This window comes from Haliotis rubra, unplaced genomic scaffold (genome assembly GCF_003918875.1).
Source record: "Haliotis rubra isolate DU_JTF1 unplaced genomic scaffold, ASM391887v1 Scf279, whole genome shotgun sequence".
Lineage (NCBI taxonomy): Eukaryota > Metazoa > Mollusca > Gastropoda > Lepetellida > Haliotidae > Haliotis > Haliotis rubra.
In genome coordinates, this window is record NW_025766880.1 from 905,493 (window position 1) to 963,843 (window position 58,351).

At 39.9% G+C, this 58,351-nt stretch overlaps 5 protein-coding genes across 7 annotated transcripts; all 5 read left to right on the forward strand.

The window, feature by feature from the left end:
* The first annotated feature begins 7,793 nt into the window (after positions 1-7,793).
* On the forward strand, positions 7,794-23,071 carry LOC124281080 (glutathione S-transferase 1-like). 3 transcript variants are annotated; one of them, XM_046717093.1, is made up of 4 exons: positions 7,794-8,004; positions 9,012-9,070; positions 17,913-18,057; positions 22,407-23,071. In XM_046717093.1, exons 1-4 carry the CDS (start codon positions 7,861-7,863, stop codon positions 22,713-22,715), a joined length of 657 nt encoding a protein of 218 aa, XP_046573049.1. In that variant the 5' UTR covers positions 7,794-7,860; the 3' UTR covers positions 22,716-23,071. The 3 variants fall into 3 exon arrangements, with proteins under 3 accessions (XP_046573049.1, XP_046573048.1, XP_046573050.1); XM_046717092.1 differs by lacking the exons at positions 17,913-18,057; positions 22,407-23,071 and adding exons at positions 10,825-10,969; positions 11,739-12,417; XM_046717094.1 differs by lacking the exons at positions 7,794-8,004; positions 9,012-9,070 and adding exons at positions 12,139-13,073; positions 16,319-16,377.
* A 592-nt stretch (positions 23,072-23,663) lies between these two features.
* Positions 23,664-27,291, forward strand: LOC124281081 (glutathione S-transferase 1-like). The gene is made up of 4 exons (XM_046717095.1): positions 23,664-23,959; positions 25,209-25,267; positions 25,803-25,947; positions 26,738-27,291. The coding sequence occupies exons 1-4, from the start codon at positions 23,816-23,818 to the stop codon at positions 27,044-27,046; spliced, it is 657 nt and encodes a 218-aa protein (XP_046573051.1). The 5' UTR covers positions 23,664-23,815; the 3' UTR covers positions 27,047-27,291.
* Positions 27,292-31,556: 4,265 nt separating this feature from the next.
* On the forward strand, positions 31,557-35,700 carry LOC124281082 (glutathione S-transferase 1-like). The gene is made up of 4 exons (XM_046717096.1): positions 31,557-31,790; positions 33,913-33,971; positions 34,785-34,929; positions 35,176-35,700. The coding sequence occupies exons 1-4, from the start codon at positions 31,647-31,649 to the stop codon at positions 35,482-35,484; spliced, it is 657 nt and encodes a 218-aa protein (XP_046573052.1). The 5' UTR covers positions 31,557-31,646; the 3' UTR covers positions 35,485-35,700.
* A 6,960-nt stretch (positions 35,701-42,660) lies between these two features.
* LOC124281091 (glutathione S-transferase 1-like) lies at positions 42,661-47,123 on the forward strand. The gene is made up of 4 exons (XM_046717106.1): positions 42,661-42,852; positions 44,904-44,962; positions 45,760-45,904; positions 46,161-47,123. The coding sequence occupies exons 2-4, from the start codon at positions 44,931-44,933 to the stop codon at positions 46,467-46,469; spliced, it is 486 nt and encodes a 161-aa protein (XP_046573062.1). The 5' UTR covers positions 42,661-42,852; positions 44,904-44,930; the 3' UTR covers positions 46,470-47,123.
* Positions 47,124-49,297: 2,174 nt separating this feature from the next.
* On the forward strand, positions 49,298-56,380 carry LOC124281058 (glutathione S-transferase 1-1-like). The gene is made up of 4 exons (XM_046717065.1): positions 49,298-49,499; positions 53,903-53,961; positions 55,202-55,341; positions 55,853-56,380. Exons 1-4 carry the CDS (start codon positions 49,356-49,358, stop codon positions 55,927-55,929), a joined length of 420 nt encoding a protein of 139 aa, XP_046573021.1. The 5' UTR covers positions 49,298-49,355; the 3' UTR covers positions 55,930-56,380.
* The last annotated feature ends 1,971 nt before the right edge of the window (positions 56,381-58,351 follow it).

Consider the following 58,351-nt stretch of genomic DNA (forward strand, 5'->3'; position numbering starts at 1 on the left):
GTTTAGATATGTGTAAATCCTAAACGGAATACATTACTTAATGTGTGCTATTTAAACACGCATGGCGTCTAATCCCATGACATGAGAGATCACCACGCATTCTGCGGACTGATAGGGGGAGCCACTGTGTTAAACTGTATATACTCTATTTTTGCAATATGATATATGATAAATGAATATATTTTGATATATAATGAACGACACATGGTTGGCCCATAGTGTTAGGTTCCGCAGTTCACAGTGTAGAGTTAGAAGTGCCAGAAACCAGTGAGTTTGGGTTCGAATCCCACATTCGCCCTGATTAGGTTTTCAGCTTTGTGAATACCATACCCGTGCTCACTGGTTTCACCAAAGTGGTAAACATGTCAGACCTGCATTACTACAGGCGTGTCTCCCACATTAAACAGACACGCCCTGGTGTAATGGAACTCACTCACTCATTAACCTGAACTTGTCAAGTTGCCTTCCAGGCTCCCCCTATGGAGAATGGATGTGGAGGGGAATTTACCGGAAGACTTGAAAGCTCAAGGGGTAAGACGGAGACTTTATGTCATATTTACGTTATACTGGTGAGGTAATTTCCTCAGGTATTTGGTGGGATATCTGTTGATACCTTAGACACACAACGCTTTTTAAACAGCTTGCAGAGACACCTCAGCTATATGCGTTTACGTTTAATAAAGAATTATAGACGATAGCAAAGATGCTAAAGCTTTAGCTCTTCACGTAGATGACAGGGGAATCGAGATTATCGCCTTTTGGGGCGTTATACCTACAATCACTTTGCCGCGCGAACACCCAGTCATATCTTTATCTTTTAATCACCTAATATGACTGATGATGTCCCAGGTGTTTGGCAGAGATGTCCTCCCTGGCTACCACTACAGGGACGGCGGCCTTCTCGTCTACAACGCCATCGTCGCTTACAGCACGAAGTATATCAATCTATACTACGGTGGATGTATTGTCGAAGAGTCAAGACTAAAGAAATAAGAGTTGCGTTCCTTAGACAAGCCAGAAACCTTTGCTCTTTGGTTCAAATTCCAGTTCTCACTCTGCAGTAGTAAACGTAAATTAGAATCTCTTGTGAAAAAATAGACGGAATATAATTTTTCATTTTTATTTTAGCTCATACAAATACATAGAAAATTATAGCAAATAGAGTGTTTCCTATTTATATAGTTGAAAAGGATAGCTGATGTGTTCATGTGTATATCTTAACATTGTGTATATGTATACAGAGTAAATTTTGTATAATCAAGTCTTCTACAGGACGAATATTCTTAGATATGTATTAAATAATGCAAAGCGTTCGCCATATTCATTTTCAGAGTAGCGGCCACATTCGAATGAAAAAATACTGATAGTTGAAACAGAATGTGGTGCTCCCCAGTTTACGCCCATCAGATGTTTCTGTTAAAACGTAGGTAACACAGATTTGTCCTTTTCTCTATATTATATAAACTAATACAGGCTATAATTGGTCAATATATGTTTTAATGCCCCAAAATAAATCAATAACGTTTTTTCGAAAAAGTTATATACGTTCGAATTTCCAGACTATGAAGAAAAGATCGGAGAAGACTTTGAACTTCAGGCTTGGGCATTCGAGCTGACCAAATTACGAGAAGATGGTGGCTTAGGAATAAATGTTTTTATAGTCGAAACCCGCGAATGGGCATACAGAGATTTGATTTTAATGGTTATGTTCTTTTCGGTGTTGTTAATGCGGGCACATTTGATGTATACTGTTTGTCGAATCATGTTAGCTTCCCTTTGCTCTGTTAATAGGCTAGAACATGTTTCATGTTTGTCCAGCTTCTAACTGCCTATCAAAGACATGATTAGCTGCAGTTGATCTGATACACATAAAACTGTAACCCTATACCCATCCATTTGTTGAGGCCGATTCTTAAATGAAGAAACAATTAGAGTCTTTCCGTTGTCCACAGCGTTCGAAATTAACGGCGGTCCTTAGGCCCGAAGCCGACTGAAAACCACTCAGACCCACAACGTTTGTTTTCTGCACGTCCTTATGGCTGATAGCATTTTCATCCCCAATATATTATTGGGTATTATTTCCATCTTAAAATATAGGGCCTACACATTCTGATCAGGACCCACAACTTTTTATGGTTCTGGGGCCTGCAGCTATTCAGGGTTAAGGGCAAACACTGATTGTCCATGGGTCAAGGTCGACTGTCAACCTACGAACACCTTGTGCACATCACGGCAAGCGTCATCTTCACGTGCACAGCTGGTCACGTAGCTGTTGGGGGCCGGGCTACATGCGTGCAGTACGCCTTTCCCCCTGCATAACCCCACATTTATGAGGGGAGCACCTCCTTCTGCAAAGTAGGAATAATTAATTACATGTTTCTTTAGAGCGTCGTGAACGCGGCCACAGATACTGAGGTAGAAGGCCAACTCGCAAGTGGAAGTTTGAAGTTTGTTCAAGACATGAACAGAGACATTTGCAACTGTCCTGGGGGTAATTATCGGGTCCGGGACGTTTCATAAACTCCATAATATTAATCCCATTTATATTGCAACGAGGGGCAATGTATGAAGAATATCAACGTTAGGGGTTGGTGGGGTCGCCTAGTTGTAAAGGTGTTCGATCGCTAATCCAAATGCCCTCTATTCCCCTCAAGGATACAGTGGGTGACGCCCCTCTCTGGTGTCCATATCGCTAGAATATTGCTAAAGACGTTTTTTAACGATACATAGAACCACGTGTAAGCGTGTTGCACACGCTTCGTCACCCTCATTCAGCGGCCTCAGGTAAATCAGTTTCTCCAGTTGAACACCCTAAGCCAGTTGCACGCAGAACGACAGTATCAGTGATCGCGCCCCTTGTATGAAAAACCCCCAATCTTTTTAAATTCAATCCAAGTCCAGATATTTACATATGTTGCAGAAAAAGGCGAAACGCAGAGCTATTATTTTGGCGTTATGTCTTCAGGGACCACGAGCTGAGGAGCATGCTTCAGACCCTACCAGACCAGCACCAGTCTGCACTAACCTCCGTTCTGAGTTCTGAATCTGTGTGGCGTTCTAAAACGTCGGCTAGGAGAATCTCGTCTTCAGTATATCACGGATCCTTCAACCACAGATATGTCTCAAGTGAGCGGTATTTTTGTTCTGGTAGAGGATGCTCACAAAAAGAATTCCCCAAAATTCTGATTGAGAATAGCTTCTGGGTGTCAAGATTTAACCCAACACTTCCATCTCGTACAGTATCGCCGTGCACGTCTGTGTCGGTATTATCACTGGAACTAGTAAACCTGTCATCTGCAAACTAACGAAACACTAGGCCTATGACATCTGGTAGACGGGTTTCAGTGACGGAGGACGTGAATCAATAATAATGATAACAAAGAGTCAATCGTTTCGGCCCCAATGTGATAAATGTTCCAGTGAGAGGTATCTGTTTTAATGAGGTTCTGCTATACGTTTGAAAGGAAACTTTCCATTGTCCAATGTTTGAAACAACGCCATGAACGACGTTTGAGGCGTGGAAAGCTCTTGATGTGGTGATGCTATGAAACCCGAAAGCGTAAGGTTCCACGTGTATCATTTTGAGTTTCGTTAGTTCAGCAGCTACGTATGCAGTCTCTATAATGCGTGAGGCAAGTCGTGGTGGTGCCTCAGTCGTCTCAGGCTACACCTCCTTCCCACACCCACACCCACACACAGCGCTACCACACCTACCCACACCCCTAACACACACTCACACACACACACTCTCCCTCACACACACAGCGATACCACACCTACCCACGCCCCGAACACACACTCACACACACACACTCTCTCTCTCTCACACACACACAGTGCTACCCACACCTAACCACACACTCTCCTCTCTCTCTCTCTCTCTCTCTCTCTCTCTCTCTCTCTCTCTCTCTCACACACACAGCGCTACCACACCTATCCACGCCCGAACAAACACACACTTTCTCAAACACACAGAGCGCAACCACACCTACCCGCACCCTAACACACACGCTCTCTCTCTCACACACAGCGCTACCATACTCTAACACACACACAGCGCTACCACACCTACCCACACCCCGAACACACACACACACTCTCTCTCGCTCTCGCTCTCTCTCGCACACACACACAGCGCTACCACACCTACCCACACCCTAACACACACACTCTCTCACACACACAGCGCTACCACACCTACCCACACCCCGAACACACACACACACACACTCTCTCGCTCTGCTCTCTCTCTCTCGCACACACACACAGCGCTACCACACCTACCCACACCCTAACACACACACTCTCTCACACACACAGCGCTACCACACCTACCCACACCCTAACACACACACTCTCTCTGTCTCACACACACACACACAGCGCTACCACACTTACCCACACCCCTAACACACACACTCTCTCACACACACCACACCTACCCACACCCTAACACACACACTCTCTCTCACACACACACAGCGCTACCACATTTACCCACACCCCTAACACACACTCTCTCTCTCACACACACCACACTTACCCACACCCCTAACACACACACTCTCTCACACACACCACACCTACCCACACCCCTAACACACACTCTCTCTCTCACACACACAGCGATACCACATCTACCCACACCCCTGACACACACACACACTTCCTCTCACACACACACACTCAGCGATACCACACCTACCCACACCCCTAACACACACACACACTCTCTCTCTTTCACACACACACAGCGCTACCACACCTACCCACACCCCTTACACACAGACACACACCCTCTGTCTCTCCCTCACACACAGCGCTACCACAGCTACCCACACCCCTAACACAAACTCTCTCACACACATAACGCTAGCACACCCTAACACACAGGCACACACACAGCGCTACAACACCTACCCCCACACACTCACACATACACACACAACGCTACCACACACTTACACACAGGTTTTCCACTTCTCGTGGTGTGAGACAGGGTTGCATTTTAAGCCCAGCTTTATTTGTCTTCTTCATTTATGAACTTGTAACAGAAGTATATAAAGAGTGTAGTTATGGTGTATTTGTGACATAGGATATTGTTGATTTAATGTTACTTCGTTTTGCTGATGATGTTGTCATGTCATGTTCATATACTGTTAGTGGCCTGCAGAAACAATTAAATGTACTGTCTTCCTTTTGTAAGAAATTGGGTTTAGAAGTCAACTCACAAAAAACAAATGTCATTGTATTCAGAAATGGAGGTAAAATTGCTGAGCATCACACTGGACATATGACAATGTTCCTTTAGAAATTAAGACATATTATAAGTATTTAGGATTAGTTATATCTTCTAGATTATCATGGTCAGTATCTTGTAAACAATTAGCATGTCAAGCCTCCAAAGCTGTCATTCCAGTTTATACATTTTTCAAAAAACGTGTAAATGTTCCGTTTTCCACAGCATGTTCTATTTTTGATGGTAAATTGCGCCAATTTTGTTCTATAGGGCAGAGATATGGGGCACAAAATATAATGAGGCAATAAAGAAAGTCCAATCATCTTATTTTAAATGCGTTTTACGGGTTGGGAAGTTTGCTTCAAATAAGGCCATTTTAGGTGATACAGGGCGTTATCCTCTTTTTATTCTCAGCCAAGTTAGAGTGGTTAAATATTGGTGTAAATTACTAGAGATGGAACGACAACGATATCCTTATCAATGCTATAATTTATTAAAAACTCTTGATGATAATGGTAAGACCAGTTGTAACTGGGTCTCAAATTTTAGATCTTTGCTGTTTACTTGTGGGTATTCTTTTGTTTGGATTGCGCAAGACTTTGGTGATGAAGAGTTATATTTATTTTCATTAAAACAAAGATCACAAGATATGTATGATCAAACCTGGCACAAATAGTATTTCATCTTCATACTTTTTATGTCATTATAATTCGATTAAGTCAGCTATAGAACCAGAGAAGTATTTAACATCATTAGAAAATAAGGATTTTACAAGAGCCATGTGTAAATTTAGACTTTCCCTACACAATTTTAATGTCAATTTTTCCAGAAGGTATAAACAAGACGATATTGACCTAATTAAATGTGCAAACTGTAAATTGGGTTTTATTGAAGATGAATTCCATGTATTATTAGTTTGTGATAAATATAAAGATCTGAGAGAGAAATAACTTTAACATATTAAACATGTCCATAACATGTCCATAAAAACAATATGTTAATGGTAAATTTATTAAACTCTCAAAATCCTCTTGTTATACATGCAGTTGCAACATTGTTAAAGCATATATTTATTGCTAGATAACTATTTCATTTTGTGCTCACGTGACATTAAAAAATACATTATATATTAACTGTAAAATGGGCCATAAGACCGTATATTATCGAATAAAGTGTCTGTCTGTCTGTCTGTCCTTACACACACAGACACACAAACAGCGCTACCACACCTACCCAGATCTCTAACACACACTCTTTCACACACTCTCTATCTCACACACAGAGCTACCACTGTGGGTGTTATTCGTCTGGCCTCAGACTAAAAGACATCATCCAACCTGACATGGTTAGGTTGTTTTATGTATGATGTAGAAAGGCATGATTTAGAAAGGCCTGATACAAAACCATCTTTCAGGTGTAAAGGTTTTTCAGTTTGTTTGGTCCAGAATTTCAGTGTATTAGGAAACAGCCACACAGAACTTTCATCTGAGAAAATCACATTGTCACAGTTAAAATTTCTATGCTGTAAGCACCAGTTCAACCTTCGCTCCTTTTGTTCAGGTTTCACGATCGGTGATGCAATTCCTCGACTTTTCTGCCAACCCATTGCATGCAGCTCAGTTCTAATTGTCTCTTAACAGACAGCCACAGTTCTTCTATCAATCATATCCAGCTTTAGGTTTTCTAAACTCCTTCGTTTGTTTTTAGAAACAAGAATACAAAGCTGCCTCATGTTACCGACAGTCCATTTTCTGGGCCTACCTGCGTCTCCATGGTGCTCAATGCCATATCCATTTGCAATATTTTTCAAAACACGATAAACAGTGGACAAAGGGAAGCCTGTTCTACTTGAAATCACTTTAGCTCATCTGATGTCCTTGTTATAATACTCTAAAATCAACTTCCTCTTCTCTAAATCATCCATACTGAGGATCACTGAAAATGTCTTCCGCTAGCAAGTAAACAAAGGGGGAGAACTCTTCACAAACTAATAAAGGATTAACGGAGTTGTCTCTCTTGAATGAAACCAAGCACTTGATAGCTGGTCAAGGTTGTCTATACTAAATAAACAATTAAACGTATTCCTTAAATTCTCAATAATTTCTGGTCATACTATATATTAACTGTAAACAGGGACACTATACACAGAGGACAGGACAGTAATTACATGTAATTCTTTATCATGTATACTTGAGCTGATAATTAGTCGTTGTGCTCCAGAGTGCTTATGGTCGATTCAGTATGGGGTGTGAAAAACAGGAATAGCTCTTTCTGTCCTCCAAAAAAAACGATAATGTACACCAATAGGTACGCCCCTTTTTTGGTTTGTGAAATACAATCAGAAAGAAACTGACTTATATTGTCCACCTTGTTTGTGCGATACGCTGGATAATTGAGTATGATCAATAATTTACTACATAATGATTGCACAGCGTTTATATTTGAAGAAATATATGTTGCATTAGTAAAACCGTATCGTATATGGACACATGAAGTAGGATAATCAAATGACCCAGTTAAACAAAGCTGTAGTCGAGGCTGTTTATACAGGCAAGTCGCATTCATAATCTCGGGCGTGCTCTGAACAAGATAACGTGTTAAGTTACGTAGCCCTAGCTAACATGGCAAACATTCAGCTATATTTCTTCCCCGCAAGCCCGTTTTGTCGTTCTGTCCGCATGACAGCCAAGGCTCTTGGTGTACCACTCGAGTTAAAACAACGCAGCTACCACAACAAAGACCATCTTAGCCCAGAGTTTACAAAGGTAAGTTGCCCGTGGTGATCCGTGTTAGTGCAAGGTTCTGTACATCACCTAGGTCACATTTACAGCTGAACGAACGAACTGCCACAGACTGCTGTAGTTGTTTACTTGCTTGCTTACCCCTACATGTGGACCCGTGAAGATCCGTGTTAGAATTGGTCTTCAGCAACTCATGTCTGTCGTAAGACACGGGATCGGGTGGTCAGACTTGCTGACTTGGTGGACACATGTCATTGTGTCCCAATTGCGCAGATCAATGATCATGCTGTTGATCACTTGATTGTCTGGTCCAGACTCGATTATTTGCAGACTGCCGCCATATAGCTGGAATATTGCTGAGTGCGCCGTTAAACACCAACCCACCAGCCCTTATTGTTGTACAATCTCACCTTTTCGCAAACACATGGTATCATCACGATTACCTATTGATTTACAGACTCATTTTTATAATAAAGTCGTAGAATCGAACAATGGCCTCTCGGAGATGTTTATGTTGTTATATACATCTGTGCCTGTCCCATACACCTACCGAGTGGATGGCATCCTGCAAACATGCGTGATGTCCAGCTTTAAATAACCCAAAGTTAGTACCACCAAACCAAACTCCTCACTAGACACTTCCGCCTTAATTGAATTAGATAGACACCACTTAAACATCATTGTATTTCAACTAAAACGGGTCAGCTTATCCCTGTTTCAGTTTGAAGACGTTTTACATCGACTTTGTAGTTTTCAAACACGCCAAAACCATTTGTAAAAGCTCTGAGCATTCTAAATGATGATATTAGGAAATGCAGACCGATATCAGTTGAGTAGTAGGGTGTTTGGTGTAAAGCACAATCATTCGTGTGTCCCTTGGAAGGATTACGTTAGAAAAGGGTTTAACTTAGAAACCACATGTTGCGTGTAACTGTGCTCTTTGACCTATGATAAGAACAATATGCATTTCACAAACACCTAACGATAGTTAGCCTAATTAACTCAAACTGTTATATTGTGACATGTTTCAGATAAACCCGGATCAAATTGTCCCAACAATTATAGATGGAGACTTCACACTGTGGGAGAGGTAAAGCGCACAAGAGAACTATATCGTCCATCTCCACTTATCCATGTATTTAGATTCATTTGCAGACAATTTAAGATGGCTGGCTTAACAATATTACTTATGATTTGAACAAATTGATACAACAACGCTATCTAAAATCTAAAACATTGGCTAAATACACATACGAGCAATACGTAATGCACATACATATTTATAGTTTCTGATACAGATCATTCCTTCAAGTACTTTATTATCAGACGGCAGCTCACACGGGTAAACAGATTGGCCTCAGGTTTAATTCTTAACTATTTGAATCCCTTGCAACATATGCATGACAGTGAGTCTTTTATCACAAGAGATGCACAAAGGAGGTCCATCCTCATCTGTTTTAAGCAGATAGTCATGCGTTCACTGACTGGCCAAGCGACATGGTCGCAAAATGTCCTCATCATGTCTTGACTGACAACCCAATTAGGTGTAACCGATTGCTGGTTCAAATTAGTTTCATTCATGTCCCACTTGTGAGAATAAGATCAGGAGCATAGCATTTTACAGTTGGTTGAGAACACTGTACAGGATAAGAAGTGACAATAACATTTTGTCAAGAGCCGTCTAAGCGACAGCATCATTAGAAAATCTGTTTTAACCCTCTGCGTTAAGTAGAAGTCAACCATATATAAAGAGGGGCAGTGGCGGTAGACTAGTGGTTAAAGCGGTTGCTCGTCACGCCGAGGACACGGGTTCGATTCTCCGCATAGGTACAATATGTGAAGCCCATATATGGTGTTCCCCGCCGTGATATTGCTAGAATATTGCTATATTAAAAACGGTGTGAAACTAAACTCACTCACTCCCATATTTAAAGACATTAATATGGTCCTGACTTTATACAAACTGTTTTGACAAAACACATGTATGGAATCTTTCTAATCATAACATATGTTCTTACACACGTATGTGCTATAGACATTATTGGGATAACGGGATCTGTCCTATCCCACGTACCTTTGGAAACTTGGTAGGAAAGTGGATAACTTGTCAAAAGTAGTTGATACTATTTCACAGGGAACAAAATAAGGGAGTAAAGGGGATTATCACGGCCCAGTGATTTCTTCTTCTGAAACAATAGGAGTTGGGTAAGTGGGAAGACCCCAGAATATCAGTAGGGACACAGGACAGAAGCTATGTAGAAATGCGACATCTTGTTCACATCCAGGGCAGGCAGATATCTATACCACATGTATACGTAGTTCTACACATACAGGTTGAGCATACTGCTATCGACCCTATTATGCATCTTTTACATAAATATAAACCCCGACGTCACTTATGAACTTCTTTCCTGAAATCCTGGACTGTATGAACAATAGCCGATTAGTTTAAGGTTTCCTTCTAAATCTACACATACGTGTAAATGTTGATAATTCCGCCCATAGATCTATTCTACAAGATAATCATGGAGCTATTTGTACCTGGCACAGTGTAAGTCTTACGACTGTCATGTGCAGAGACCAGTTGCGCCAAGAATCCACAGTACTAAAGCTATCGAAAGTCTGTTATCCGTGATATACATGAAGTCCGTAACAGAAAGACAGGTTTGTCAAGCTGATGCTGTGGTCTTCGGATTCTTATTGCAGTAGTATGTGCAAATCACTCTTTTAGCAATATTCCAGCAATGCCAGGGCTGTGTTTTTATTTTATCATTTTCAACCAGTACTATATACTACTCTTTACGATGTTATAACTCTCACCATTTGACTATATTGTATCCACAGCCGCGCTATCATGCGCTACCTGGTGGGGAAGTTTGGGGGTGAAGACAACAGTCTGTACCCCCGGGACCTCCAGAAGAGGGCTGAGGTGGACCGCCTGTTGGACTTTGATCTGGGGGTCATCTACAGAGCCCTATTTGAAAATCTAGTACGTAATCGTGTAATCAGTTTAATCAGATCCCCTTACTCAGAAACACTCCACACCATGCTCTCATCGTCCTCATAAGGATTGCGGAGAATACGGAGGATTGTGTAATAGGAGACACCGCTGAAATAGTGGCGCGAGTTACTAGAAGGTTAAGAACGAAACCGGTGGTGGAACGAAACATATTCCAATTTATATATATTCTGACTACATTGGCCTATCTGCTATAGATAATTAGCAACGCGTTAAAATCGCGGAACCATCACAGAGTATAACATCTTGAACACGCAATTCAAGACCCTAGAGTTTCTCCCCATTCATAAATGATGGCCGTAAAAGGGGACGAAAGGAAACGGGTCTCACTCGCTGACTCGGTTGATGTATGTCAACGTATTTTATATATGTACATCGATGCTCACGAATCACTGGATTGTCTGATCTTGACTTTATTATATAATGAATACAGCCATGTACGTATTGCTGCGTGCGGCGTTAGACGATAACACTAAAGAACAAAACAGTGAGTGAGTTTAGTTTTACGACGTTATATCACCAGAAAAGGGCCTCAAAACATTGCACCCATGTGAGGAATCGAACCCAGGTCTTCGGAGTGACGAGCGAACGCTTTAACCACTAGTCTAACGCCATGCCCCCAAACAAACAAACACATGGAGTGGTGTCAATGTGTACTTTTACACTGAGTACAAAAACAAAGGGACACTTCTCTCACACGTACCAACACCCGCCATATAATTACTGTTTTTCCTTTCAGGTGATTCCATTAAGATACAAAAAACTCCCAAAGACAACAAAAGAGCAAGATGAGACGATCATGAAGGCTTTCGGGCGGATTGATACATTGGTGAAAGATAAGAAGTTCCTCACTGGAAATAACCTCACTATTGCCGACTTTGCAATGGTGGTGGAGTTTGCTGACGAAGTCCTCTATTCAGGGGATATGTCGAAGTATCCTAATGCCATGGCATGGTACAAGAGAATGCAAGAATTACCGTACTACCAGGAAGTAAATCAACCATTTTATGACCTTGTGGAAAATATGAAGAATCCAGCGGAAACGTCGTAAAATGTTGAACGTAAACTGATACGTGCTGATGCATTGAAGGGTACCGATGATGAAATAAGTTCAGTAACAACAGTGTAAAGTGTTCCATGTTGTGCCACTACCAGGTACCAAGGACGAACACATTTATTTAGAGTAACTAATACTTGGCTTATAAATCAAAAGAAATATTCGAGAAAATACTGAATATCAGGTCAAGCAGGTACTCATATCATTAGGTACTCATATCATTACGCTCTTACAATATATGAAGGAAAAAGTGAGTACCACTTACTATATACTTGCATGTAAGCAAAATCATAATCCATTTTTATCACAAATATATTTCATATATTGCTCATATACAGAGAAATACAAAAACTGAAATGAATTATCTCGTATATCACATGTCCCTTAATATATATATATGTTCCCTTATCTCCCCGTTAGCGTATATTTCAGACAGGCTGTGGAATATCTGTTATGATCATCTCCTAAAACGGATTCCATTGGGGGTTAAACGGCAAAACATGGGTTAGAATTATAATGAATGGATCTAATAAGAACATATGAATTATTCAGTCATGAATTCCACCAAGAGCTGCTGTAGTTGCCTCCCGTGGATATTCCAGATTCGGGTTAGATTTCGGGTTGATTATGTTTCTTTGTTTGTCAGAACCATACCCGTTAAGTTGTAAACATCTAAAAACTAAATTACGGTGTCATCTGCTCACTGGACCGTACACGACGTCCGCTTACACAAAGGAAGGCCGATATATGTTAAACCTTCATGCTCGACCTCTTTACATCCGATACCCCGACGGTTGACACAATATGCTTTCACACTCAAGAGCAGTGCAGATATAGACAGCGTGTTTTCTGTGGAGTGTAGTCCTAGCTAACATGGCGAACATTCAGCTATATCACTTCTCTGCAAGCCCGCCATGTCGTTCTGTCCGCATGGCTGCAAAGGCTCTTGGTGTTCAACTCGAGTTGAAACAACTCGACTTTGCGAACAAAGAACATCTTAATCCAGAGTTTTTAAAGGTAAGTAACCTACGGCTACAGGTTTAGAACCGGTCCCCTGTCAGCGTTCGAAATAAACGCCACTCCTTAGGCCCGAAGCCGGCTGTAAACCACTCGGGACAACAGCTATCGTTTTCTGCAGGTCCTTATGACCGACAGTTTTTTCATCCCCAATAACTAAGAGTATTATTTCCATATTAAGACATGCGGCCTACACATTCTAATCAGGACCCACATATTTTTATGGTTCTAGGTCCTTAGAGCCTGCAGCTTTTCAGGGTTAAGGACAAACACTGTTCCCTGTACACACAATGCTAGTCGTAAGATAAACCTAATTGTTTTTGTTTTTGATTATGATGGTGATCTGAACCTTACTGAAATGAGATGGCCATATCAACAGTTACGGTTATGGAATCGGCCATACGATATAGTTCCATGAGATTCTTGAGAGGCATTTAGAAGTTGGTGAATATATAAAACGAGTATATGGATGGAAACTTCTTGTTTATTGTATATCACAACGTTTCTGGGCTACTTCTTGCCCCTTCTGCGGGTGTTATCTGAATATAGTTCCAGATATAGTTCCAGAAGACATACCCGTTTGGGGATTCGGAGGAGAATCTGTCCCCAGTGCCCAGTGAAATGTTACTGCGTTGGACAAAAACAGTCCTTTTTCGTTCACCCGTCACTGAGATGAGTATAAACTGATGAAAGTATATCACAATACATGGCCTGAGAATGACGCTAAAATACCGAACCGAAAATTTCTATTTAAGAAGCGTCTGTTAAATATGAATTTATCGAAAGAGTGCCCACAAACAAGCCCGACGTCCCATGCTCAGGGTCCCACGGCCCATTTCTACCACGCCCCACTCCAAGTCAATACATTTCTCACACAGTATGAAAGTTTGTTGAAGTGACAATTGTAACACGATAGTGTTGTTACTTAAATTAGATTTATATCATAAATATAGATTCGTTTCATTCACGTACGACCTCATCTGAATATTTGTGCTTATGCAAAAAATAATCACCGAGAACAGCTTAGTTTTTAAAACATGAAAGGGGATATGTTCACGGTATGATCTCCGGCTAACCTAGCAAAATTGAGTATAAATAAAGGAGAAATCCAGTAATTGGTGGAATCAAAGGAAACATGTGTCAAAGATCAACACGTGAGGACATGTGAAAAACCCACGCTGCTGTAACTCGATGTGTGGCTATTAATGGAGATGATACAATAAAGTGATATGTGTGGCCATGGTGACCTCTGCCACAAAAACAAACATGTTCACACTTCATTATTTGCATAATTAGTAATGTACTTATGAACAAATATACTTTAAAATAACCTTATAGGAGGTTTACTCGTGTGTCTCATCACTAATTTGGGATACACGTCTGATCGTGAATACAGTGATAAAAATTAGTATCTATGCAATTATTATGGAAAAGCCCTTCGAACTGCCTCAGCGTGAAACCTACACTCGAAATATGGAACCTGTGCATCATCACTGGGTGAACTGTTTACCGTTCTGCCAGTCAGTACTTCGATAACAGGTTCCAAGCACACATCTGGTTCTGACTTCGAATCGACTCCTCTCCCCTCCAAACACACACACACAGATAATGTCCACTGTAATTCGTATTCATACAATTATGAAATATGTGTTTGCTATAAACGGGAAATACCTGCCAAATGCAATGATATATGTGATGGGCATTTTATTTGTCACTGAACATAGTCGCATTACAGGATATATTTCAGGGTTATATTACATACCCAGCGTATTGCAACAGCGACGTCGAGTGTCACTGGGTCACTAGCCTGATAGCTGACCTGATTTTGGTGAATAGCAACGAGTAGTTCTCACCTACATAACCTGGCTTTATGGGTAGGAGTGACATTAGTTCCGCTCTGGAAACCACCTGAAATAAACTGATGTCACTGGAGCATTGGTTTAATATTAAACACGTGTTCACACCATAGTTTTGTCATCAATGGGCATTTGCGTTGCATATGCTTGATATATTACAAAGTAAATCAACACGTGATGTCAGATATATATTTCTCTGTTTGTGTTCAATAAATACATAGATGAATCTAATTCGGCATTCAAAGTTACAGTCGTAGTTATCAACCGGTCATGTTACACCGCACAGAAGCATTTACGTTATACACGATATGACTAAACACTGTATTTGAGAGTGTGCTTCTAAACGAAACTGTGTACTGCTGAGTCATGGGTCAATTTCTGGGACGGTCGCTCTCACCAAGGTAGCCTAGATCGGATATTTTGATTGAAGCGCTACAAAAGTAGGGCTGAGTGAGATCCGCACGTCATGAACTCTACTTCAGTAACGGGTTTTCACAAGATTATGACATGGCAACTAGCTGCCAGTTATCAGTAAGCGTTACCTCATTCGGGTAGCTCATCGTAACACCGACGTCGATTCAACATCTTTTACAACATCTATTCCTCGATGAACCAGAGGCTGACAGTATGAGCACTCATTTGGCGTATGAAGTCATGGCGTAATAAGACAGATCATTCATTATCACCGTGTGATCATCAGTGTAGTTAGTTTTTACAACACGTATGGCTATGTTAACCCCGGTTTTTAATCCCTATATCTAATTCTAGGTTGTACTGTTTAAAGCAATTATGCAGTATCTGGCTCAAGCAAACGTATTATATGTCAAACATCAAAGCAGTTCTTCAATATAAGTAATGGGCAGAGCAGATATTTATTCACTTTAGCACCAGTTTAGTTGTAGGGCGTTGGAAGGCCGTCCTGTTAGCATTCGGTAAGTGATATCAGGTCAGGTGATATCTCGTCATAATCAGACAACATGATTTTTGACAGAAAACCCGGTGAATTACAAGGGGGTATGCACATTAGATGAAACACCGAGAACAATTAGACCTGGTCTAAGTTAACGCTCATCACATACTGCACGTGCTTTTGTTTCACTGTTCCATCTACTGCGCTTACCCCCTTGTAATACTAACCAATAATAGCGATTTGAATCTATGATCATTTGTTAAACAACTTTTATCCTAAGTTGAATAAAATTCTGAGATTTAATTGTTCATTTGGCAAGGTAAAATTGTGAGGATTCGCAATCTTAATTTCACTTAATTTGATTTACTTTTTTGTTTAAAGTGAAATTCATCGGTACGTTTTCACTGCATACAGACTATAATTCGTCTATCTATTAACAGCTTGTTTTCTTAACGTATATTGTAACATGTATATTTCAGATAAACCCTGATCAAATTGTCCCAACAATGACAGATGGAGACTTCACACTGTGGGAGAGGTAAGGCCAGACACTTATTAGACGTTAGACACGTATTAGGCGTTAGACACTTATTAGACGTTAGACACGTATTAGACGTTAGACACTTATTAGCAATGTTGGTAACATGATGGAAGGCATGGACAAAAGACGGTTCGTTGGTAGGCTATGTTGGAAAGCTCTAGTCTCGACAGAATCAATACAGTTGCACAAGCAATCATGTGTGTAGACTTTTCAATCATGTACAATAACAGTTAACTGGACCTCCACGACACCCAAGACTGTATATGTTCACATCTATACATATGTTTACAAGCACCTGTTCATCACCATAGCCATGACCCTTCTCCAGACGCGCGCGCGCACACACACAGACACACAGACACACACACACACACACACACACACACACACACACACACACACACACACACACACACACACACACAAACACACACACACATAGAGCAAACAAACCCAACCCCTAACCCTTGTATCATGTAGCGTACTAGCAATGCTTTTAAAATCATTAAACGTATACATATTGGTACGGAGTATGCAGTAAAGTTCATTGGAACTCCACTGTCGTCAATGTGTTGGAGGACAAAAAGGAGTGTCATGTATGTGGACTCCGTTATGTTGCTGCGATCGTAGCGGTTCGACGATTGTAAGCCTATATTAAAGTATGGGACGTACGATCACATTAGGTCGTATTGTTGAACGGGGTACCAGCACAGACATCAACACCACGGGGTACCAGCACAGACATCAACACCACGGGGTACCAGCACAGACATCAACACCACGGGGTACCAGCACAGACATCAACACCACGGGGTACCAGCACAGACATCAACACCACCGAGGTCACCAGAGAAATACTTTGTTGAACGGGGTACCAGCACAGACATCAACACCACGGGGTACCAGCACAGACATCAACACCACCGAGGTCACCAGAGAAATATATTGTCGGACTAAGGAGTCTATGTTTGATCCGATCACATTTGAAACAGTTTGTCACAGTTTTACCATGCAGCCTTTCGTAAGCTAATTTACGGCCTTTATGATTGTTTTGGTAAGGCATTTAGAAGTTGGACGAACATGAATACATGACACGTTTTACGGATAACAACTTCTTTATTTTCTCCTTCTAAGGAGCAAGAATTAGCTCTGAAACGTATAAAGAATAAACAGAAGTTGTTATCCATAAAACGAGTCATGTATTCATGATTGTAAATCTGATCAAACAGGATTTGAACAGGAGTTGTATGAGAATGTTCGACTGCAATTCATTTATGAAATGAGGACATCATGCAATCTGGCTGCACATAAAGTGAAGGTTGACTCATGGCAACTCTCTTGTCATACAGTCGTGCTTTTAACACTATCAATCTTTATTTGTGGATCTAAATATGACACATTGATGCAGTTTTACTGTTTTCTAGTTTCCTTTTTCTGACATTTTCTTCATTTCATCAGTAGACTTTCAATCAGTAGTGTATACATACTACTCTTTACGATGTTTTGATTCTAAACACTAATCCTATCCACAGCCGCGCCATCATGCGCTACCTGGTGGGGAAGTATGGGGGTGAGGACAACAGCCTGTACCCCCGGGACCTCCAGAAGAGGGCTGAGGTGGACCGCCTGTTGGACTATGATCTGGGGGTCTTCTACAGAGCCATGTTGGAGACTCTGGTCAGTAATATTACAGAATAACAGAATAACACACGTTTATTGCATTTCGGGGCCAGGAGGCCTAGAGTACAATGTAAGAAACAATATGAATTTATATATAATTTTTAGAGCGCTATAATGTAAGGTACATAATACACAATGCCATTGAGGATGTGGTCAAATGCAACACGTTCTATTTGGGACCACGCCCTCTCAGCAAAGCACATACTCCCGCACCCCTGCCGGACCGGGTCCCATCCAGGACCCGGACCCACACCCCACAGCCCGGCACCCACCCGCCAGCACACAGAACCGCTAGACGGGACCCAACCCAACATAAGCACGAGAATCCGCATCCCACCAAGAGAGCGCAATCCCAAACACAACATATGTTACTCTATAATCTTGCTTTGAATACTTTATACAAGTAGGTGGCTAAGCGGAGCAATAGATTTCTATCTGTTGTTGATACGAGGTAATAAAATGTGCAGTACATGGATGACTACAATAATACCTAGGTATAAAATGATCCCTAATGTGTGCGTTATTTGGACATATAAACAGAATATGATATTCATCTTCTTCACCTTCTCCGCAGTACGGGCATAATAAATCAGCAGGGTTACAATTGTGAACATGCTTGTATTTAGTAACTTTAAAATTATTTGAACAGCATCTGAACTTAGTCAAGGCTCTTCTTAATTGTACAGATTTTATACAAGTTAAATAACTTTCAGTATTAAGCTGAGATTCAAATGTACAACATGTTGACAGTAAAGTAGAATTACTAACATCTTGATGCCAATGTTGCCTATATAGTCTAAGACACGTTCTTTAAATTCTAACATAAATGATTTACTATTTCCAACTTCTTGACAAATCCATACAAACCCGAAGCCATGAGAAAATAAAGTAAGTCTAACTGCTGATGCCCAATTTATATAGCCTATATCATCATGTTGCTTCATGAGTATATAACAATGTATAACATAAGTATTACAATTCATACTGAGTATCCTTAACCAAAAGCTTATAACTCTTAGCTGTTGATGAATAAACAAGGGATGGCGTCCACATTCGCCCAAAGTTGCCAAATTGCTTGTGCGGTAGCCAACTCTTAAAACAAATTTACAAAATTTGGTGTGGATAATTTCTAAAACTTTTCTTTCTTTTGTACCCCAAATTTCCGAACCGTACATTAAAATTGGCTGAATTTTCCTATCAAAGATACCAAAACAGGTATTAACATCCAAATTTTCATATCTATAAATCATTCTTTTACAGGAACTAAAGCTTTTACTGCCTGTTTGGCCAAATTTTTGCAAGCAACTGTAAATATGTTTCTACCTGAAAATATAATACCTAAGTATTTATAATAAGAAACAACCTCAATAGGTTTACCTGCTTATACCCACTTTTCAAATTTTGATAATTTTCCTCCTTTTTTAAACACCATTATTTTGGTTTTGTCTAAAGTTACTGTTAAACCCCACTTTTCACAATATTCTTCTAAAATATCTATTTTCCTCTGGAGGTTGATTACTGTATCGCCAAACATAATGACATCAGCAGCAAATAAAAGCAGACAAATTTCTTCAATATCACTATCTACTAGAATACCTCGTGGGTCCGCTTGGACAATAGTTGTAGCTAACTCTTCAATATACATCAAAAACAAAATTGGTGACAACATACACCCTTGTCTAACACCTCGGGAAGATGAAAACATTTCTGTAAACTGGCATGGTGTACATCTCACACATGCTTTCACATTACAATAAATATTTTCTTGCAATTTATATAATTTACCATGAATTCCTTTTCTAAGTAATTTGAAGAGAAGCTTGCTTCTATCGACATAATCAAAAGCCTTTTTGAAGTCATTGAAAATACAATACAGTTTCCCTCGTTTTTTTCTAAGATACTTATAAGCTAATGTATTTAAGACAAACATGTTGTCAACAGTCGAATACCCATCTCTGAAACCAGCTTGTTGAAACCACTGCAGAGTGTAGTTCTAACCAAAATTTTAATCTTGTATTAATAATTGAGGTAAACACTTTGCCTAACATATCAAGCAAAGTAATCCCTCTATAATTATCCGGGTCTTCTTTACTGCCATGTTTAAATAATGGTATAATTGCGCCTTCATTCCAAGCATCAGGGAACTGACCTGCTGTGAGAATGTTATTAAACATCAACACCAAATATGGAGATAGAATGTCAACAACAGCTTTTATCGCCTCGGCTGAGATGCCATCCAGTCCAGGAGATTTACCATTTTTTAAATTCTTAATAGATCTTTTTATTTCCTCTTCCGTTATAGAGTCGCCAAGAATATCGTCACTTTCTGCACAATTCATACATACCAATGCATTATGATCTGCTAAATACTCTTGTACATGTTTGTCAAAAGAGTTCCCTAAGAAAACGTCAGGATTTAACAGAGTTTTGAAGTAACTGTACCAATTATGTACAGATATGACACTGTCGGTCGATTTTTTCCCACTCCATAAAGATTTTAACAGTCTTTACAGTCTTTGTTTTTAGCAGCCTCCGTTACGTCATTTACCACTTTGCGATCATATTCTTTCTTCCTTTGTTTACAAACTGCCTGAAAATAATGTTTACTTTCAATGTACTTCTTGCAGTCGTCAACACAATCAGATTTTCTAAAAATATTTAAGAGTTTATATTTGTCCTGCTTCGGACGGCGACATTCCTGGTCGAACCACTTTGGCTGAACAGAGCGACTGCGATTATGTTTATTAAAGTCTATCTTACGCATAAAGTCTAAGTCACTGAAACAAGAAACAAATAATTGTTGCAAATGAGATACACACTTATTAACGAGTGGTGGGTATTGCAGGGAATTTTTCATATTGCGATATATTGTGATGCGAAAGCATGCACTATTGCGATATGTATTGCAATATATTGCAAGAAGTTTTTTTAACAAAAAATTACTTACAATCGAGTTAATGCTTGTTTTATAAAGCAAAAACACAACAAAATCACAATGTTTGATTAGGCTTTAATAAAAACTTTTAATCATGACCATATAAAAATGTAAATAATGTTTGGCACAAAAGAAACAAGGAAAGTTACAATTTAAAAAGCGGACATATCCGAAGATTTTCGAGTGTTACGAAGTTTTCCGAATACGTGTCAAAATATCGGTTTTCGATCAGCCTATGGCAATACGTATCGTTTTAATGTCTGAACCGGTAAATACCGGTAAACCGGTTATATTGCGCAGGCCTATATTTAACATCATCAGCGTTTTCTTCAAAAACAGTCCTGGCACGATTTAAGGCTGTGCCCTAAGGACAGAGTAAAGGCATGCTGTTTGTTGTGATCCCACACGAAGCGATCGCGGGTGACGGTCGGCGTGCGTGTTGCACGTGCTGCATGTGGTATGTCGATTTCCGTTGGCCCAGAAAACACAGTCCTAATCGGCATATGATCTGACAGAACCTCAGGGATGACATGAAATGACTAGACGTAATGGAATATGTCTGTCGATATAACACAGTAATCAATTACACTGTTACCCTGTGCACCGACGAACGTGAATTCACCAACTTTGTCCCCATCAGATCTTCCGTTGGTTACATGTAAATCTAATTTTGTTTGCCATAATTATTGACAACTTAATCCTTAGACGTCCTTTCGATATGAAAAGAGTCCACACTGTAGCAGGTTTCTTCAAGCGGTATATACTTATCACCGTCAAAGATTATGTAATCTTGTAATGTTCCTATTCTAGAGTTAAAATCACCTTTCAATATGAAATAACAGTCATTGTACTCATTTAGTAACTCATATAAATGCACTTCTAGATTTTCGATACCCGAAGATTCATCTTTTTTGGTTGTTGGAATATACACAAAACCTAGCACGAGTTTCTCTTGGCTCTTGAACAAGTCCGAAATATCGAAGAAAATACAGCCTGTCCAATTGTCATGAATTCCGTGAATATAGGGCGAAATACCCTCTTTAACATAAACATCAATACCACCACTATATCTCCCTCGGTGTGATGTTTTATCTCGGACACACTGCAAACACTTATAGCCAGGTATTAGATTGGCAACATCATCCTGATTCCTAGCCCTAGTTTCTAGAAATGCACATATACTTGACATATTGACCAAATCCTCAATGGCACTGAAATATGTAACTGCAGTTAAAAGCAGCCAAGTAGTCTCCAGTACATACATCAGGATCTCACTGTACAGTGTGCAATCAAATTAATATCTTGCAGTAGGCCATTGTGTGGAGCTTAGCGTTTTTTAAATACAATATGGAAAAGTAGAAATCATTATCGGAAAACCGGTGTCATATATACTAATGTTTCCTAATTTCAGATGTGGCCAGTAAGAAACAGAAGTACACCGACCAAAGAACAACAAGAACAGGTTGTCAAGGCTTTCAACCGGATTAATACACTGCTCAAGGATAAGAAGTTCCTCACCGGAGATAATGTCACCATTGCCGACTTTGCGATGGTCGTTGGGTTTGCAGCCGAATTCCTCTTCCAAGGGAATATGTCAGATTACCCCAATGCTATGGCATGGTACAAGAGAATGCAAGAATTACCATACTACCAGGAAGTGAATCAAGCATTTTATGACATAGTGGAAAAAATGAGGAATCCACCAGCAGAAAAGTCGTAAAATGTTGAACGTAAATTGATCCGTGCAGATGCATTGGTTACTGATGATGAAATAGGTCAAGTCATAACAATGCAAAAGTTCCATGTTGTGCCAGTTTCCATTTATCTGCTTATACCAAGGACGAACTCATAGATCTAGTGTAACTAACACTTTGCTTATAAATCAAAAGTAACGTTATGGGAAAATTCTGGATATCGGGTCAAGCAGTCGCCTCTATTATATGTGTTTGTGCAAGTACTCCACTACTTTTAATATTTGAGGGTAGTACCACTTACAATATATATGCATTCAAACAAACTCCATTTTTATGATAAAGTCATACTCATTTCAAATATTGAAATAAAGTATCTCGTATATCTCATGTCCTGTGATATGTGTTGCCTTATCTCCCGGTTGTATATATTTCAGACACATTGTGGAATATCTGCAAGTCTGGTATCAATGTAAATGTTATATGTTCAAGACGATTAAATCGAACCTTTATATTATATACGTTTGAAGAAGGTTGTGCCAGTGTTATACATACTTCAAAATTGTACTTGCATTATTTGAAAAAAACCGTATCGTTTCAAATGGTTTTATCAGAACTCATATAATTTTCCCCATTTTGTAACAGTTTGATTTTACATAAGATATGATTTGAATGAACCAGTTGGAACCATAGTTAAGACGCCATCGTTTAAACCCGCACTGTCTAATTAAAGAAGCCTCAAACGTAAGCGGCAGATATCTGATATGACTCTACTTTAAATATAACACGTAAACGCCAAGGAATGGTCAGTGTTTCCGTTGGGGGGGGGAGACTAATAGAAGTATATGAATTACACGAGGAGCACTTAAGTCCCGTGGATATTTCAGAACCCCGGGTTAGCAATGTGTTCGGATTGTTTCTTGGTTTGTCAGAACCATACCCATTAAGTGGTATCCATCTATAAACTGTAGTACGGTGTCATCTGCTCACTTGTCCGTACATGTCGTCTGCTAATACACAAACCAAGCCGAGTACCATTCACACTCGACCGCTTTACAGGCGATACTCCGGCAGTTGACACAATCCCGATAAGCCCAGGTATAGACAGCGTGTTTTCTGTCGAGCTAACATGGCGAACATTCAGCTATATCTCTTCTTCCCAAGTCCACCATGTCGTTCTGTCCGCATGACAGCCAAGGCCCTTGGTGTACCACTCGAGTTGAAACAACTTAACCATGTGAACAAAGAACATCTTAGTCCAGAGTTTTTGAAGGTGAGAATTCGAGTTGACGTGTCTCTCTCTCTCTCTCTCTCTCTCTCTCTCTCTCTCTCTCTCTCTCTCTCTCTCTCTCTCTCTCTCTCTCTCTCTCTCTCTCTCTCTCTCTCTCTCTCTCTCTCTCTCTCTCTCTCTCTCTCTCTCTCTCTCACACACACGTTGCAATATAATTCGAAATCATACGATTATAAAAGTTGATGTCAATAGATAATTGACTAGCTATTAAACTATTAACATATCCTTGATATGTTACACAGTGAATAAACGAGTGATATATATATATATATATCTGATACACATTTCTTTATTTGTATTCAATACTAGCACGCGCGTAGATCCATCTAATTTTACATTCAAAGTAACAGTCGTTATCAATCACTGCACAGTAACGCTCACGTTATATCATACGCTCTATGTTTGAGAGTTTGCTGCTAAACGAAACTGTGTACAGCTGGGTCACGGGTCAATTTCTGGGACGGTCGCTCTAACCCAGGTAGCCTAGATCGGGTGTTTTGAATGAAGCGCTACAAAAGTAGGGCTGAGATCCGCACGTCATGAATTTTACTTCAGTAACGGGTTTTCACAAGATTATTACATGGCAACAAGCTGCCAGTTAGCAGTAAGGGGACTTCGTGTGCATAGTTGATTTTTAGCAATGCGACATCTTTTACATAGCCTACTCATGGACAGACAAACCAGAGACTGGCAGTATGAGCACCAGTTTGTTGTATGATGTCAAAGACAAATGTAATTCATTATCACCGTATGATTATCAATTTAGTTCCTTTTACATTATGCCTAGCAGCGCTAACTCCTATATTTACTACTTCACTGTAGTCTACTGTTAAAACCTAGTATGCAGCATCTGGCTGGTAGTTTCAAACAAACGTATCATATGTCAAACATCTAAGCAGTTCTTCAATGTTATGAGCAGTGCTGACATTACTTCGCACAAGTTCAGTGGTAGGGCGTTTAGCCTTGACCATGGACGTTGATAGGCCTTCCTGTTGGCAATCGGTAGATAACAGATGATATCTCGTTATGATCAGACAATTTGATTTTTTTAGAACCGTTGAAATGCTTTTATCAACAACGTGTACGCCTGCGTCACTTTCGGTTTTAGGCATTATGAATCTGGGGCTCTGCGATGTGAAGAAAATAGGGTTTAAAAAGGCACTAAGCCTAATTCGTCCATATATTACCTCAGCTTCCTTTTTGAACGTACATTATAACATATACATTTCAGACAAACCCGGATCACATTGTCCCAACAATTACAGATGGAGACTTCACTCTGTGGGAGAGGTAAGGTCAAACAACTGACTCTGGCCTTGGACACGTATAGGCAATGTTGGTAACATGATGGAAGGCATAATCAACAGAGGATTAGTTGGGCAGCCATAATCTCGACAATATCAATACAGTCACAGGGCACAAGGAAGTATCTGTGTAGACATTTCAATCATGTACAATAACAGTTAACTTGACCTCCACGACAAACAGGCCTTTATACTGCATATTATGTTCATCTGCATACATATGTTTACACACGCCTGTTAATCCCCATACCCTTGGCTCTTCTTCATAAGTGGATCTGTTCATTATAACACACATACACACGCACACACACCGATCACATTTGGAAGAGTTAGACACATTTTGACCATGCAGCCTTTCCTAAACCTATTTACGACCTTTATGGTTGTAAGCCTTTTCTTGTTCATATGACATCAATATCAACTGTGTCTTCATTTTATCATTTGTCTTTCCATCAGTACCATAAACATACTACTTTTTACGATGTTTTAAGTCTCACCTCTTTGTGATATTGTATCCACAGCCGCGCCATCATGCGCTACCTGGTGGGGAAGTTTGGGGGTGAGGACAACAGCCTGTACCCCCGGGACCTTCAGAAGAGGGCAGAGGTGGACCGACTCCTGGACTATGACCTGGGGGTCTTCTACAGAGCCATATTGGAGACTCTGGTCAGTAATATTACAATCATTATATAAAATACATTCCCTAACAGCCTGACCCCTGAGCTTTCTCTCATGACATAATATCCTTATTACGAAGAATATCCAATGCCAAGACTTTCGGTCAATACAGTATAATATTGCTTGATGCGTATTTCTTTTTCTGAAACAAAAATACGTTATTTGGTCGACCCTGTCAACGTGTTAAGTCCAGAACAACTCATTGTGATCTATGGACAAATAACTTAATGAAGCACCCCCTGTATTTTTGCAATGATGATAGGTTTTCAACACCTACATAAAACCGTTCGTGGTGACCACGGTCGGAAAACTTGAGTTTTATCTGGCCCGTATGATTCTTTGACTCATTCAAAATGTCCTTTTGCGTGTCTTACAATCCAAGGTTAATACCGAGTGTAACCTCCATGTGACTGTATGACAGCCAGCACTATCCTCCACATGCCCCCTGTCAGCCCCCTGATCCTCTGACGACCACCACCACACGACGACCAATCATGTCCCAGATATGCTCCAAAGGGTTAAGATCGGGACGCATCCAATCGTGAGATATGTCAGGGGGTCCTTAACTAAGTTCTATGTGTATACGTTAGTGTAGGTAAAAGCAGTACTCTGTCAAGCAGTCTACGATAAATCAGTTAGGATGTAAATAAATGTACAGTGCGAAATCAAAGTATTATCTTGCAGTAGGCAACTGCCTGTAGTTTAGCGTCTTACAATATACAAAAAAAGAAGAAGAAATATATATTTATTCGTGAAAATCCGTGCTTCCTAATTTCAGATGCTGCCAGTAAGAAACAGGAATACACCAACAAAAGAACAAGAAGAACAGGTCGTCAAGGCTTTCAACCGGATTGATACACTGCTCAAGGATAAGAAGTTCCTCACCGGAGATCACATCACTATCGCCGACTTTGCGATGGTCGTTGGGTTTGGATCCGAATTCCTCTTCCCAGGGGATATGTCTAACTACCCCAATGCCATGGCATGGTACAAGAGAATGCAAGAATTGCCGTACTACCAAGAAGTGAATCAGCCATTTTTTGACTATGTGGAAAATTTGAAGAAACTAGCAGGTCAAACGTCGTAAGAACACGATTATGCACAGATCCATTTAACTGCTGAAAAAGGCAAACTACATTTATAGTCAATTTGTTACTAAGCTATTAGAGAGGCTTAACACAGACGTGCAGTTAAAGAAACTGGGATTGACATAGTTATATTCAGGAATATACTATAACTTACTTCGTCGCACAGAGTCAAATACCTTTACAAAATCAACAAGGATAGATTTTCCTAAAATAATACTTGTGTACAATAAATTGTTAGAGTAAACATACTATTGTTATTACTTTACTGGTTGTATCCACCTTATGTCTCCAGAACAGACAGATGTTGATGACAGATTCAAATATGTGATGAACTCTTGGTTGCCATAATACTATAGAAAATTAAGTATCTTTTACGCTTGTATTCATCTGATGATGGTCGGCACACGTGAGACGTGCGTCATTCTAATGACCGGAAACCATACCGACGTTTCCCTATCTATCCGCCTTTTTCTAGGCTGGTAATTTCACATTCTAGCAAACCGTTCCTATTGAGTGGTGAAAGTGGCCTTTCTAACCTTTCCACTTTTGTTACAGCTTTGTTGATAGTTCGAAAGTCAACAAACCAACAAAACAACCAGCCAACCAATATTGGTTCCATACAACACAACACATATAAACTGACATAAAACCGAAAGTACACAATTTGGTAATTTTTAAAAGAATACCAACGTAAACATTTTGAAACCTGTGTTGATTGTGCCTTACATGTCACAATAATTAGTACACTGTACAAGCTCCCAAAACACCAGTTGCGACGTTGCCAGCCCCTTACTTATTATACAACTACTTTAACTTGTTCGTTATTAATATAACAATAAAACATACGAGTGGAATGAAAGATTGGCATCTTTATTACACCAGAGGAGAAACTAATACAAAGCCCTCATGCGGGGGGTTAATACCTCCAAACATTCCTCCAAACATCCTGAAATGTAAAATATACATATGGGGCCATAGTAATTAGCCATAGCCTCAAAACAGTAATACTACTGGGTGGGTGAGCTGGGGAAAATTATGAGCGCTGTACCGCCATGCGGGCGGCCATGCTTACTTGTCTAACGTGCAATGGAAGGGAGATAACTCCAGCTGGACTTATGACGATAGGAAATCTAAGGGAGGCAACTGTGCAAATATTTACTGCCTCACGTTAAAATATATTTTAAAACATTAAAATAACACATCATATTATAACATTTCTTCACTATCTCGATGGATTAATGTTCAGGAATTTCAGTCAGAGCTTCATTACTTTAAGCAGAAAATATATAAATAAAGCAAATCGATCGCATTCGCTAAAGCGACAGATTTGTTGCTTTTGCACCAAGAAATCACTTACAAGAATAGTAATGAACATTTTCGATAAGAATGGACTGTTTTAATCACAATATTTCAGTACCGTATAGTAAAATTTGATAAAATAAAAATCTTTTTTGAGTGATTTGTTACTTATATCACAAAGCACTTGTATATTCTTCATTGGATGTACAATTATTTCCAAACCACATTTATTCATTGCAATAATGGCAACAACAGACTTGTGCCTCGATAGTCCCACGATGTAGATTAATGATTGCCAGACATGCGGATCCACCATCTTGTCAGCTGATGGAACAGACATCGTCTTCTTTAATGTTGGGGATGATAAGTTGTTACGATTGCTTTGATTGTTCTGATTGTTTATTTGACCCTTGCAAGGAAAGTTAACCCATGGTTGCAAATTACTCCATAAAACCAGCTGAGTCTGCTTGGAAAAGACGTAACGTTTCACGAGAGATGATGAAGCTGGTGTCCTCTGGTAAGTCATGAGAAGATGTGTCATGTTCTTCTCCTGGCCAGGGCCAGTTCATTCCTAATAATGTTCTCATGTCCCTTATGAAGGAAACATTCTGTTTGACTTTGTTGCATGTCGAGACTCGTCGATCATCCACAATCATGTCATGCATGTCATCAACAAATTCCTTAAGGTTGGCAATTGATGATCGTTGACTAACATCGAGATGATAATGAGATGTTATTTCCGAGTTGCCATAAATGACAGGATGTGTAATACATAACAGAATCCATGGTAAATACTCGATAAGACTGGTTCTTGCAAAACTATAATCTCAGTAGGAACACCACAGGTGCAGACAAAGCTTCCACAGAGTACCGCAGCGGTTTTCCTTGTTACTATTTGATAATTCGGTGTCCATGTGTATAATACCAGGTGTGGTTAAAATATTCCTTACATGCTTAAGTCGTCCTAGCGTCTTCGGGAATTTCTAGACCTGCTCAGGAACCATGTTTACCCCCTGGTCTGCAGTATCAGTTTGCCTGTTAGACTATTTACTATTATGTTTTAGTTTGCATTAGAAAATTTTCAAAACATTTTAGAACTTAAAAAGCATGAATAATAAGTATGATTTCCAGATATATAAGCAAAGTCACTTTACTAGAAATCGCATATACTCCTTTTAGCTCCAACAGAACATTTTGTTTTAGTATTTAGTGTATTGAGAAATATATTGTATTGACTTTATTTCAGTTACGATAGGGTTTAGTTTTGTTTGGACAATCAGGTGCGTTGTCTTTCTATATTGCACATGTAAATAATGTAAGATCAAAGATGAATTTAGGATCAGACTGAATCATTCTTTGTATGTTTTTTTCTATTCAGATTTTCAAAATAACCATTTTTTTAAATCTGTTTTAGAGCATATCCATGGGTATAATGTTAGTATTTCTAATAATGGCCACACAAGAAATGGCGTGTATAGTATTTGCATAATTTCATAATGTATAAGCGTTACCCGCCGAAGAATAACCAGGAACAAGAGCATTATCCTAAAGTATTCTATGAAAATGTCTGTTGTACTCGTCTCCTTTCATCCGTCTGTCTGCACCGTCCAGTTTGCATCTAGTCCATGTCTTTTCAAGTCCTTTTCATTTAAATGAATATTTTGCATGAATACAGAGACTTCTATTTGGGTTTTTTAAACTTTACTCGCCATTGGTTTTCCCACTTTCAAGTATTAATAGCGACTTTAAACTAAGTTATTTATGAACACAAGAAAAAATAACCGTACCAACACCGATCCCTGAGGGACACCTGCCATCACAGGCGTAAACGTCTTTGCCTTTACCTAACGTGCTAAATATACATTTAATGGCTATAAATCGATGAACTGGTATACTCTATTTAATCCATCAGGAAACCATTTGGCCTAGTAATAGTACAGTCACTTGCACTGCCTTTTGTGCACAGGAATAACTGTTACTTTTCACATCTTTAGAAATATCGAACTTTGAAGTGACTGATTGAATACAATATGTCCATTGTTGTTGATTTAGAGAAAGTATTGCCAATTCCATCTGGGCTTTGGCTATGCTAACAACTGAGAGAAATATGTCTTGGAAACCCAAACGATTTCAGGGAAGAGGAATGTGGAATGAGGAGAACGAAAAATGAACCCGTCCTTCTCATATATATCTTTCTCATTTCAGAAGCTTCCTTTGAGGCGACAAAATAACGCGATGGCAAGGCAATGAAGGTCTTCAGGCAGACCAACATACTAGGCAAAGGAAAAGTTTTTCACCAGAAATGACCTCATCTTTGCCGATTTTGCGTCGATAGTTGGGTTTGCAGACGAAGTCATTTATCCCGGGATGTGGAATTGACCAAGTTGTAAAAAGCTATAAATAAGATGTTGACTATTAGTTATGTCATTGGATATAGCGGACAGGCAGTATCGTCTGTTCACTGGTCCGAAGGCGTCGTCTGCTAGCACATCTTGCTTGATTCGAAAGTGAGTAAGTGAGTGAGTTAATATTTAGCGTCACATCGGCAATATTGCAGCCATTTCATGACGAGAACAATTTACTTTATATCAATATTAACATCAATATATATAGAACCTAAATACCTGTCATCGAAGGACAGTAAATTACTACATTATCACAGCTCTTAATTTAAAACTAGTATGCTATCATACAAATAAATCACTAGAGACAACCGTACTATATAAACAAACGGGCTGTAGATCACAAGCAACTGAAGGTTGATCACCATCCTAGGGACTATGGGGACTTACAGTACTTTAGCTACCTGATGGACCCCAGCTTGATTTATATCAACTCTTCAGCAGCTGGCGATTGCAGTCAAAGTTAGCCAAAATTAAAATGACAAAAATAATACATTTAAAACATCTAGTAAATTTACATTGACTTTGCATGTTTCGGGACTTGCGTACCCTCTCAGGAGGACAATGATTTTACAATACTTAAATTGATTCGAAAGTGTTATCAAAGCAAGGACACATCTCATTGACTTTCCTCACTTAGATTACAGAGACACCTGCAAAGGGCTTTCCTATCGATTTGTTTGTACAGCATATAACCCGTGCAGTGACACACAGATTGCACAATCGTGAGCAATATCTCAATGACTTTCCTCACTTAGATTGCAGAGAAACATGCAATGGGCTTTCCTATCGATTTGTTTGCACTGTATATAACCTGTGCAGTGACACACAGATTGCACAATCGTGAGCCTGCTCAGATATAGACGACGTGTTTTGTGTGGAACGTGGTCTAAATAACATGGCGAACATTCAGGTATATCACTTCATCGGAAGTCCGCCAAGTCAAGCTGTCATCATGACAGCTAAGACTCTTGGTGTACCACTGGAGTTGAAACGACTCGACTTTATGAAGAAAGAACATCTTCAGCCAGAGTTTACAAAGGTGATTGAGTATCTTACAGACACCAGTGTTAGAAAAGGTCCATTGCAGCCGACTGTTGATGGTACGGTGACATTAGTCGGGCTGACTTATTCGTGTAATACAGCTGAAATATCATTACTGATTAGTATTCGTATAGCATCTTTTGCTCCAGGCCGAACGCCGTATAACTTCCGCGCCATCTAACTCAAATAATGTTGCATGCATCAAATATGTTGTTAGATTGACCATCGTAACATGGAAATTCTATGCTTTGAAATAGATTCGTGCCATACATGTGGATTCTTGTCCTTCACATACAGCCTCACGTGCTGATTTGGGCATAGACATTAAACATACTAAACTGAACTTTATGGATGAGTAATGCATACCGTGATTAGTGGAATCGTATTGTCAGGAAATATTTGTCGAAGATCTAAACATCAACACAGCACAAGGCTCTTTTAATTTTCATTTGGAAAAATTTGCCCTTAATTCTGCCATTTATGCAAACCTTCATCCTGTTCATACAAAACTGTAGCATGGCAAGTACTTTTCTCTTGAACAAATATACCTTCATCTGATAGCTTGGTAATTAACTTGGATCACGTGTATAATTACAGACATGTTTTAAAGTCTGCATGTAAATAGGGCTTTTAACATTAGCATCATGGCACTCATTATGTTAAAGTCAATGGAACGTCGTTACCTTGAAACCATTAATTCGAAAAGTTGATTACAAAAGGTGTATTTATAACACTAGTACCTTCTCATTGTCTTCTTATTGCTCGAGTCTGCCTGTTAAATACCCACTCTATGCCCACATTTCGAAGTGGCGTCCCACATTCGAAAACATCCGACCTTCAAAGAAATTATTTGCCAGAAGTCGGAAAGACATGCGAGTACTACGGCAGTTCTGATATATCTTAGAACACAGTCGTATTGCAGGAAAAAGTTCAGAGTACTATGATGCGTGGTGCAGAAGTGTGAACCCAGATAACCCGGGTTTATAGGTCAGAATGACATTAGTTTAGCTCATGAATCTAGTTCATATGAAACTATGTACGAAGATAACGGGTTCAGTAACAAAGTTGACTTCCCGTTGTCTATTTGTCACAAAACAGGTGAACATGTGATATCCTCACAAAGTTCATGGCCATTTTTATTATCTAAGATATGTTGTATATTAGTATCTATGGTGATCCATGTGATCTCTGATATGTATTGTATTCGATAAATACAGATTTAATCTGGGAGAGTGTGTTGCAACAACGGAATATTAACCGCTGATTCACGCTATGGGTGGCATATGTCCACAGTCGCTCTCACCCACGTTGCCTAGATTAATTGTTTTGAATGAAGCACTACAATACTGGCACAAGGATGAGCACTTCATGAACTCTACTTCAGTAATAAGTGCTTACAGGATTGTGACATAGTAACTAGCTACTTTGTGTTCACGTAGGTGATCTTTTCACCGAAATCAATGTAACAACTTTCAAATACTCTATTCCACGACAGAGGATGTTAGTACGAGCACACTGTCGCTGTATAATGATACACGTGATAAGATATATCATTCATTGGTCCTAGTTAACATGTTTTAGATTTTATCACTAGTTTTAAATGGATATCTGTGATAAACTAGTAGTTTTACTGTTCTTCGTCAACAGGTTTTATTTTATTTTATTCATATATGATATAATCATTAATTGTTCTCGTTACGATATGGCTGAAATATTGCCGATGTGACGCTAAATATTAACTCACTCAGTCACTCACTCATTCATTGGTCAGTTCATCAGTCATCATGGCAACTACGAGTGAGTGTAAACATCATTGAAGATAAACAGCAGTGTTTTGGCTGAATGTGGAAGTGATGGACGTAATAAAATGTTTACCTCAATTAAATGTCCGTCAAGACCTTAAAACATTAAGGCAGGGCGTTTACCCAAGGCTTACCTGTTATTATTCGGTTAGGGGAGAGTTTAAATTTCAAATTGAGATAAGTTTCTTTGTGATCTTTGATTATTTGCTGATGCGTAAAATCTCTATCATTTTTTTTCTAATGTCATATTTCAGCACTCACAACTTTAAATGCTCTGTGACGTCTTAATTACTCAATTAAGTATAATGTATATTTTAGATAAACCCGGATCAAACCGTCCCAACAATGATAGATGAGGACTTCATACTGTGGGAGAGGTAAGCTTTCATCCTCGACGTCAAATAAATCGAAATCAATATTGATAAGCCAAAACTGACCCCCCTAAGGTCCTAAACTTACTTTCACTTAATGAATACAAAATCAATCACTAAGCACAGATTCATGTTCATGTAACACCATTCATCGTCAGCAATCACATTCTTGAACTATTTCTAAAATTGACACAATGCCACTTGGTGTCCCCATACTATGTTCTGTGATCAGGATCATGAGATGACTGTTCTATATCACGTACTAGTTGTAGTCTACTTAAAAAGAGAACTGATCATGTGTCAATCACAGGATTGTCTGACCCAGACCCGGTTATATACCACATAGCTTATTTGGTATGACGTTACTTGCAAAACTCACTAAGTTATAGTTTGTAGCAGGTTGTTCTGAATATCGTGATTCATGTTTGAATAAAGATAAAGTTATTGTCAACAATGGAGAATATTTCAACACCAAGTTGGAAGCAGTTTGGTGAGTTCTGGAAGCGAGACGTAATGGAGTTTGCATCATAAGTTAGGAGTTGCTGGCGATTCCGAACATTTGAAAATACGTTTTGTTTAAAATTTGTTTGAAAATTCATAGCTTCAATTCCCTTCAGTTGTTTTTATTTTCATTCCCAGTGTATCACATTCTAACAACTATCATGAACCAAATATACCTCGTCTATGTTATTCACGAAGGTCGTTACTTTGACATCGGATGTATCGTCAGTTTCTTAAGTTGATATTCATTAAGTACCACACACATTTTATTCTGTGGGATATTGCAACTCTCACCACTTGACACTATTGTATTGGCAGCCGAACTATCATGCGTTACCTGGTGGGGAAGTTTGGGGGTGAAGACAACAGTCTGTACCCCCGGGACCTCCAGAAGAGAGCGGAAGTGGACCGACTCCTGGACTATGACCTGGGGGTCTTCTACAAAACCTTGATTGAAGGTGTGGTAAGTACACAAACAATTTTGTTTTTGTTCTTTTCTTTTGCCATGGTGGAAGATGCGGTTAGTAACCGTGTAATGTTGCTCGGTTAAATAATTTGCAGTATCTCTGTTGAGATGTTTGTGAACAAATTTCGATCTAGCATTAGGCGATAACCCAATACTTTGGATTTACAAATTATTAAATATTTTGGAGAAGATAACTATATAAACACCTATTGAGTATTGTGTTACTATGATCCCCTATTTCAGTGGCTGCCATTCAAAGACAGAACTCCGAAGACAAAAGAACAAGAAGAGAAAGTCACGAAGGTCCTCTCACGATTTGATACACTACTCAAGGATAAGAAGTTCCTGACCGGAGATAATCTCACCATTGCCGACTTTTCGATGGTTGTTGGCTTTATAGTCGAGTTAGTCTATGAAGGCGATAAGTCAAAGTTCCCCAATGCTATGGCGTGGTACAAGAGAATGCAGGAAGAAACATGCTTCAAAGAAACGTATGACACAATCAAGGACTTTGTGGAAATGATGAAGAAGCAACACGCTGAAATGCCATAACGCAGATGTTCAGGTCTTATGCAAGGATCGCAACTGCATTGTTGTCACAACGCCAGGTGTTGTAACTAGCTGTAGGTTCACATAATCTTCATCGCTATTTTGCCAAGGGAATCTGCCAAGTAATATTTCGGGGTACATACTGGCTGTAAGGTTGTATCAATTATCATTTTAAAAAGTATGAAAAAAAACCGTAATACAGTATCTTATACAATGTAAGTGATGCACGTTTATGTGTTTTTTATCTTTCTGTTGCATGATATGACCCAGTATTATATCTTTCCAGGTCTTGACTGTCTAAGTAAACTTAGGCTCAGTATTATTCGTTACACTGCTATACTGAGTCTAAAAGGTTACCTGACGCGACCTTCCACAAGGTTTTGTTAGACTCAGTATAGCAGTGTAACGAATAATACTAAACGTAAGTTTACTTAGACTGCAGGTCTTGACAACTGAACAGTTATCTTTGCCTTTGCATGTGTTTGTGACGGGTGACATTGAGGGGGCAGAGTATACTCGCCTGGTATCATCACAAATTGATAATGATTCATTCTAATGAAGAAGTCGAAATCGTTCAGTGGACGTGACTTTTAGCACTGATTTCCTATTATGATGGACCGTTTTTTCGCCTCTTCTTTTGGCAACTACCTGGAGGACTAGGTCTTGTACTAGCTACCCAAAGGTTATATACAATGCCGTCCGGTAATTCCGCGCACCTAAGCACATCGATCACAACACGGCAACTAACGTTTCTTATTCTTTGTGGTTTACGTGACTAAACATGCTATATGACTATATGATTCTAACGTTGCATTATGCCATACGGTTGTCCTTACCGGCGTTCTGACGACATCGCTTGCTGTCCGGTAATTCTGCGCAGCAACTGATGCGCATAACATCCAGCTGGAGATCCGAAGTATGGAAGCGTATTAGGGCCAGATTATTTTCAAAAATCACTTCATCAATGTAAGGAAGAGTGTTTCATATTAAATCCAGTTATGAATAATGAAGAAAAAGATTTAAAAGTCTGTCTGAAGAAAACGAATTTTCATAAAACTGTCAAAATGAAATGGCGTTTGGGATATAATTACATAACAAATGGGTGTTGATAACGTTTTTTTGGGCATAATTATACTGGCACGCTTTCATTTGAATAATCAATAAATGAACGTCCAATCAATGGGACCTCCTTGCCCCAAGAGTCACGCACAATCACTACATAGCCTTAATATAATAATGCCACATACATACACCTGAACTCCATGTCGCACGGGCATGCTCTAAGCGCATACAACATAGTGGACAGTATTACCCCGGATAAGGACTCTCCAGCGTTGCTTAAATGGAACTGAACCTGAGCTTTATGCACAGGAACACACACCACACCACCACCTTCCTCCAATTGAATACATTTAGCATACATTTAGTGAAGGACAACTATTCACGATAAAGCATTTGCAACATAAAACATGTTGTTAAAGTGACCATTGTTCCATGGAAATGCTTTGCTTCATGTCCATTGGAAGAATGGCGTGGAGCTAATTTAAAAGGATTAAGTTCTTTTGTACAATTTCAAATTTGTGCGTATATGATACCTCCTACAGTCCATCGACGGTCATTAGGAACAACAAACGGATGTTTTGAATACAGTTTGTATACAGGTCTTGAACTAACCACGTTAATAGAATAATGGATGGGATTATATTGCCAAGAGGTTTTTGTAAAAGACTCCGATATGTTTCAACTTTCCAAGTGAAGACATTTGTCCTACTCGATGTGTGGAGGTGAACAGAGATGTTGCAAGAACGTGATGATTGTGCGACTCATGACATCCACCCCAAACCAAACATTCAACACGTTAATACTGCATTATTTGCATGGCAGTATATTATCTTATGAGCAAAAATGTTTTTGTGCGCCAGTAAATATATGCGCGCGCGTGTGCGAATTTGTGTGTGTGTTTGTGTGTGAAACAATCAATAATTTAATGTGACTACTGCTGTAAATATACTACGTACACATTACCAGAAAACCATATCAAAGCGTGTTGTCTTGAACCCCACTAACTCCAAATATGAATTAAGACGATGTCCTTCACTACCAGGACATTGGCTGAAATGTCTAGTTGGGGCACCTTGCTAGTATTTGACCATTGATAAAAGGTCCAATGCACGTCTCACGCCCGGATTTCGAATTGAGGACCCACGTTTGACTGAAAATCGGAGTCATCCTGAGATTACATAAATATTTGCTTGCAGCGAAAAATACATGACGACTGCAAATGCAGATCTGTTTTGTCGCGTGAGCGGGCAACTCATTGTTAACTACCTGAGGGAAGTTGACCTTTATCATAAATTGTAGTTATGTAAAGTGAATAACGAAGTGCTTGCGTTCGAATTTGGTGCTATAACAATGTTAATAATATATATGCTTTTGAATAACAACTCATTTGGACTTTGAACTTAAAACGTTTATTAATTCACACTTGATCCCGTCACTATATCGCTGGAATAATGCCGATGTGACTTAAAACCCAACTCAACATCAACATGTCAGCAATTTATATGTCGTATACTGGGATATACTGCAAGGTAATATGATGGGAAATACATATAAGTGTTTGTGATAGCTGGGACATTGCTTCGTTAAACAACAAACAAACAAACCAATGTGACAGCGAGGTCGCGCGCTGATGAGTCATCAGTCTGATAACTTGACCTGTTTGCACATGGCGCATGGCGTGGGCTGTTGGGTCGGGATGACATTAGCTGTGCCTATGAAAACAGTTTATATCAAACACTGTTCAAATATAACTGGTTCAGTATTAGCGCCCATATGCAGAAGACCCTTTATCAGCAATAGGTGATTTAGTGACACGTGTCCTTGATGTTTTGTTCAGCTTATGAACAGTTTTGTGATGATTTCTGTTTTGTTTTGTTTTTCCTGGCTTAAACTGAACTGCAAAACCCATACCGTGACGTCATCGTAATTGCGTAATGCTTAAAAAACATTTAAACCCAATAGATTTAGTCACTCAATCAATTTAATATGTATTGTAACATTTCAGATATACCCGTATAAAACTGCCCCAACAACTATTGATGTAGGGAGAGGTGCGGTCACACCCCTGAAGTGCACTGCCAGAGTCAAGGCAATATACTAGATTTATGGTCACCCATAGCGCCTGAAACAAATATTCACTCATTGAAATGACATTTAGGACCAAACACTAACTCAATAGTCTACCATACGCATAATTTAGAACGACTGAGACATATATTTACATCCTGCCATTTGAAAGTGTTTTTCAACAGATCCATCACATAACGATTTTATGATTAAAATGTAATGAATTGTACAAACTTTATTTTGTATTGAAAGGATCAAATCACTACATCCTTTTGATCACGTACCTGAGCATATTTAGAAACTTTGAATTCTGTGATGAGAAAATGCCATTTTGTTGCATATGTTGTAATACTGTTGGAATAGTACATCGACTGTCCTTTCGGCAGATAATGGTTATTTGGACACACAGGTAGTGAAGTGATTTTTGCATTATTTCTTAATGGTTGAATTGCCCGTGCAAACAAACAGGAACACAAAGAATGTTTTAACTTCTGTATCCGCCTCCTTCATCCAGACGTCCCTGTCTGTCTGTCTGCTTGTTTATCTGTCTGTACAGTCCAATAACAACGAAATGGCTTCTTTCTCAACTACTGAACATTTGTAGGAATATTGTGCACGAATATAGAGGTTTCTGACATGCATAAGGTTTTTAATTGAACTGTGTCTTTTTAGTTTTGATTAAACTTGTCATTGATTTCCCCCCTTTGAAATTATTTCTAAATCAACATTTACAGGGGTTGCTGTCTGAACAGGTTCTTCAGTTATTGCGTTTGGTAACGTATCTTTTGCGAAAGGTATATTATCAATTATGTCATATATCATTTATGAATAGAAGAAATAATGACAGCCAAAACAGCGATCCATCAAGTGGTATTCAATATAATCAGTCTGGGTAAAATCCAATTACATTTTGGTAACCACGCTGTTATCGCTGGAGGCGTTCAATGCCTATTTCTGCACATTTAAAAAAAATAAATTTCACGTACATTCACGTACACTGCCCATTTGGGGACAGGTATAGGTGAAGAATTTTTCCACATCTATTGAAATATGGAACTTTGAAGTGACTTATTAAAAGCTCATTTAGGTATTGCATTACGCAGCTGTTATTATAGGGAAAGTATTGTCCATTCCATCTGGGTCATTGTCTGTGTTTCCAAAAATGAGAGAGGCATGTCTTGGACAAAAGAGTGAGGTAGTGTTACACTGATACGATATCGTGTAATTTGTCGGTGTGTGGTCCTGTGCGCAGAACTCAGGTCACAATCAGCTGAGGTGATTATAAGCAACGTTGGGCGTGGAGTGTCCTTGGGTGGGTGACCGTGTTTGGCAGCTTGAGTCCTGAGAGTTTCTAGGACTTCGTTCCAGTCCCATAACGAAGCACATGTGATAGATGTGGTCTCACCTTAGGCAAGTGAGTAATTTGGGTACCTGGTATATAGGATGGCAGTCTAAATTTGAACCTTGAGGACCTGACAGGCGACCTGTTGTGTTCTCTTCAGGGAGTGTTCTGCCCTCATTTACCAGGGATAATATGTCAGCGCTTTTAGCAAGCATTGTGCATGGATAAATGCGCAATATAAACATACTATTATTATCATCATAATAATGCAATTGCGTCACAATCAAATCACATTCTCTAATTATAGCAACAGGCAAGGGAGTGAGTGAGTTTACTTTTACGCCACACTCACCAATATTACAGCTATATGGCGGCGGTCTGTAAATAATCGAGTCTGGACCAGACAATCCAGTGATCAACAGCATGAGCATCGACCTGCGCAATTGAGAACCGATGACATGTGTCAACCAAGCCAGCGAGCCTGACCACCCGATCCCGGTAGTCGCCTCTTACGACAAGGGCAAGGGAGTGAGTGAGTTAAAATTTATAGTCACATTGGCAATATTTCAGCCATATCGTGACTAAATCATGTTATAGATTGACAATGATTAAAAGTAAATTATAGACACCTGTCAACTAAGGACAGTAAACAACTAGATTATCACAGATATTAATTTAAAACTAGTAATTTAATCTAAAATAACATAACTATGCATGACGATACAATATATAATTCAAGCTATAGATCACCAACAACTGAAGGTAGATCACCATACTAGGGGCCATGGGGACTTACAGTACCTTTGCTTCCTGCATGGATCAGCAACAGGCAAGGATACTACAGCTACCCCTGGTACCCCAGATACTTTTCTGTATACATACACCGTAGCCAAAATCAGAATACTGAATTTACCCTAAGACGAGTTCATTCCGCTTCGCGCAGAACCGGCTTCTTGAATGACTACGTATACGTCACTTCCTGGATATGTCAAAACGCGGTAAAATTAAACATGTAAGTTGGGAAAGCTTCCAGAATATCTTCAAAACTTAGAGAGCTGTTAGTAAAAGATCGTGTAGTGAGGGTGATCGTGTAGTGATGGTGAATATTTTCTAGTTTGCCAGAGTACACGTTAATCATCAGTTCAAACAAAATATACTGTTTAATACACCAAGCATAAATGTCCTCTCACATATATATAAGATCATCCACCCATCCATACAATGTTCTCAGGAAACGTGGTTATGTTTTCCATAGGAGTACTTAATTTTGTACAAAAGTATGTATTTGTTTCATGATTATACTGAAGTCAAAATGTTTCTGTTTCAGATGAAGTGTATTGATCCCTATAATTATTGTTTATTGAAGTACAAGTTGTAAAGATATTTCTCATCCACTCCTCAGAACTGAATAGCTCTCATGGTCGTTTGCAGTTTTCCATAAACAAATGTCAACTTCAGAAAGTCCCTACGTATAAAGGTAGTGTGTGTTTGGCAAGAGTTCCACAACACAGCAGAAACATTATAAAACACCCATGTCTGCGACAGTAGTACCAATGTTAACTTAACAAATACCCGAATATTAAATATGATGTGATCTTAATAAAACACCTATGAGTGTTCACATCATCTGCTGTATGTATAGAGTAATCAAAGAATACAGGTTTGAAGAGCAATATATTTTGTTGCACAGTTTCCGTCTCTGTAACACAGAGACAGTGACTTGTGAAAGTTGAAGGTGTCTGGTACGAGTCAACAAAGTCGTCTCCAGTACTCTTCTATGAGATCAATTCGACTGCGTTATAACAGAATAACGCGCTTACACAGTGAGGAACACCAATAAAGCATAAAACTTTATGGATAACAACTTCTTGTTTTTTGCATAGTGAGTGAGTATGTTTAGTTTTACGCCGCTGTTAGCAATATTCAATCAATATCACGGCGGGGGACATGGGTTTCACACCTTGTATCCATGTAGGGATTCGAACCCGGGTCTTCAGTGTGATGAGCGAACGCTTTAACCACTACTCTACTCACTGCTCCGTTTTTTGGCATTGAGCGACGTTTCGGTGTAGATTCTTGAACCGTTCAGAGCTCACTTTTAGCATGAAAACGGTGTAAGAATCCACGCCGAAACATCGCTCTGTGCAATAAACAAGTTAGTAACCAGTATGTCGTATGTTTTATTATTGACTCACCATCTTCTAGAATGCCGATCAAACAATTAGTGACGAAACTGATGACAAGGCCGTGAGGGCTTTGTGCGGATTGACATGTTGGTGAAAGAAAGTTTTTGACTTGACATAACCTCACGTTTGTGGAGTTTAGGGTGATAGTTGGGTTCACGGACATGTGGAATTGACTCAATGTTAGTTAATGTCAAAAGATAGAGAGCAGAAAGTGTCGTCTGCCCAACGGCCGAAGGTGTCGTCTGCTAGCACAAATTGTTCTTATTGAAGTGTCTTCCACAGCAACGACAGAACCTCAAGCATTCATTCACCTGATGAAGGAGTAAGCATATACTCGGAAACGTTGTGTTCCTCGTAATGAAGAAGCTGATATTCATAAAACTCTCTTTGTTATGTGTACCACTTCTAAACACCATTAAAGACCTGAAGGACAGAACTCATGGGAAATCCTCGCCTAAAGCGCTAGCGCATATCCCCTGTTTGTACAATAAACAGCCCACGCGGTGACCCACTTCACAGTGCTGCTCAGATACAGACGACGCGTCTCGTATGGAGCTTGGCCTCAGCTAACATGGCGAACATTCAGGTATATTACTTCATGGGAAGCCCGCCATGTCGCGCAGTCTTCATGACAGCTAAGGCTCTTGGTGTACCACTTGAGTTGAAAGAACTCGGCTACTTCAAAAAGATCATCTTCAGCCAGAGTATACAAAGGTGAGTGAATGCGCCACAGGCACCAGGCTAGTGTCCCCGGGCCGTCTCTTAGTGTCCCCGGGCCGTTAGCATAAGAAAGTGGTAAGTTAATGTTAATGTATGGCACTTACGACTATCTTAACGCTAAGAGAGCTTCGAAAATCTAGGCCCAGAAGTCCATCACTGGCATCAGTGGATCAACAACACTTTATTCGGCGTCTAAATGTGTAATAATATAAATGCAGCAACGGTCAGGCAGCATCCGCAAGGCGACAGTCAGTTCACAATGCCTAGTCTTAAAACAGGAATTTATCGTATAAACTACCGACTGTCAGGCAGCCCTATATTACGGTACATGTATGGTCGGCCCGCAGTATTCAGCAATGTTAAACCTCCGAGACCGACCGGCCATACCCTAAATTTAATTACACGCTGCTGTTATTTCATTTATATTGACAACACTCTGAAGATTTGGAGTGAGTGAGTTGGGTTTTACACCGCTTTTAGCAATATTCCAGAAATATTAATGCGGAGAACACCAGAACAGGGCTTCACACATTATACCCATGTGGGGAATCGAACCCGGGCCTTAGGCGTGACGAGCTACTAGGCTACCCTTGATACACCATCAAATGTGTTGTCACAGCGACCATTGAAAAACATGATAATGCTATACTTTGAAATAGATTCGTCCACTGAACCGTAAATTTTGTTTGTTTAAAGACATTAGCACGAACTGACCTAAAATCATTCCACTATCAAAATTTATGACGGCACATACGTAATCGGACTGCGACTGCGAAGTCGAGAAATGGTAAATCATTCGCCTGACAGCTGACCTGTTTGTGGTACGGCAGCCTGGCCAAGATAACCCAGATTTATGGGTCAGGATGCCGATAGTTTTGCCAATGAAATCAGTTCATATAAAATTATGTGCGAAGATAACGGTTTAAGAACTGTGCTAACCTCCCGTAGTCTATATGTGAGCAACAAGTAGACGAATGATAAGTGTCCTTCGTATTCCACACAGCTTGTAATCTCTGATAATTCCAGTGAACTAGCAGCGTTTCAGCTTAACGTGGAAGCGATGGAAGTCCTACAATGTTTATCCACTTTCTTTGTACAGTACAGATTCTAGTACTTTTGTTGGGTTGAGTCCCATCCGGGATTCGAACCCAAACCCTCAGAGTCAGGCACCTAATCACCAGCACACAAAGTCAGACGCCAGCACACAAAGTCAGACGCCTAGACCGCTCAGCCGACGCGGCTTCCACAAATATAATATAACAAATGTTACATTTGACTACTTTCTAAATGGCATTGTGTATTTCATAGCTTTCGGCCGTGGGAGCCGTGCCAATAAACACTTATCAGAGGGGTACAGTCCGCAGTCTAGACTACCAGTTGTCCGACTTCCATTTTGTGGAAGCCGCGGTGGCTGAGCGGTCTAGGCGTCTGAGTTTGTGTGCTGGCGATTAGGTGCCTGACTCTGAGGGTGTGGGTACGAATCCCGGATGGGACTCAACCCCCCAAAAAGTACTAGAATCTGTACTTTACAAAGAAAGTTTAATCCCAAATAACAAATGTTACATTTGACCACTTTCTAAATGTCATTGTGTATTTCAAATGTTTATCCACAAACTTGGGAGCACTCTTCAATGTAGAGGGGCGGTGGGGTAGCCTAGTGGGTACAATGTGTGAAGCCCATTTCTGGTGTATCCCTCCGTGATAATGCTGGACTATTGCTGAAAGCGGCGTAATACTTAACTCACTCACTCTTCAATGTAGATGATGAGAGGTAAACTCCAAAAGTTCAGCGGAAGGGCGTTTACCCCAAGGCCTCCCTGTTATCATTCAGTTAGGGCAGGGTTTGAATTTTATATTTAGTCTTTTTATGATCTTTAATTCTTTCTATCAAATGACCTGTTTTCACCACTACTTGTTTTAAATGTTCGTTCAGAATGTCCAGAGTGTTTGCGTCGCAGAATCAAATGCAAGGAAAATAGCGAAAGGTCACTGTGATGGTTTAACGTTTTGATTATTCACTCAATCTGATAAACTGTATGTTTCAGATAAACCCGGATCAAATCGTCCCAACAATGATAGACGGAGACTTCATACTGGGGGAGAGGTAAGATCTTATGATCGATGTCAAGGTAACTTTGCGTCCACCTATCTCCTGTAACAATTAAGCACTGACTAAAGTTAAAATTAAAAGGAATCGAAAAAAAATTATCATTACAAATGGAACACTCGGGCTAAGTAATGCAGTCTTAACGATTTCTGAAACAGTTACATACTTCAATCGATCCGGCACATAGAAATGTATGTGGTCACCATGCAGGTCATCATGAATATTGTTAGGTATCAATTCTCATGTTCAAACACAATGTTAATCTGAATGAACCTACAATGACACACCAAAATACAGTGGCAGTACAAATTCAATGTTTATAAAATGCAACGGCAATTAAATACATAAGCAGTGATATTGACAATAAGAGACAATGAAGGTAATATGTACCTTGCTACAACACTGATGCCCAGCTCGTCTTCTTTGCATGGATGACAAAGGAGACGCCAATTTAACAGAACAAGTTCTGCTTGTCAAGTTGGTAGCAGGTTATTCACTATATACTGGTCCATATTTGAAAAACTATTATTGTCAACATGGAAATTATATCACCAACAGGTTGTTAGCATTGTTATAAGTTTAGGAAGCCAGATATAGTGGAGTTTGCATTATAATGTCCACGTTCTACAACACCTCCCTAAAAAATCAATAACAGGTGTAAAACCAGTCCATATAGGAATTGCTGATGATTCTTGAACTTTGTGGGAGATGCTGTTACTTTATGATCGGTGTGGGAGCTCTCCGCGGGTAGCGAAGATGCATATTAAGACGACTCTATACTTTTAATTCCACAGCCGAGCTATCATGCGCTACCTGGTGGGGAAGTTTGGGGGTGAGGACAACAGCCTATACCCCCGGGACCTCCAGAAGAGGGCGGAGGTGGACCGTCTACTGGACTATGATCTGGGGGTCTTCTTCAGAGTCATTTTGGAGGATCTGGTAAGTACACAAGCATCGTTACATTGTTCGTGTTGAACAGGCTGTATTCATGCAATATTTCTGAGTCAAATAATGTGTCATAGCTTTATGGGAAAGAAAGTGTTCAAACTGCCATCTAGTATTAAACGATAACTAATAGCTCTGCTTCTTTAAATGACTGAGCATTTGTGAGAAGATAAATCTATGATCATTCACCGAGTATATTGTTTGGAAAATCCCCCATTCACGCGTTCAGTACTATGAGTTCCTATTTCAGTGGCTGCCATTCAGAGACAGAACTCCGAAGACAAAAGAACATGAAGAGAAAATCATCAAGGTTTTCACACGGATTGATACACTGCTCAAGGATAAGAAGTTCCTGACCGGAGATAACATCACTATTGCCGACTTTTCGATAGTGGCTGCCTTTACAACCGAGCTAGTCTATGAAGGGGATATGTCCAAGTACCCAAATGCCATAGCATGGTACAAGAGAATGCAGGAATTACCATACTTCAAAGAAGTGAATGAGAACTTTTATGAATGGGTGACCAAAGTGAAGACGCTTCACGCTGAAAAGTCATAAAGTATGAAAATATAGGTCCGAGTTGCAATGCTTTTGCAAACACCTGATGTTATGATTTTCAGTATTGCATTCACATTATTTCACCGTCATATTGCCAGTATATTCTGATTTGGAAATTTGTTATTGACGTTTTTTGACCACATACCATGAGTAATGTCAGATTTGAAAGTTATTATATCAAAATACGAAAAACGTAATAAATTATCTCATGCAATGTAACTGATGCACCGTTACAGTTACTTCATATTTCCGTCATTTGGTATGACCCGGTGCTATATGTTCCCATATCTTGCCTTTGCGTGCATTTGCCATTGGTTGGGCACCGTTACCTGGCATCATCACGACTGGATAGAGATTCATTAACACATTCTCAGGAAGAACTTGGAATCATGCAGCTGCCATTCCCAATGATAATGGAAAGGAATCGGCCTCTTCTATTTTCTACTCTCTGGAACAACCTTTCTTGTACTAACTATGCAAAACAGGATTTTTTGTATCGTGAATTTATCAAAATGGTCAATGTCATATATCTAAAAAAATACACATGAATGTTTGGGATTTAATTCCATAAAGAAGGGGTGCTCATAACCTTTTTTCAGGTAATATGTTTATTGTATGTCTCAATTCATTTATCAATAAATAATCACAATTATACTCATGAACTTTTTATGATTGTCAATACAGAATGCCTTTTAGAAAGTGATCAAAACTAACAAATCTTATGTTTGGAATCAAACTTTCTTAGTACGGTACAAATTCAAGTAGTTTAACGGGCTAAGTTTCGTCCAAATCGCCCACACAAAGCCAGCGATCTAACCCCCTTTATAACAGTACGGTGTCTTCTTAGTGGCTAGGGGCGGTGGGGTAGCCTAGTGGTTAGCGTTGACTCGTCACGCCCAAGACCCGGGTTCGAATCCCCACATGGGTACAATGTGTGCAGCCCATTTCTGGTGTCGTTTCCGTGATGTTGCAGGAATATTGCTAAAAGCGGCGTAAAACCAAACTCAGTCAGTCAGTCTTTGTGGCTAATGTTTAGAATGATCCGAGCTCGAGTACACCAGCCCAGTCATGTCCCGCAGGTGTCGGTTAGTGAGTGAGTGAGTTTAGTCTTACGCAGTAGTCCAGCGATATGGCGACGGTCTGTAAATAATCGAGTCTGGACCAAAACATCCTGTGATCGAAAACATGAGTACGATTTACGGAACTGGGATACGATGACATGTGTCAACCAAGTCAACGAGCCTGACCACCCGATCCCGGGTTACTTTAGATCAATTCTAACCCGGATCTTCAAGGGTGGGTGTCGGTTAGGGGTGCAGGTCGTTGATTGTACTGATTGAAACATACATAAATCAAACATGAATTTGTGTAACTAATGTTTCGACCCATGTTGTGTTGATATAGCAAACACAGTCAACCATTCATACAACTTTCTCTTCTTTTTGACTTTGACGCTCAGTGAAATCTGTTTTAGAAAATTGTTCATTCTTGGGTTTGGGGTTATATCATCTTTTGTTTTGTGTAATGTGAAACCGTATCCACTGACACTGATTGGGTGTAGAGATATATTTGTAGTTATATCCTTTTTACCCTCTTTAATTGCCGTTTAATAGTTTCTTTACCTTTAACAATTTGCTGCTCGTAAAGTACACTCATTGGAGTTATAAGTCTGGAAAACCAACGGTTTTACAGGCTCTTTTACCATTTCTCTTTGGTTTATATTTTCTTCAGTGAAGAGATAAGTTGCCGAACAACATGATGTGGAGTGAGTTTAGTTTTACGCCGCACTCGGCAATATTCCAGCTCTATGGAGGCGGTCAGTAAATAATCGAATCTGGACCAGACGATCCAGTGATCAAGAATATGAGCATCGATCTATGCAATTGGGATACGATGACGTGTCAATTAAGTCAGCGAGCATGACCACCCGATCCGTTAGTCACCTCTTACAACAAGCATGGGTTACTGAAGATCAATGCTAACCCGGATATTCACGGGTCTCATTAGTGCAAATGATAAACAGTACCGGAGAGATTACACAACCCTGCAGTCTAAATGGAAGTTTGTGGGAGATTGGAAGTAACGGTGGAGCGAGTGTCATTGACAGTGGCAAACGGATCCTGTCAATCACAAAGGATTGTATACGTTCACAACATTGAGGCCCTGAAATATTAGCTGACACGCAAACTCTAGCTGACACACCAATCTCCCCTCGCTCGACCTATAGATGTATCCCATGGCCTACATTTGACACTACGCTGCTTAGATAAAGACAGCTTGTGTTAGTGTTGAACGTGACCTCAGCTAACATGGCAAATGATCAACAACATTACTATGTAGTTCTGCCCTCGAGACTGTCCTAAAACCGTATTGTCCGTTTTCACTCAGGCCTTACTGTGATGCAAAAGCCCTAAATGAAGTAAGATATTCCACTGATTCTGAATCTCCCACCACACTGGGGTTCCTTTTTCTATTTAAATGGGGTTCTTTGCTTTTATCGTAATGATATATTCAGAGACTATGTGTAAATCATTTCTCTCTTCAGGACAGCCTTGATTTCCTCGGGGAATATTCTCCCTGCAGTGTTGTATTGTTCGATAAACATCTCCCCTCGTCGTATATTTCTAAAATGTATTTGAAGTATTTATAATTTAGTTATGTCGCTGGGGAGGAAGGAGGGGAACAACGCTGATACAATACCGTCTGAACACCGGGCCGTGGATATCGTCTACAAGCTCAAAGCAGGGACAGATGTCAATGAAATTCCTGTAAGTGTTACCTGACAATAAACTGCTCACGCTCGACCTCGACCTAACCAATAGCCGGGGTCACACTCTCAGGTCTGACCTGACACAGGCACAGTGTTTAGAGTGGAACGTGACTAACATGGCGAACATTGAGTTTTATTACTTTACGGGAAGCGGGCCATGCCGTTCTGTCCTCATGACAGCCAAGGCTCTTGGTGTACCACTCGAGTTGAAACAACTCGACTACTGGAACAAACAACATCTTAGCCCAGAGTTTACTGAGGTGAGTGAGTAAACAACAGACAACATGAATGTCGTTGGTCGTAAGACGAAACTAAATCACTATCGGGAATCATGCATATGATATAGTTCCTGAAGCCCTTTCCTTTTGCCCTGCAAGATTGGGAAGAATGTGTCCCCAGTGACCCACGTTTGGGTGAGCAACAGACTTGCCTTGGCGGCGTGAATAGGCCCCCATGTTTTCTGTCCCTTGTTTGTCAGAATATATGTCGAGAGATCGCTGATCAAACACCAATCCGCAACTGCTCACTTGAGGAGTGAGTGAGTGAGTGAGTGAGTGAGTTTAGTTTTACGCCACACTCAGCAATATTCCACCTATATGGCAGCGGTATGACCAGACAATCCAGTGATCAACAGCATGAGCATCGATCTGCGCAATTGGGGACCGATGACATGTGTCAACCAAGTCAGCGAGCCCGACCACCCGATCCCGTTAGTCGCCTCTTACGACAAGCACAGTCGCCTTTTGTGGCAAGCATGGGTTGCTGAAGACCTATTCTACCCCGGGCTCACTTGAAGAGGTTCTGTTAGATATGAACCTCTGTAGAATGGATGCCTGCTGCAAACACACGACGTCCCATGTTTCAAGACTTACTCACTTCAAGTCCACTTCCTCAAATTAAGAATATTGTGAACACAAGATAAAAAAACGTTGTTGAAGGGGCAAAATTAAGAAGCTGTAAATTTATTCCCACCTATTTGTACATCCATTTAAAATACTCATTTGAGCAAAGTAATTGTTTTCTGTTGTGGAAAACAAAATGGATGAGTGGTAGATCTCGTGATTGGTGGAGCCAAGTTTTGTTACAGATCAGACGTCGACATGATGGCCAAAACTATGTTCTATGTGAATATATTTGCCCCATGTCGTTTGTCGATGTGTGGGTATTGGTGGCGATGGTGCAATAATATGATGGTTGTGGACAAGATGACATCTGCAACAGAAATAAATATGAATCCTGAAACATTTTCGAAAGTAATTTTGTGATGAGCAAATACGTTCATATGAGACTTTTAAATAAATTTACTTGTCTCTGTGTTTATTTGTGTTGCTTTTTTTAATAATACTGTAAAGATAAGAATCAATTTAAAACCAACCAAACCTCGACAGCTCGTTAACTCAAAATACGGATTAAGACGATTATTCGAATGACCCTATCAAACTCATCATTGGCTGAAGTGTTTGATGAGCTCAAAATGCTAGCCTACAACTATTGATAACACTTTTAGCACCCGTCCCATGTACGGACTTCTACTTTAATTTGAAATTATCCCATGGTCAAAATGATTATTTGTCAGGAGCTGGCAATACATACAGCTCTGTATGTCGACTGTTATATTCGATCGACATTTTATATGTCTCTGAACATAAGCGTATTGTAGGTTATATTTCAGCGTAATATTACATACTCGGGGCATGGAGCGAATTCTGCAGAGTCACTAGTCGTACAGCTGCCTTGGGGATTTTTTTGTGAATAGCAACGGTAGCATCCAACTAGATAACCCAGATTTTATGGGTCGTGGTGAAATCGGTTCGTACAAAGATAACGGGTTCAGTAACAGTGGTATCCTCCCATAGCCCTTATATCAGCATGAGATAGTCTTTTACTCTCTCATGCTAGGGCAGTGGCTATTTTTTAACTATAATTATGAATTCAAATACATAGGCCTCACATAAATAAATTACATTACAGTAGATTCAAAGTTGAAGAAATAAATACGGCTCTGTGTAATGATATCATTCCAATACAGATGACGTGTTTAACTATACTAGGCACATAAAGAAACTGTGCATACAAAACTTTAAAATCTAACTTTATCAAACCTGTGTAGACACATAAGGATTCAAACTCAGAGATTAGTGACATGTATCCAACATGCATGCACGTGCCACGTTCCGTGACTGACGTCAGTGGGTTCGTCCTTGAGACGTGCAATACGTTGTTGCACGTTCATTCCGGGAAAGAGAAAAAGAGCAAATGAATGCCACACAATACTGTCACTTTGGAAAGCTCAACCCCTGCCCTTGCGATCGTTCATAAAATTAAACGGATATTGAAACGCATAGCATGCCAAGGCTCACGTCTGCACAACGTCATGAGGCCATTGGGATGGTCCGTGGGGGAATGTCTCAACAAGTGGCTGCACATGTCCACTGCCACCGGAACACCATTTCTGCTCTGGTGAGACGCTACCAGAACACAACGCCAAGACGGGACAGATGGATAAGGGTGACCCATCTTCGCCTAAGGTTTCAGACTGCAGTGATGGCTGCCCGAACCATCCCAGGACTTCGCCGTATCCACCCCAACACAGTTCGACAACGTTTACGTCATCACGGGATCAGACCACGACGTCCCGTCATACGGCCTATCCTGACACAACGTCATCGACAAGCTCGCCGAATGTGGTGCCGAAATCATGTCCGCAGACCCTTGTTTTGGTGGAGAAATGTTGTTTTTACAGATGAGTCCAGGTTTAACATTTCCCATAGTGATGGACGTCTACGTGCCTATAGACGCGTGGGAGAACGTTATGCACAGGCCTGTGTCTTGGAGAGGAATCGCTTTGGTGGTGGTTCCGTGATGAGTTGGGGTGGAATAACAGCACGCCAAAGAACTCCTTTGGTGATTGTTCAGGGCAACTTAACTGGTGTGGGCTACAGGGATCAGATTCTTCGACCTGTGGCAATTCCTTTTCTGCAACGTCATGGCCCTGGGTTAACATTCCAACAGGATAATGCCCGCCCTCATACGGCAAGGGTTGCTATGGATTTCTTGCAACACCACAGCGTTGACTTACTGCCTTGGCCTGCAAATTCACCGGATCTCTCCCCGATAGAGCATGTTTGGGACGAGATGGATCGACGTCTACGCCGTCTTCCTCATCCGCCAGATAACGTCCTTGACCTTGCAACAGAACTTGAGAGAATCTGGCGTGACATCCCACAAGCCTTCCTTGCACGTTTGATAGGCTCTATGCGTCGTCGACGCACAGCTGTTCTCAATGCCGATGGTGGACATACCCGTTATTGAGATTGTGACATGGTCGTTTGACCCCTGTCCCGCTTGTGGACTCGTGACGTCATTGTGATTGACTTTTCAATTGAAATTCTCCCGACTTGTTATGGTCTCATGATCCCTCCATTAAAGTTTATATGTACCTTTGACACTGTTATCGTACTTATCAACTGGGATCATATTTTGACAATGCACAGTTTCTTTATGTGGCTTGTATATATCAGACTTTGACAATGAAGAACATCAATTTGAGGGGAATGGAACCGTTCCATCGAGCTTGAACATTATATAGATGTAAACAACCCTAAACTGTAGTTTTGAAAGCATAGAAAGTTGGAGAGAACAATACCAATTAGTAAATTCACATTGAAGAGAAGGAAGCCAGACTTGATATATTTTCTGGTATTAAAAGACATAAAGAAGAAGAACATAAAGCTTTGTTTCCTAAAACCTAGATAGAGATCACCAAAACCTTTTGTGCAGTATAATTATTGCTCCCACCATAGACACAGCATTAGAAAAACATTAAAATTAACAAAAGTTCAAAAGCAGTTGGAGTATTGAAAATTTGAACATTTCACAAATTTACGGTTTTCAGTTGAGCGTATCACGCAATTCAGTTGGAATAAAAAGCATATAGGGATATTGTAACGTAAAATACAACACGGAAAAGGTGATCATATATTTGTGGACACACAGTGAGAAATCTGGTCGTGCCTGAGTGTGAATATTTTGCAGAAAATTAGTTCAGATATGGTACTAACTGAAAATATGACTGTGTAGCGGATTTTATTGACTTTGTTTTTTCACAGTTGTAGACCCCAATGGTCCCAGTTAACTGAGAATGAGTGCGTAACGGTAACAGTCAAGATATTCCTTGTTATCAGTGATAGAGACAACCATCCATGTAACACTGCACAGTAACTCATAGAAAAGTAGCGTTCAAAATGCACGTCCAGAGAATTCCTGGTTCAAACTGAACTGCATAACTGACGTCACCTTGACTGGTCATATTCAGAAAGTCACGCAGGAAGCAAAAGCACTGTAAGTCCCCTTGATCCCCAGTAAGGTGGTCAAACTTTGGTTGTTACTGGTTTATAGCCTAGTTTTCATTGATAAGAACGAATCTATTGAATCTACTGTCTTCTTATTTTAATTATCATCATTTTAAAACTGTGATATACCTACCTTTTTTACTGTCCTTTGTCGACAGACATTTTAAAATGATTACCTTGTTTTCATCGCTACATGGTTGTAATATTGCCGACGCGATGTAAAATTAACTCACTCACTAATATTCAGAAAGGCGTTAAACACAAATGATGCATGCAATGAGTGAAGTTCAATGTATATTGAAACATTTCAGATAAACCCGGATCAAACTGTCCCAACAATTAAAGATGGAGAATTCACACTTTGGGAGAGGTAAGGCCACACCACTAAAGTACATTCCCACAGTCCAAGCAATGTATAGATTTTCCGTGAGTCCATATCTTGTGAAACAATTATTCACTGGTTTAAATATATGCAATCTAGGATTATAAACTCATTCTACCAAATTGGACAACTGAGAAATGTATTAACATCCCGTTTTTGTAAAGTCTTCTTCAACTGATCTGTCACATTCTGTGGTAAGAGGTTAAAATGCAGTACTACAGAAGGTGAATCATAGTTTGATACCGACAGTAAACAACGAATCTGCATATTTAAACTTAGATTCTGGTGTTCTGAAACTATTTTCACTTTATGAACAAATTATTTAACTTGGATAAACTCATGTCACTGCAACATTATTATCACGCATCTGAGTCATATTTAGAAACTTTTTATGATAGTGTTGATGATAAAATGGCATTTGGTACATATGTTTGCATTTGTTGCCATGGAACAGTTCGTCAACTCTCCTTATTCTGGAGATTCCCTGTGAATATGGTTAGGGTTTTACTGCTTTTGTTTATCCCTATACCAAATCTGCCCGTGATCATGGTTATTGTGATAACTGCACTTTGGTGTTTATTACCTGCATGTTTGATGCATGCCCTCGTATGCCTGCTGGGAAACCCCGTGTAGACCCGAGTTAGAATTTATCTTCAGCAAATCATGCTTGTGGTCAGAGGCGACAAACAGGATCCGGTGATCAGGCTCGCTGACATGGTTGACACATGTCATCGTATCCCAATCGCGTAGATCGATGCTCATGATGTTGACCACTGTAAATTGTCTGGTCCAGATGTATTTATTTACAGACCGATGACAAAGTGTTGGAATATTGCTGAGTGTGGCGGGAAGCATCAAACAAACAAAACAAAACAAACCTTCACGGAAATAGGACTGGACTATCGTCTTCCAGACTCGAGTAATTATGAAAGACCGTTATACCGTTGAAATATTTCCGAATGCCACCAGATTTGCCTGAAATCTCATGTAATGCATAGACACTAGTCAGCTGGAATGGTACTTGCTGTAAAATGAGTAGGATTACTAAAGTCTCTGCAGAAGAGCCCTAGAAGTTAATTTCCATCAAAGTGCCAATCATTGGTTATACCTTGTAATTCGAACTCCAATGCACCCACATCTTTATGCTCTATTTTGTTCCACGTGGTGTCTTTAGTTAACCATTCGACGTTTCTTCAAACACTTGCTCACCACTAAATTGTGTCCACAGCCGAGCCATCATGCGCTACCTGGTAGGGACGTATGGGGGTGAGGACAACAGCCTGTACCCCCAGGACCTAAAGAAGAGGGCAGAGGTGGACCGCCTCCTGGACTATGACCTGGGGGTCTTCCACAGAACCATGTTGGAGGGTGTGGTCAGTACACAGCTATTGTTCCGTTAAATCACACGTAGCTCTTCACTCAACAAGGACACTTGTATTGCCAAGTCGACCCAATCAGGATTCCTAAGTACAGGTTACGAGTGCCCAATGTGCATGGCATGACAACTGAATTCTGTAACATAAGGTGTGACCCATCCTCTGTCTGCAGTACAGGACAAGGATATACACCTTGTAACGAACAACAATTTAGCACTGAGACAATAACCTGCGACTAATTGTGCCTATTATACATGTTTATTTCTTAAATAGGCCAACGACCAACACGAAAAATACATTGTACATACTTTCGAAAGCGCATTGCCAACATTTGCCTCCCCCGCACCCAACCCCTTACAAAGACCTTTCGTGACAAAAAATAGCACTAAAAAGAAGATAGACATTCATGGATATGCGTCGATTACTCTATAAACAAATGAGTATATAACTATACAAATCCTCATTTCCTAGAGACAACACGAATCATATTGCTCCTGTTTCAGTGGATGCCGATGAAAGACAGAACCGAACCAACGAAAGAACAAGAGGAGAAGGTTGTCAAGGCTTTCACACGGATTGATACACTAGTCAAAGATAAGAAGTTCCTGACAGGAAATTGTCTCACCATTGCCGACTTTGCTATCGTAATTGGCTTTGGAGCCGAATACATCTATCGAGGGGATATGTCAAAGTACCCGAATGCCATGGCATGGTACAAGAGAATACAGGAATTACCGTACTATAAAGAAGTGAATCAGTCATATTATGACTTGGTGGAGTATATGAAAACACGACCAGCTGAAAAGTCCTGAAAAGTCGTGAAACATTAGCAAAACATGAATACTTACAGATCCACTGAAGTGTAAAGATGACAAAAGAAGAGAAGAGGACCACAATATATTAGTAGAAGATTTTTTTTACATGTCAGTGTCACATCATTCATCTGTATAAACCAAAGTCGAATCCATTAACTAATGCTGGATCCCTATTGAATTGTTTCGGAAATGATGACAATAAAGATTTACAGCATATAGGTTGGCTGATATTTTTTGTAAAAAGACCTATTTTGGCCAGTTCGATAATTTCAGTATTTTTGAGCGCATGTATCTACACTGAACACAACAGTGGTTGTTGTCTGTACACCTTTACACAATATTAGATGTTAATCCCAAAAGTATGACAAATAATTTCGTGATCTGTTACAACTGGACCCCGGACAAGCTCTCAATTTCTGTAACGTGTCGAATCCCGACTTGAAACAAACTTTTAACCTAGAAATCTAAACGCAAAATAATGTAGAATGAAGCCAAAAAATATTACAGAATTAACAAATGTATAAACTCAACTAAGCTTACAAACGATACAGGTCACTACACTCACACATGCAGTCTAAACACCCTTTTCTGTCTATTAATTGTCTAGAAGAGTCTGGACCAGACAATCCAGTGATCAGCAGCATGATCATCGATCTACGCAATTGGGATCAACCAAGTCAGCGAGCCTGACCACCCGATCCCGTTACTCGCCTCTTACGACAAACATGGGCTGCTGAAGACCAACTGTAACCCGGATCTTAACTGGTCTCTAGAAGATTCCAAATTACACTTGACTCCAAAAGAACCCAAAATATAGTAGGTTAGATCGTGGTTCAATTCTGGGCACTAACTATTATTACAGCACAGTATCATGAATTTCTGCTAAATGTTAACAGAAACAATGCAATGCAATTACAACACCATAGCAAGAAGCGCCAATTATCTAATTACCTTCCATGTTATGTGCCTACAGTTGTTATGTTATCACTATCTGCTTCCTAGCTTTGCATTCATTATTTTTGTCACTTCTTTGAGTGGCATCTTAGAAGCTGGGAAGTTCAATATAGACAAACTTTATGGATAACAACTTAACAACATTCCTGCTTGACAAGAATCTGTATCGAAACGTCGCACTAACGAAATAGAGAAGTTGTTATCCATTAAGTTTGTCTATATTATTTTTGTGTCTTCAGATGTGCAGCAGCCAGGATTTACTGAGTCAGTTTGCTGCCTGCCGAGCGAATGGAACAGTTCTTGTTGTTCGATATCTCTCCAGACGTATGTAAAGAGCGCTTCGTCATATACTGCCCACTGATAGTGGTAAATGACACAACAACCTACATGTAACAAAAGAAATACGAATCACCTGCAGTGAAGCCGTTAATCAGTGAAGCTCAACGTTTGTCGGCCATTGTGTAATACACATAGCCCCTGCTATACACGCGGTGAACAGGTGTGTCTGTCAGCTTAAATTACACGACCAAGTCTCATATATAAAACCATATATATTTTAAGAACCTGTTACATAAATGATTGAAGTTTTCGAGTAAAGACCCTTAAGAGGGAATTAAATTAATGACCTCAACAGTACACACCTTTGTCTGGTGATCATGAAAGTTGATGGTATATATATCGCTCGCCAACTTCACTGATGGTAGAATGGGTGTGGTGTCTCCATTTGAATTTCATACCAGCTCTGGTCCTGGCTCACGTTACTGCGATTTGGTCAGGAGTCGTGGTTACGTGCGGAGCTGATACGAAAATCGAAGAAGTACACCACGCCCATTTTGGGTTAAATAATAATCATGCGCCTCAAGGGGGCGTTATTCTTTGGCACTTTTAGTGTACGTCGAATAGTCGATATATGGAGTATATTTTCTGTATTGATCCTGTTTATGTAGTTATTTCATTTATTGTTTGTGCATGAACCAATAATTTGTCACTCATTATCATTTCTGATTTTGACACTTTCGAGGATTCGGGGAAGGTTTGATAATATCTCGACCATTTTTCCCGTCAGTCGCATTGATTCCACCATCATAAGTTGTGATTTACTTTATTTCATCCTTGTTCTGGTAAGAAGCAGCGATGTGACCACTGCAATGACACGCACACACAGAAACACTCCATGGTGATGAGAAGAAGACACACAGGAATTTGTCCGATAAGTATGCCAATAATTCAAGA

What these genes read in the sequence shown, in the direction of transcription:
- LOC124281080 (XM_046717092.1), top strand. Translation starts at nt 7,861, where the DNA reads ATGGCAAACATTCAGCTATATTTCTTCCCCGCAAGCCCGTTTTGTCGT. An exon ending in GACTTCACACTGTGGGAGAG is followed by an intron (nt 9,071 to 10,824) that starts GTAAAGCGCACA and finishes TTGTATCCACAG; the next exon opens with CCGCGCTATCATGCGCTACC. An exon ending in GAGCCCTATTTGAAAATCTA is followed by an intron (nt 10,970 to 11,738) that starts GTACGTAATCGT and finishes TTTTCCTTTCAG; the next exon opens with GTGATTCCATTAAGATACAA.
- LOC124281081 (XM_046717095.1), top strand. Translation starts at nt 23,816, where the DNA reads ATGGCGAACATTCAGCTATATCTCTTCTTCCCAAGTCCACCATGTCGT. An exon ending in GACTTCACTCTGTGGGAGAG is followed by an intron (nt 25,268 to 25,802) that starts GTAAGGTCAAAC and finishes TTGTATCCACAG; the next exon opens with CCGCGCCATCATGCGCTACC. An exon ending in GAGCCATATTGGAGACTCTG is followed by an intron (nt 25,948 to 26,737) that starts GTCAGTAATATT and finishes TCCTAATTTCAG; the next exon opens with ATGCTGCCAGTAAGAAACAG.
- LOC124281082 (XM_046717096.1), top strand. Translation starts at nt 31,647, where the DNA reads ATGGCGAACATTCAGGTATATCACTTCATCGGAAGTCCGCCAAGTCAA. An exon ending in TTCAGCCAGAGTTTACAAAG is followed by an intron (nt 31,791 to 33,912) that starts GTGATTGAGTAT and finishes TGTATATTTTAG; the next exon opens with ATAAACCCGGATCAAACCGT. An exon ending in GACTTCATACTGTGGGAGAG is followed by an intron (nt 33,972 to 34,784) that starts GTAAGCTTTCAT and finishes TTGTATTGGCAG; the next exon opens with CCGAACTATCATGCGTTACC.
- LOC124281091 (XM_046717106.1), top strand. Translation starts at nt 44,931, where the DNA reads ATGATAGACGGAGACTTCATACTGGGGGAGAG. An exon ending in GACTTCATACTGGGGGAGAG is followed by an intron (nt 44,963 to 45,759) that starts GTAAGATCTTAT and finishes TTAATTCCACAG; the next exon opens with CCGAGCTATCATGCGCTACC. An exon ending in GAGTCATTTTGGAGGATCTG is followed by an intron (nt 45,905 to 46,160) that starts GTAAGTACACAA and finishes TTCCTATTTCAG; the next exon opens with TGGCTGCCATTCAGAGACAG.
- LOC124281058 (XM_046717065.1), top strand. Translation starts at nt 49,356, where the DNA reads ATGGCGAACATTGAGTTTTATTACTTTACGGGAAGCGGGCCATGCCGT. An exon ending in TTAGCCCAGAGTTTACTGAG is followed by an intron (nt 49,500 to 53,902) that starts GTGAGTGAGTAA and finishes GAAACATTTCAG; the next exon opens with ATAAACCCGGATCAAACTGT. An exon ending in GAATTCACACTTTGGGAGAG is followed by an intron (nt 53,962 to 55,201) that starts GTAAGGCCACAC and finishes TTGTGTCCACAG; the next exon opens with CCGAGCCATCATGCGCTACC.